At 43.8% G+C, this 72,089-nt stretch overlaps 1 protein-coding gene across 1 annotated transcript; it reads right to left on the bottom strand.

Annotated features, from left to right (window-relative positions):
- Positions 1-20,266: 20,266 nt before the first annotated feature.
- Positions 20,267-68,449, bottom strand: MAML1 (mastermind like transcriptional coactivator 1). Its single transcript, XM_049874543.1, has 5 exons — positions 67,835-68,449; positions 32,251-33,666; positions 29,897-30,151; positions 26,953-27,049; positions 20,267-23,837 (listed from the first exon to the last, which is right to left on the bottom strand). Exons 1-5 carry the CDS (start codon positions 68,141-68,143, stop codon positions 22,858-22,860), a joined length of 3,057 nt encoding a protein of 1,018 aa, XP_049730500.1. The 5' UTR covers positions 68,144-68,449; the 3' UTR covers positions 20,267-22,857.
- Positions 68,450-72,089: the final 3,640 nt, after the last annotated feature.

Below are 72,089 nucleotides of genomic sequence, written 5' to 3'. Positions count from 1 at the left end.
TCTTGTAGCTTTGGTTTGGTTTTTGCAAATTCTCTAAACTTGTGTTTATCTGTAAATATCTTAATTTCGCCTTCATATTTCAGAGAGAGTTTTGCTGGATATATGATCCTTGGCTGGCAGTTTTTCTCCTTCAGTGTTCTGTATATGTCGTCCCATTCCCTTCTTGCCTGCATGGTTTCTGCTGAGTAGTCTGAACTTATTCTTATTGATTCTCCCTTGAAGGAATCCTTTCTTTTCTCCCTGGCTGCTTTTAAAATTTTCTCTTTATCTTTGGTTTTGGCGAGTTTGATGATAATATGTCTTGGTGTTTTTCTTTTTGGATCAGTCTTAAATGGGGTTCGATGAGCATCTTGGATAGATATCCTTTCGTCTTTCATGATGTCAGGGAAGTTTTCTGTCAGGAGTTCTTCAACTGTTTTCTCTGTGTTTTCTGTCCCCCCTCCCTGTTCTGGGACTCCAATCACCCGCAGGTTATCCTTCTTGATAGAGTCCCACATAATTCTTAGGGTTTCTTCATTTTTTTTAATTCTTTTATCTGATTTTTTTTCAGCTATGTTGGTGTTGATTCCCTGGTCCTCCAGATGTCCCAGTCTGCATTCTAATTGCTCAAGTCTGCTCCTCTGACTTCCTATTGCATTGTCTAATTCTGTTATTTTATTGTTAATCTTTTGGATTTCTGCATGCTGTCTCTCTATGGATTCTTGCAACTTATTAATTTTTCCACTATGTTCTTGAATAATCTTTTTGAGTTCTTCAACAGTTTTATCAGTGTGTTCCTTGGCTTTTTCTGCAGTTTGCCTTATTTCATTTGTGATGTCTTGAAGCATTCTGTAAGTTAGTTTTTTATATTCTGTATCTGATAATTCCAGGATTGTATCTTCATTTGGGAAAGATTTTGATTCTTTTGTTTGGGGGGTTGGAGAAGCTGTCATGGTCTGCTTCTTTAGGTGGTTTGATATGGACTGCTGTCTCCGAGCCATCACTGGGAAACTAGTTTTTCCAGAAAATCCGCTGACTGGTACGCTGGCTCCAGGCTCTGAAAACAATCGCTGCTTCCCCGTATTAGTTCATTCCCCGTCTCTAAATCTGTGTTTGTTGTTCAGGGTTCGTAGATTGTTATGTATGTGATCGATTCACTTGTTTTTCCCTGTCTTTGTTGCAAGAGGGATCCGAGGTAGCGTCTGCCTAGTCCGCCGTCTTGGCCCCGCCTCTCCAATTTCTCTTTTCAGTGCTGTTAGAGTTTGTGTATTTTGGAGCCCTGTCATTGGGTGCATAGATGTTTATTATGGTTAAGTCTTTATGATGGATCGTCCCTTTAATCATTATATAGTGTCCTTCTTTGTCTTTTATGTTGGATTTTGTTTTAAAGTCTATTTTATCTGCTCTTTTTTGGAAGTTATTTGCTTGATTTTTTTTCATCCTTTTATTTTTAATAAATTTACATCTTTGTTTCTAAAGTGTGTCTCTTGCAGACAGCATATTAATGTATCCTGTTTTTTAAATCCATTCTGTCACTCTGTGTCTCTTTATGGGTGCATTTAGGCCATTTACATTCATTGTAATTATTAATACGTGTGAGTTTATTGCTGTCATTTTGTAGTGCTGACATTTTCTTTGTTCCTCTTACTGTCTTCCTTTTGTTTGTGGATTTCTTTTGCATTTCTTTTGTTTCTGTAGATTTTGTTTTTATTGAGACTTTGTTTTTCTTCTTTACTTTGATAAGCAGGTTTGTTAACTTTCTTTGTGGTTACCTTGAAATTTACTCTTATCTTCCTAGCTTTTAACCAGTCTATTATTACGTGGTATCACCTTGCCTTCCTCTCCATTAGAAAGTTCTATACCTACACCATTTATTCCCTCTTTTATTATTCTGAAGTTGTTGTCATTTACAGATTAACCTCTCTGGTTCCCTGTTGTAATTCTTTTGGTTTTGGTTAGTTCTTTAGAGTTCATTTCGTTGGTTGGTATCTGGCTGGAACAGTCTTGCATTCTAGATTCGGGCTGTGGTCTCATGTTGTTTATTCTCAGACCGAAGGACTCCCTTTAATAATTCTTGTAAGTTTGGTTTGGTTTTTACACATTCCCTTCATTTCTGTTTATCTGGAAATGTCCTAATTTCACCATCATATTTGAATGAGAGTTTTGCAGGATAGATTATTCTTGGTTGGCATTTTTTTTTCTTTCAAGGTTTTATGGTTTCTTCCAAATAATCAGAGCTTAGTCTTATTGTTTCTCCTCTGTATGTGACTTTTTGTCATTCTTAAGCTGCTCTCAGGATTTTGTCTTTGGTTTTAGCAAGTGTGATTATGATATGCCTTGGTGGTTTTCTTTTGGGGTCTATCCTATATGGGGTATGTTGAGCTTCATGGATGGTCAGCTTTTCATCTTTCATGATATTAGGGAAGTTTTATGCCAGGAATTCTTCAATGATCTTATCTGTGCTTCCTGTTTTCTCCCCCTGTTCTGGAACTCCGATCACTCATAAATTTTTGCTTTTTATTTTATCCCACATAACTCTCAGGGTTTCTTGATTTTTTTTTTGTTGTTGTTCTTTTTCTGATTTTCCCTTAAAAAGAGTTATATCCAAGTGTTTGTCTTCAATTTCGCTGATCCTGTCTTCCATCATTTCAAACCTGTTCCTCAGCCCTTCTATGACACTGTCCATTTCTGAAATCTTGTTGTTTATTTTTTTTATTTCTAATTGTTGTTTTTGTATGATTTCTAGTTGTGAATTTATTTTGGCATTTTTTTTCCCTGTATTAATTTCCTGAATCCTTCCATTTTTGTCTGTATTTTCCATGAATTTGTCTATTTTTTCCTCATTTTTGTCTTCTTTTTTGCTTCAACTCTTGGATAGCTCTGAATATTAGAGATTTGAATTCACTATCGGGTAGTTCTAGTGCCTTTTCTTCTACTGGAACATCATCTGGTGTTTTTATTTTGCCTACTGGAACCATGCTGTCTTTTTTTTTTTTTTTTTTTTTTAGTGTTTTGATATTGTCTGCTGTCTTCGGTACATTCAGTAGTCATTTTCTTCTTTTATTGATGTTAGATCTGTTTGTTTCATCTTGCTTTTTTGTTTTATTTGGTTATGTCTGAGCAGGCAGGCTGTGCTTTCTTTGTTGTTTACTTGTCTGTGGTCACAATACTTTTCACCTCCTTGTCCAATGGGCATGGCCAGTCGCTCAGCATAGTGTACGGGGGCAGGTCCAGTGGAAAAGGAGGGGCTGGGATGTGTTGTTTGTGGCATGTACTAGGGCCAACAGGGTGGGCCAGGAATCAGTGCTAGGCAGGTTCCCGTAGCTCATGCCTGTGCTGCTCGGGAGTGTGATATTCGGCACATGGTGCAGGTAGGTGATAAGGAGGGGGATGTTGTGATGTGTGGAGCTAATATGGGGATGGGAAAGAGGAGAGAGAAACAGGTGCCACAAAAAAAAGAGTGCTAATGGGGCTTCCTGTTGGAGTGAAGAGAAAAGAAACTGAGAAATGGAGAAAAACAAGAAGAAAAATGAAAAAAAAAAAAAACAGATAAAAATTTGGAAGAAAGAAAAGCCCCCAGGGGTCCCACCAGTGCAGCTGCAAAAACTGGGGAAGTGGCTCCCAGGCTGCACATTATAGCCTGGCTAGAGGGGTTTAGATGTCACAGAGTGCCAGGTACTCAGGAGACAGGAATAGAAGGTAAGTATAGAGAGACAAAAACTGAGAAATGAAGAAGCACAGAAAGGAAAAAAGAGACAAAAGAAATGCCTCCAGGGATTCCAGCTACATGGCTGTGAAGATTGGGGGAGTGACTCTTAAGCCATGCATTGCAGCCCGGCTAGAAGGGGCTTCCAAGGGGTGAAAAGAAAAAGAAAACAAATAAACAGAACAAAACAAAGTAAAAAAAAAAAAAAAAGCTCTGGAGGTCCCAGCAGTGTGGTGTTGTGGGCCAGGGAAGTGGTTCCCCAGTTGAGTGGCACTTCACAGCCTTCCAAGATGAAGCAAAGATGGCACACGGAACCAGGTGTTTGACAGAAAGGAGGGGGAAGTGGCAGAAGGCACAGAAGAAACCAAAAGAAATGAAAAAAAGCAACATCAGCAAAAGACAAATGGCGCTCAAGGAGCTGGCCAGTGTGGGCGGGGTGAATCCAAGCAGTCCAGGGCCAAAGCAGTTGCCTCTGGGCCAAGAGACTGTGGCTGGTGGGAAGCAGAGGAGGCTAAAGGGGAGGGGGAAGAAGGGTGTGGGTTAGGAAAGCATATATCGTTAGTTAGTGGGTGCTCTGTCTCCTGCTGGGAACTTCCTGAAGCTAGGTTCCCATACTCTCTGTCCACCAATCTCTGATGTGGTTGGGGCAAATCCAAGTGGCATGGATGCTGCACTTCCTGCTGGCTGTGCCACTGCTGCTAGCCAGGAAGCAAGGAGATAGAGCAGCAGGGAGGGGATGACAGGTGGGAAAGTGTGTATCATTGGTCACTGGGCACTCTGTTTCCTGCTGGGAGCTCCGTGAAGCTGCTTTCCCATGCTCCCTGTCTACCAGTCTCTAACAGGAGTCCAAGATGGCAAATTCATGCTGGGTTAGCTGATTGGGGACCTCCACACGTATATCTCCTTGCTCTCTGTTCTCTGTCAGTTTCTTATTTCATTTCATGCTTGGCTGAGTTCTTTATCTCTTCATTTGACAGTTCAGGTTCCAGGACAGACGTTTGTCTCTGTATTGGTTAGTTTTTTTGGCCTTTGTTATGGAGGTATGGCATGGTGCTTCTGTCTATGGTGCCATGCTGGCCGGAAGTCCCCATCCTTACAAAGTCTCATCGTGAAATTGGCACCTGAGCTATACTTCCAACTGGTCTTTCCACCACTCTTTTAGTTTAGCACTTCTGGGAAATACATATGGGATAGGACTGGGAGCTCCCATTGCCACGTGCACCCAGCTACACTGCTATAGAGTGGGTCCTTGGGTCCAAGGCAGGGTAAGAAAGGCAAATCCACACTTGGACTATGCGTTCATTCCAGGAAGTAGGAATCGCTGGATCCAAGGACATAAATGACAAAGACTGAGGAACTGTGCTTGATCGGAGGAGACTAAGGAGACATGACAACTAAATGCAATGTGCAATCCTGGATTGGAGCATGGACCAGAAAAAGGACATTGTGGGACAATTGCTGAAATTTAAATAAAGTCTGTAGATTAGTTAATAATCATGTATCAATATTCAGTTTCTTGTTTTGAAAATTGTACTGTTGTTATGTAAGATGTTAATATTTGAGAAAGCTGGGTGAAAGGTATACAAGCATTCTTTGTACTGTTATTTATTTTGTCATTGTTGAGAATATACACAGCAAAACATACACCAATTCAACCGTTTCTACATGTACAATTTAGTGACATTGATTACATTCTTTGAGTTGTGCAACCATTCTCATCCTTCTTCTCTGAGTTGTTCCTTTCCCATTTACATAAACTCACTGCCCCCTAAGTGTCCTATCTAATCTTTCCAGTTGCTGTTGTTACTTTGATCCCATATAGATAGGTGTTAAAACAGCATAATGCTCAGGGCAGACATTTTTTACTAGTTAAGCTAAACTATTGTTTGGTTTAAAGAAGACATCAGGAGATATTTTTGGTTTAAGGTTTAAAGATTTTCTCAGGGTAACAGTTTCAGGGGTTCATGAAGCTACACGGCTCCAGAAAGTCTGGAGCCCATGAGAATTTGAAATTGTGTTCTGCATATTACCCCTTTCGATCATAATTCTTCTCTAGAATCTTTGATCAAAATGTTTAGTAATGATAGTCGTGCACCATCCAGTTCTTCTGGTCTCATGGCAAAGGCATGTACTATTTTTTAAAACAGCCTTATTGAAGTACAATTTACGTACCATAAAACTCACCCATTTTAATTTTACAATTCAATGATTTTTAGTAAATTTATCAAGTTGTGCAAACATCACCATAATCTAGTTCTGAGTTGTTTTCATCACCCTAGCAAGATCCCTCATGCTCATTTATAACCGATCCCCATTCCCACTCGCAGCCCTAGGCAACCACTAATCTCTATCTCTATAAATTTGCCTTTTCTGGACATTTTATATAAATGGAATCATAAAATATGTGGTCTGTCGTGTGTGACATAACTTGGCATAATGTTCTTGAGGTCTTTGCACTATTTTCAAAATGAAATTAATTCAAAATGAAAAGTTAAAAAAAAAAGAAAGATGAATTGTAATCAGTTTGCTACTGCTATGGATTGAATGGAGTCCTGGTGGTGCAGTCGTTAAGAGCTCAGCTGCTAACCAAATATTGGCAGTTAAAATAAACCAGATACTCCTTAGAAACCCTATGGGGCAGTTCTACTTTGTCCTATAGGGTCACTATGAGTCAGAATCAACTTGACAGCAATGGGGGTGGATTGAATTTTGTCCTCCAAAAAGATGTGCAGTATTGAAGGTCTAACCCCTGTACCCGTAAATGTGACCTTGTTTGGAAACACGAATTTTTGTTATGTTAATGAAGTCATACTGGAGTTGGATGGGTTCTAAACCTAACTCTTACTGAGCGGTGTCTGACATAAAGGGAAAACAGACACGGAGAGACACACACAGAAGAAGATGCCATATGAGGATCCATCTACAAGCCAAGGAATGCCCAGGGCTACCAAGAAGGACAGACCCTCACCTAGAGTTGATGCCATGATTTGGACTTCTAGCCTTCAAAACTGTGAGACAATACACTTCTGTTCTTTAAAGTCCCCCACTTAGTGGTATTTTTTGATGGCAGTTCTAGGAAACTAAGGCAACTACCAAGTGGCCAGTTGGTTTCCTCAATGGATGGTGCTGACTCAGAGGCTCAGCACTGGTCTCTGTCCCAGGTAGGCTGGACACTGAGCAGTGAGCTAGACCAAACTTGGTGAGTGGGAACCCATGCTGCTGGGATCCTATGGTGCCCTATCCCTGACACCATAGCTCGTCGGTTCACAATCCCATCGTGCCAGCACTAGGGGTAATGATGGCAGGGGTTGGCTAATGTCAATCGCAGCTGCAATTGGACTCAACTTGGCTGCGTTTGCAGTAGTTCACTGTCACTTGCCAGGGACTATATGCTTTTTGTAGAGGTCAGATTCGTAGATTAAATGGGGATATAAGAGGGAGATCACCACCCCTGTCTCCTTTAAGGCTTTTTTTTAAAAAGTTGCTCTCGAGTCAATTCTGACTCATGGCAACCCCATGTTTATCAGAGGAGGACTGTGCTCCATAGTATTTTCAATGGGCGATTTTTCAAAAGTGGATCACCAGGCCTTTCTTCTGAGGCACCTCTGGATGGACTTGAGCTGCCAACCTTTTGGTTAGCAGCCATGTACATTACCATTTGTACCACCCAGGGACTCCTTAGACTTCAGGGTGCCACCAATTTCTGCCCTTTCCTCCAGGATGCAACATTGCTTTTTATATGCTGTCTTAGCTGGGAGGGGTTGTTTCAGAGGCTCCACTTAGCCCTCTTCATTATGACAGCTGTTACCTCCCAGGCCAAGAACCCAACATAAGGGTTCTGACAACCACCAAGTGTGTCCACTCTGCTCATATATCAGGGCCAAGGAAATGATCAGGGGGACCCAGTGGTTCCACTTAGCTGGCCCTGGGCCAGGACTTCATTTATTATGCCTCCCTTTCTCTCTCATTCTCACCAGGGAGCCACAATAACCTGGCGTCCTGGATACCAATATCAGCTCAGACCTTGCAACCGAGAGCCCTACAAACATCCAGGCATTCCTGCTACTCCAGGGTCCCGTTCTGAGTAAAGGGATGCACGTCGCTCCAGACAGCACCAGGAGAATCGTTACTGCATCCACTTGCAGTGAGTTCAGGAGTCCTTCCTCACAGGGCCTGGCCTCGCTTTTGGTCATTGGACTCTGGGTCCGAGGACTGTGAGTCTGGAAACAGGCAAGACTTTGTGACTTTCTTTTGGGGTAGCTTCCCTCAGCCTCCTGATGACCCATCCTTGATTTCTTCTTTGTATAAATGAAGCAAACCCTATGTTGGCTGCCCCTCTGTCTTGCTCCTGGCTACACCATGGCCCATTAGCCATCTCTGTAGCTCTCTGTGGGCTCGGTCCTACTGGCTATCTCCCCACCACCTGCCTGCTCATTGCAGGAAGTGCTTCTGGAAGGTACATGATGCCAGTTGGCCACTATTATTTTGGCCTCCTATTATCTCCAGAGCACTTAACTGTGCTCATGCTGAACCTGTACATAGACCAATAGGTAGTTGTTTGAACAGAACAAGGGGATACTGAGTTGTTTAAAATCAGAAAAGGTGTGTGTCAGGATTGTATCTTTCACCATACTTATTCAATCTGTATGCTGAGCAAATAATCCAAGAAGCTCGACTACATGAAGAAAAATGTGGCATTAGGATTGGAAGAAGACTCATTAACATCCTGTGATATGCAGATGACACAACTTTGCCTGCTGAAAGCAAACAGGACTTGAAGCACTTACTGATGAAGATCGAGGACTGCAACAGCCTTCAGTATGGATTACACCTCAACATGAAGAAAACAAAAATCCTCCCAACTGGACCAATAAACAACATCATGGTAAACGGAGAAAATATTGATGTTTTCAAGGATTTCATTTTACTTGGATCCACAATCAATGCCCATGGGAACAGCAGTCAAGAAATCAAACGATGTATTGCATTTGCCAAATCTGCTGCAAAAGATCTTTTTAGGAAGCAACCAAGGTGTCCATCAACGGATGAATGGGTAAATAAATTGTGGTATATTCACACAATGGAATACTACGCATCGATAAAGAACAGTGACGAATCTGTGAAACATTTCATAACATGGAGGAACCTGGAAGGCATTATGCTGAGCGAAATTAGAGGCAAAAGGACAAATATTGTATAAGACCACTATTATAAGATCTTGAGAAATAGTAAACCTGAGAAGAACACATACTTCTGTGGTTACGAGGGGGGGAGGGAGGGAGGGTGGGAGAGGGTTTTTTTATTGATTAATCAGTAGATAAGAACTGCTTTAGGTGAAGGGAAAGACAACACTCAATACATGGAAGGTCAGCTCAATTGGACTGGACCAAAAGCAAAGAAGTTTCCGGGATAAAATGAATGCTTCAAAGGTCAGCGGAGCAAGGGCGGGGGTCTGGGGAACATGGTTTGCGGGGACTTCTAAGTCAATGGGCAAAATAATTCTATTATGAAATCATTCTGCATCCCACTTTGAAATGTGGCGTCTGGGGTCTTAAATGTTAACAAGCTGCCATCTAAGATGCATCAATTGGTCTCAACCCACCTGGAGCAAAGGAAAATGAAGAACACCAAGGCCACACGACAACTAAGAGCCCAAGAGACAGAAAGGGCCACATGAACCAGAGACCTACATCACCCTGAGACCAGAAGAACTAGTTGGTGCCCGGCCACAATCGATGACTGCCCTGACAGGGAGCACAGCAGAGGACCCCTGAGGGAGCAGGAGATCAGTGGGATGCAGACCCCAAATTCTCATAAAAAGACCAAACTTAATGGTCTGACTGAGACTAGAGGAATCCCAGCGGCCACGGATCCCAGACCTTCTGTTGGCACAGGACAGGAACCATCCCCGAAGACAACTCATCAGACATGAAAGGGACTGGTCAGCGGGTGGGAGAGAGACGCTGATGAAGAGTGAGCTAATTATATCAGGTGGACACTTGAGATTGTGTTGGCAACTCTTGTCTGGAGGGGGGATGGGAGGAAAGAGAGAGAGGGAAGCCGGCAAAATTGTCACGAAAGGAGAGACTGAAAGGGCTGACTCAAGAGGGGGAGAGCAAGTGGGAGTACGGAGTAAGATGTATGTAAACTTATATGTGACAGACTGATTGGATTTGTAAACGTTCACTTGAAGCTTAATAAAAGTTAATAAAAAAAAAAAAAAGATCTTTTTAAAGAGTTAAATAGCAAAGATGTCACTTTGAAGACTAAGGTGTGCCTGACCCAAGCCATGGTATTTTCAATCACCTCATATGCATACGAAAGCTGGGCAATGAAAAAGGAAGACTGAAGAAGAATTGATGCCTTTGAATTATGGCATTGGCAAAGAATATTGAATGTATCATGGACTGCCAGAAGAATGAACAAATCTTTCTTGAAAGAAGTACAGCCAGAATGCTCCTTGGAAGCAAGAATTGGAGACTTTGTCTCATGTACTTTGGACATGTTATCAGGAAAGACCAGTCTCTGGAGAAGGACATCATGCTTGATAAAGTAGAGGGTCAGCGAAAGAGAGGAAGACCCTCAATAGGATGGACTGACACAGTGGCTGCAACAACGAGCTCAAACACAGCAACGATTGTGAGGATAACACAGGACTGGTGTTTTGTTCTGTCATACATAGGGTTGCTATGAGTTGGAACTGACTTAACCGCACTTAACAACATCAACAACATCTCCATTGCTATCGGGGAGCCCAGCTCTGCAACAGCATCTTCTACTGTCAGTGGGGCCTAGGAGGATGAGCCACGCAGCTTCCCAGTGACGTTGGTGCCCTCTCCAGGACAAATAGAACGTCCCTGGGGTCCTCCTGCAGAACATATTTGCCCAGTGAATTTTGTAGCACTGCAAATAGTGCATCCACTCCAGCGCACCACTTCTTTGAGCGTTTGGATCCTTGCTCCACTGCCTACTGCAGCAGCGCTTGGATTTCTACTCCCTTTAGTGTGGGTCCTGGCTTTCTCAAAGCTTCCAAAAGCCAGCCTAGCGGCCTATTAGCACTGTTTCCTGGGGTCTCTTCCAGGTAATAAGTCCTGTATCACAGGAGAGTGCTCCCACATTGATCACACCTTCAGGATCCTGCCTCATGCACTCTCCTGGGCTCTGCCAGCACAAGTTCTTGCAGTCTTGCAGAACCCTCAGTACATCATCCCTTTCCTCCTTAGCAGCCCAGCACTTCCCTGGCCAGTTATTACATGACCCTAGTTATTGGTCTAGAGGGCAGTGATGGTTCAGTGGTAGTATTCTCGCCTTCCATGCAGGAAACCTGGGTTTCTGTCAGTGGAGGCTTACCTGTTGCTATGATGCCAAACAGGCTGCCACAGAGCTTCCTAAGATGGACTAAGAAGGAAGGCCTGGCAATCTACCTCCACAACTTAGTCAATGAAAAATTAAATCAGGCAGTGAAAACTCTATGGGTCACAATGGTCTGATCCTCAACCAATCACGGGGATGGTATGGGACTGCACAGTGTTTGGTTTCATTCTGCATGGGGTCACCACGAACCTGGGCTGACTCCACAGCAGGCAACAACAACAGTTATTTGTCTGGTGGCTGAGAGGGGAGCTGGGGGTGGATTCTAGGCAAGGGGTTGGAGGCCTGTGCATCAGCTACATGCAGGAGAGCATGAGCCCTTACAAGGAACAACGGGCCACTTCTGCAGGTTTCAGTGGGGTCTGGGCCTCCAAGGTTCACTAGGGCATACACCCAGATGTCCCCATCCCACGTGTCAAGAGTCCCACTCCTTCCCAACAAAACATTGACCTAGGCGAAGCAGATTTGGCAAGGTTGAAAATTCAACCTTCTTGGAGTTCCACCACTCTCAATAAAGAGTCCCTGGGGTTGGTCCCCTCAGCTTTGTCTGCCTTCCTATCTCTTGCCCAGGAGGCCTCTAGATTTTCACGCTTCTCCTTTCATTAGTGACTCACGCCCTCAACCCTTCGTGGTCTTTCTCCAGGCCGTCACTGATAGCCTCCAGCAACAGCCCTCTAATTCCACAGGCTTATAATTACTAGCACTTCCCTTACACTTCTAAAATGTTTCTGCGTGCCTTCCTTTACCCAGTTCCGTATGCCAGCTCATCACCGTGAAGGGCCTAACCATTGCCACTACAGCAGGCCAGCACTCTCCAAGCTCTACCTGCCATCAAGATGGGCTCTTCACTGCCAGCGGCTAGAGAGCAAGCCAACCCCAAATCCCATTTCAGAGTCTGCTTCCTGAGACCACTCTCCATACTAACTGTCCTAGATCAGGCTGCCCCGAAACATATTTTGATGGAGGTTAGCATACAGGGAACAACACCTCTTGAGCAGAGAGAAGCTGAGTTGAGATCCAGGCACAACAGAAGCCTCAGCCAATCCCAGCTCCGGAGCTGGGGTGGCCCTTTGGCAATGCTCCAAATTGAGGCAAGGGGCTGGGTCTTCATACCCCCATACTCACCAGTCCCTGGATACAGGCTACCCCTAGGAAGGGGGCACAACCCTGGGCAAGGCAGCTCCCCTCCACTGAAGGCAATTCCCAGGAAGACTCTGCTGTGATCTGGCAGCAGTTTACACTTGGGCAACTGGGGGAAGCAAGTGCCTCGGTCTTAAAGGGATATCTAGGAGGTACATGACAGCACCCACCACAACTCTCAGCTCTGTCCGTTCAAACCCCCTTTGGAATAGCATGAATGTTCCACGCGAGGCATTCCATAAGTCTGTAGTGACAGCCTCTGGCTTAGACAAACCCTGTTCTGCTCTAGTACTCCCGTAATGCCAAAAAAAAAAAAAAAAAAAAAGCCATTGCCGTTGAGTAGATTTCAACTCATGATGATCATATTTAGTACAGAGTAGAACTGCATTCCATAGGGTTTTCTTGGCTCTATTCTTTAAGGGAGCAGATCATCAGGCCTTTCTCCCACCACCCACTGAGTGAGTTCGAACCATCAACCTTTTGGTTAGTAGACAAGTGCAAGCCGTTTATGCCACCCAGGGACCTTCCTGTAATACCAGAGAGTAGCTAAAAAGTGAGGATGGGGAGAGAGGATTCAATAGTGTAAATTGGGTAAAAAAAAAAATTTTTTTTTTTTTTAAATTGGATAGGGTGGGTTAAACGGAAGGGATGAGAGGCAACTGAAAAGTTCTAAAAAGCTTCTTTTACTGTACAAGTAGCAAGAAGAAATGGCATGGGGGAAATATATGACTAGTAAAACAAATTGGAACGTTTTTACTACTTGCAGGCTAGGATGTCCTTAGGCCTCCAGCTTAGGTAACAGTAGGTAGGTTGGTGATACCTGTATGCAGTGATCTTAGACAAGGAAAGTCTAAGTGTAAAGAGGTGTTTGTCTGAGGCATTTGAACTTGAAGGTTACTGTACACGTTGGGCTCTGCCCTGCGTTATATAAAAAAACCTGGATACTTATAAAAATATAGAACCAACCTGTTGTTGTGCGCTATTGAGTCAGTTCTGACTCACTGTGACCCTATAGGACACAGTAGAACTGCCAGCAGGGCTTCCTAGGCTGTAGTCTTTATGGGAGCAGATCGTCAGGTCATATCTCCTGCAGAGGTGCTGCTGGGTTCAAACTGCTGACCTTCTGGTTAGCAGCCGAGTGTTTAACCACTGCGCCACCAGGGCTCCTAGAACCAACCTGAATCCACTGCCGTCGCTTCCGACTCATAGAGACCCCACAGTGTTTCTAAGGCTGTAAACCCCTACAGAAGCAGCCCGTCACATCTTTCTCCCGTGGAGCTGCTGGTGGTTTTTAACTGCTGACCTTTTCGGTTAGCAGCCGAACGCTTAACCATTTCATCACCAGGGCTCCTAGAACCAACCCAGAACCTTAAAGTTCATGACAAAAAATAAATGGTAATGGTATCAGGAGAAATAAATCCAAGGGTAGTCCAGCACACACTTGTCTCTGCTGCATAAAATGTAGTTAGAACTTCTTGTAACTTATTAAAAAGATATTATCCCTATTTTTTTTCTTAACCTTAGAAAAGTTCTGCATTCCAGGTACAAAAAAAAGGGGGGGGACCCCAAAAACCCAGATGTTTTATGCATTTGAATCCATGTAGCAATCTAACGAAGTTGCTGGTGTCCATGGGATGAGCACCCTCTTGCTGAAACTTGTCTGACAGGACTGCTCAGGATTAGCTATAGGGTCGAAATCCAATTCAGGAACATTACAAATGTATTTGTATTTGCAGCAGGCAGCATCTTGTATTCTTAACACAGGTTACCCTTCCAGAAGATCCTATTCCTGGAAACTGATAATAGTTGGTGGATCCGTGAATTCTGTCCTTGTGACACTGGTTCCACTTTGGGTGGGGGTCTGGAGTAATTATTTCCAACTTTCATGAAATGGCCTGCACCTCAGCAAATGATCTTTGAAATGGAAGTACAGCTCATTTGAAAAGTGGTGTTAAAAGCTTGAAGACAAAAATAAAGGTCCAATAAGGCAAATGTTAACACAAGTGCAGAGCAGTGGGTCTGTTTCCAAGGCTCAATCGCCCACCATTCCTGTGCTGGCCAGGGGAGCACCTGGAACTCCTCAGTTATATTCAGCTACTCATCTGGGGCCAAGTTCACAGGCAGCCACCATTTCTTCATCCTTCAACTGCTTTATTGGCCACACTGCCAGATCCAGGGCCACTGCCAGGGCTACATCGGCTGGCTGGTCTTAAGCAGGTTGCTGCTTTTTTTTTTTTTAATAATATTTTACTGAGCTTTTGCTGAAAGTTCACACAGCAAGTTAGGTTCCCATTTGGCAATTTCCACACAAATTGTTCAGTGACATTAGTTACATTTATCACAATGTGTCAACATTCTCTTTGTGTTCTGTTTGTTCCATTCCCAGTACTCTAGCTTCCCTGCCCTACCTTAGCTCATCTTTGCTTTTGGGTAACTGTTGACTTTTTAGCCTCGTACATACAGATAGTTTTAAAGCAGAGCACGGATCTTATGAGTAATATCCTTTATTTTGTGTGCTACTCTGTTATTTCTCTAAAAGGTAATCTCAGGGGATAGGCTTTATTTCAGGTTTAAAGAGTATCTCAGGGTGATAGTCTCAGTCCTCTGTTCTCTACTGTTTGTTTTTTCTTTTTTGATAAAAATTTGAGTTCTGCTCCTTATTTTTCTTCCATTCTATCCAGGACAAACTACTGTGACCCCAGTCAGAACGGTCAGTGTTGGCTGGACACCATCTAGTTCTTCTCGTCACAGGGTAGATGAGGCTGTGGCTCGTGTAGACTTGTTTCTTTTCTGAGCTTTTGGTTGCCTTACTACTTTGCTCCTGGCAAGTAAAGTAGAGACCCATAATTGTGTCTTAGATGGCCGCTCACAAGCTTTTAAGACCCCGGATGCTTCTCACTTCACAGGAGGCAGATCATGATTTTTGTGAACTGTCATGCCAACTGACTGAGCTGTCCCATGAGACTATGGTCCTAAGCCTTCAGACCCTGAAAACCAATCTTGGAAGGTGTCATGGATTGAATTGTGTTCCCCCAAAATATCTGTCAGCTTGGCTGGGCCATGAGTCCCACTACTGTGTGATTATCCACCATTTTATGTGATTTCTCTATGTGTTGTAAATCCTATCACTATGATGAAATGAGATGGATTAGTGGCAGTTATATTGATGAGATACACAAGATTAGATACTGTCTTAAGCCAATCTCTTTGAGGTATAAAAGACAGAAGTGAGCAGAGATGTGGAGGACGTCATGCCACCAAGAAAGTAGTGCCAGAAGCAGAGTGCATCCTTTGGGCCTGAGGTTCCTGCGCTGAGATGCTCCCAGGCCAAGGGAAGACTAATGCATCACAAGGACCTTCTTCCAGAGTTGACAGAAAGAGAAAGCCTTCCTCTGGAGCCAGCACCCTGAATTCGGACTTCTAGCCTACTGGACTGTGAGAAAATAAACTTTGTTAAAGCCATCCACTTGTGGTATTTGTTATAGCAGCACTAGATGACTAAGACAGAAGGTGTTTGATTATGTTTGAAGAGTATCTGTATATGTGTCTTCAATGAATATATGGGCCATAAGCTGGCTTCTTGACAATGCTGCTAACAATGGCAGGTGCAGGCCAGCCCCAGGTTGAACAGAAATCTCTAAGCCTGCCACGACTTATCTTGGGTATCTCCTAGGGCTGGGCAGGCTGAAACCCCCAGCAGGCTAGCTGAGGCCTCAGGATAGTGCCAGGATGCCTTACAGCCTGCTGCAGCACCCCCAGTCATGGGTGGGGGGCATAATCCACTCCCCTACTACATGCAGTATTATGGTCTTTTAGCCTTAGCACTTGCATCAGACGTGTTACTTCTGCCTTCTCAGCATGCCTTCCCCTTCATCAGCAGCACCCCACTCTTCCTTTGGGGAACTTCCGCTCATTCCAGGTGGCCTCCGGGCCTCTGTAATTAAACGCTGTTCCCCCAGTGTTCTGGCCTTATGAAACATCACCTTCTTAGAAGCATTGCCTTGACCGCCCTATCTAAAGTCTCGACCCACTCTCAGTCCCTTAGCCCCAGCTGCTCCACCTTACTGCCCTGCTCTAGTTTCTTCCCTTACACCTGTTATCGTTAGCTGTTGTTGAGCTGACTCCCCAGTGGAACAAAATGCTGCCCTATCCTGGGCCATCCCCCATATTGATTGTGGACTGAACTGCTGCGATCCATAGGGTTTTCACTGGCTGACTTTGGGAAGGAGATCACCAAGCTTTCTTCCTAGTCTGCCTTAGTCTGGAAATTCCATTGAAACCTGTTCAGTATCATAGCAACACACAAGCCTTCACTGAGGTGAGATACATTGCCTGGGAACTGAATCCAGGTTTTTTTCATGGAAGGTGAGAAACCTACCACTGAACCACTATTGCCCTCTTTCAAACACCTACTGCTCTGAAACCATCTTGTTCACCTGTCTGTGATTCTCCTTAGCAGACCATAAGCTCCAGGGAACTTGCCCTTTGTTTGTGGCTATATTCCTGGCTCCTAGCACAATAAAAAAAAATAGGTAAATATTTGAGTGAAGGGTCCCACCTGGAGCCTACCCTCAGGCTGTGAGCCTGGCTTGACAGGAGTACTCCCCTCCAGGAAAGTGACCCAGGACAGCCACAAGACGCTGCCCTGCAGAAGTCCGGACCCCTGGTTGCCTGGTGACCTTAATAACCGCAGACACTGAGGTATCGATGGGTGAAAGGACTTGATTTTTTAAGATTTTTCTTTAAAACATTCCAGAAATAAAGAAGTACGTGGGGCTGTAGTTGAAATAAAATGTTGATAAGAGTTGACGTTGGGTTTGGCTATGTAGGTTCATTATACTATCCTATTTTTTGTGTTTGAAATCCACCCCCCCAAAAAGGACAAGGGGAGGGAATTTTTAGAGTTATATTACCCAGATAGTTTTCTACTGGCCCACAATGTAAGAAATCCAACAAAGCTGTTACTCCCTGTAACTATTAGTCAAAACTGTGGTAAATATTTAAGATAGCTGCATCGTATTTCATCAAGTGTTTAAGTACCACAATTAAACTAGTCCCCATGACGGCTATTTAGATTATCTCAATTTTTTGCAGTTATAAACAGGTCTACTACGAACACTACTGAGCTTATAACCTTTTTCTGTATTCAGAATTCTTTTCAAGGATGGCTTCTCCAAGACCGAACTGCTGTTAGGACAGGCGGCATGACCATTTTAAGGATATTGACAGATTTTGCAAAATTTCTTACCACAAACAATTGCACAGCAGTCTGTTTCACCACATTGTAGTAGCCAGCACTGAGTATCGTCCATCCTTGCGAACCTGACAAGCAGCATTATCTCACTTTCTCTCTAATTTGCAAGTCTTTCATTACCAGTGGACAAGCCCTCCCCACCCCCCCCCCAATGCTGTGAATTCTGAGCCAGAACTTCAGGGGGGAGTTTTGGGTTTTCTTTTTCCTTTATTGAAACTTATAGAGCAAGGCTATGAACATGGTCTTGTATTTGTCATACTTTTCCCTTTTCACTCGTGTAATCATTTTTTTTTTAAGGATGAAATATTTTTTTTATTGTGGTTTAAGTTTACAAACCAAGTCAGCCTCGTACAAAAATTTATATACACCTTGCTATATACTCCTAGTTGCTCTCCCCTTAATGACAGGACACTCCTTCTCTGCACACTGTACTCCCATGTCCCTTCAGCTGGCTTCTGTCCCCCTCTGCCTTCTAATCTCCTTTCCAGACAGGAGCTGCCCATGTAGCCTGTATGTCTGCTTAAGCCAAGAAGCTCACTCCTCACCAGTATGATTTTCTGTCTTATAGTCCAGTCCAATCCCTGTCTGAAGAGTTGGCTTTAGGAATGGTTCCAGTCTTGGGCGAACAGAAGGCCTGGGGACCGTGATCTCTGGGATCCTTCTAGTCTCAGTCAGACCATTAAGTCTGGTCTTTTTATAAGAATTTGAGGTCCACATCCCACTGCTCTCCTGCTCCATTTGGGATTCTCTGTTGTGTTCTCTGTCAGGGCAGTCATCAGTTATAGCTGGGCACCATCTAGTTCTTTTGGTCTCAGGATGATGTAGTTTCTGGTTTATGTGGCCCTTTCTGTCTCTTGGGCTCATAATTACCTTGTGTGTTTGGTGTTCTTCATTCTTCTTTGCTCCAGGTGGGTTGAGACCAATTGATGCATCTTAGATCGCCACTTGCTAGCGTTTAAGACCCCAGATGCCACTCACCAAAGTGGGATGCAGAATGTTTTCTTAATAGATTTTATTATGCCAATTGACCTAGATACCCCCTGAAACCATGGTCCCTAGACACCTGCCCCTGCTGCTCTGGCCTTCGAAGCATTCGTTTTATTTAGGAAGCTTCTTTGCTTTTGGTTTAGTGCAGTTGTGCTGGCCTCTCCTGTATTGTTTGTTGTCTTTCCCTTCACCTATAGTAGTTCTTGTCTACTATCTAATTAGTGAATATGCCTCTCCCTCCCTCCCTCCCCTGCCACTCTTGTAACCATCAAAGAATATTTTCTTCTCTTCTTAAACTATTTCTTGTGTTCTTATAATAGTGGTCTTATACAATTTTTGTCTTTTTGCAACTAATTTCACTCAACATAAGGCCTTCCAGGTTCTTCCATGTTATGAAATGTTTCACAGATTCCTCACTGTTTTTTATCAATGCGTAGTATTCCATTGTGTGAATATACCATAATTTATTTATCCATTCATCCATTGATGGGCACCTTGGTTGCTTCCATTTTTTTGCTGTTGTAAACAGTGCTGCAGTGAACATGGGTGTGCATATATCTGTTCGAGTAAAGGCTCTTATTTCTCCAGGATATATTCCAAGGAGTGGGATTGCTAGATCATATGGTAGTTCCATTTCTAGCTTTTTAAGGAAGCGTCAAATGGATTTCCAAAGTGTACCATTTTACATTCCTACCAGCAATGTATAAGTGTTCCAGTCTCTCCACTGCCTCTCCAACATTTATTACTTTGTGTTTTTTGGATTAATGCCAGCCTCGTTGGAATGAGATGGAATCTCATTGTAGTTTTGATTTGCATTTCTCTAACGGCTAATGATCGTGAGCATTTCCTCATGTCTTCTTTGGTGAAGTGCCCATTCATACACTTCACGCATTTTTTAATTAAGTTATCTGTCTTTTTGTTATTTTTTGCAGTATCATGCAGATTTTAGAGATCAGACACTGATCGGAAATGTCATAGCTAAAATCTTTTTTCCAGTCTGTAGGTAATCTTTTTACTCTTTTGGTGAAGTCTTTTTTTTTTTTTTATAATAATTTTGATTGAGCTTTAAGTGAACGTTTACAAATCAAGTCAGTCTGTCACATATAAACTTATATACACCTTACTCCATACTCCCACTTACTCTCTCCCTAATGTCACTCGTGTAATCTTACCTTGTGATTCTGTTGCAGGATGTTTCTTTACCCAAGCCTGCCTGAGGCCAGACAGACTGTTCTCCCCCTCCTAGGGACTTCCACTCATTCACTGCAAAGCCAAGGAGACTGAACACCCTGAGGGAGGAGACAGGTACCACTCTGGTCTCAGCAGCTGGCTCAGGCCGGGGTTTCCCAGCCCACCGAGGAGTCCTGCACTCCAGGGCTTCACAGGGACCAGCTCTGCCACCATCCTCAGATTCCACATCAGTGTGACACGGATGAGACTGGTGGGGGAGGCAATCAAAGGGGGAAAAAACCAAACCCTACACCAAAGAGAAACTGAGTAGGACCTGGAGAAGAAAAACTCTGAGGGTAAACCTCAAAGTTTTAAATGAAACATCTGAACTGTTTTAAGGCCTAAAACATCACCGAGTTATCTAGTTCAGCTTCCCTCACACTGGACACAGGGAAATGGTGAGACGAGAGGAAGGCTGGTTTCTCTGAATGATGTTAACTCTAATTTAATAGCTGTCATTACATAATAGCAGTCATGCTGAGGCTTAAACCAAACACCCCACCATAGCAGCAATAAAAAAGCCACTAAATCACAAAAGAAAATCAACCACCAAAGTATTTATACACGTCTGCCCCTTACCCCACTAGCACACCTCACGTGAAGTCAAACACACAGGCAGTTTCCATACTAGCAAAATACTTTTATTATTTTTATAATGATAAAACAAGGAAAGTGAAGACTTCTTTTTGGTGTATACCAGAGTTAAGGGAAGTAGAAGAATAAGGGGATTAAGAGGGTTTTTATGGACTTTGATGACAAAAAGTTAACAATATCAACTGTTGCCATAAAACGTATCATAGCTCCCCAAAAACACATATATAAAGGATCATAGTTTTAAAATCTATAAAAGTAAAAAATATACAGTCAGATCTAACTCTTATTCCATCTTTAATATAAAATTGTAAACATTTATTTACACAAAGCAAACGTGTGTAACAAAAGTCCGAGCACCCTTTCCGTTTGAGTCCTGGCCCTGGGAAGATGAGGGTCTGCATTGAAGCACAGTCGCTCCTCCCCTGACTACCCAGAAACCGGACTCATAAATAAAGCCACGGACAGCTCCCTGGGGGGACCCCAAGAATCACATTTTATTGCTATGACACTGCAGCAAGTGAGAAGACCAACTGCCTGTCTCCCCTGCCCCCCAGCCCTAGGACCCAGGCAGGGAGCGTGGGTTCTTGCCCTCCCAGAGTGCCCTAGGGACAGAGGTGGGCAGCAGCCAGAAGACCAGAAGAGGAACAGGATCCAGAACCAGTCTCAGGCCCTGCTATTTTTGGTAGAAAACACACTGAAATCACCCTCTTCTCCTTAGATTGGGGAACTCACTCCGAGGGTGGAGTCTTCTCTGGCTTTATGATTCATTCCCTTCTTTGAGAGCTAAATTCAGCACCTGGGGAAGGCTGGGAGGGAGGTTACAGGGAAAATGGCCCAAAGACCACCCATGGTGGCAAATGGCTATTAGAGAAGAGGATCTGGGGGTCCAAGAGCCCCCAGTGAAAAAGGCACTGCTGGTGCAAAACAATTACCTTTGTGTGTATAGCCCTCCATCCCCTCAAAGCAACTCAGGCTATTCACATGAATATTTTCCATGGCTCCATTTCCACACATGATACTTCAATGATCTGCTTTGAGACTTCAGGGAAATAAAAATGGGGTTGAGGTTTCCCCACAGTCTGCTCTGCATATAAGCCTCTTTTCAGTGTATCATTTTCTCTCCAACATTCTGTTTAAAAGGGTCTCACCCTGTGCTTACCGTTTTGCTTTAATTATATGGAAGTGCTCACTCCATCTCTGTTTCCCACAAACAGCCCATCACGTAATACTCTATTTTGCAGAATCTTAGCTTAGTCAAGTCCATTAATTCATAGACCTTAAAAAAAAAAATCCACTTGAATCTCTAGAAAGGATATGTTAGTGTTATAAAGCAGTTCTCTCTTAAAAAGTGCAAATCATCTGATGTGGGAAGAGGCAGACAAGAGTTGTAAAACAGTGGAATTCCTCCTCTGGACCCATCACACAAGACTCCCTACCAACCAGGACATTCTTAGTTTTTGAGTTCCCAAAAGCCTTTACTTTCTGGGGAGGAATGATCCCACCTCCTTATAATATTTGGGTTCCCTATGGAATTTAAACAACTCTTTTTTCCCTCCCTCCAATCTAGTAAATCACTGCCCTAAAGAAGTTTTCCATTTTGCCTGGAGAGAGGAAGAAGGGGAGGCAGAAGGTCATGGGAAATAAAGACAGGGTAAAAGAAAGACATCTGTGCACCACGTTCCTAACATGTTAAATACAAGTTTTCCAATAAACTCAAGAAGGTGGGAAGTTAGAACACATAAGGACACAGGAATCTCACGTATCCAATTTCACCACCGACCCTGGAAAAGCATGTTCCTTCGCTTGAGGGGATTGCCTGGGGTCCTGCTACCAAGAGCACAGCAAAGGGCCTCCTCTGGGGTCCAGGCCTCCTAAATGTCAACAGGAAGAACAACCTACTGCAAGCAGGAGGAGATGCTGGCGAGATCACATCTGTGTCATAAGGTCTGTGATTTCCCGGCACCCTGTTCCTGTCTGGTCTTCACAGGGCAGCCTGCACTTACAGAATGACTTTCCAGTCACTCTCTTCCCCTGAAAGTTGACAAAGAGGAAGAAAACCTTAGGTGTCCAATGCCCATAATCAATTTAAACCACTATGTATCCTAATCTGTTTAAAACCCTTTTAAAAACATTTTTTAACCTTTTCTATACTACAAATTGCAAATAATTCTGCTACACAAAAAATTTCAACAAAAACTTGTCCCCAAAACTGAGAAAGTGGAGAAACCTTGGGTTAAGTCAACATGACGGCACAGATTTTTTTATAAGCCTGACATTGTGGGGTTTCACTGCTGTTGTTTCTGTTGGATTTTTGGTCATCTGGACAGAACACCACCTTTAGAATACTCTCCTGCTGTCCCAACACCAGGCAATGAAGCCAGCAGACGGACTGGAGCCAGCCCGACATACCACAACTGCTGGCCTGGGAGTCATGTGCCCGCAGGGCCTGCCCCAGGCCGAGCTCTCACACTGGGCTCTGGCTCCTCTGGCCCAGCTCCCTGTCCATGGGCTTTTGGTCCAAAGTAGTTGTTTTTTCTTGAATCTGAGAACAAAAACATAGGTTGTATGAACACTAAAAACACCTTAAATTCTCCCATTACTGTGACCCTAAAAGGTCATCCAAATCATTAATCCATTCTTCTGAAGTCCTGTTTTTCAGCAGAGAGTCAATCAGGTCAGTGTCCCCAGCCATGCTGGACAGCCCGCTGCTGCCTGGCTGCCCACTGTAGGCAAAGGGCAGCTCCTGGCCTGCGGTCCGCACCGGGTAGCCCTGGGCACAGTGTAGCCCTGCCCGGCCCCCCATCTGTGAGGCTGGGCTCTGGCTGAAGGCCCCCAGCTCAGGCACAGCCGGGCTCAGTCCTGGTAGGACCTGTGGTGGGGGTCCCTGTGGAGGTGGTGGTGCAGGTGCACTGGTCCTCTGCTGCGTGTTCACGGAGGGTAGCATGGATCCCGCTGCAGCTGCTGAGCTCATGGGGGCCATGGGCCTGCTGGGCATCGCCTGGGAGAGCTGTGGGCTGGACATTTTCAGGTGGGCCTGTTGCATGTGGAAACTGGAGGATGCTGTGAAGGGGCTTACGCTGGGGCTCCCTTGGGTCTGTCCACTCAGGTTTGGCATTCCCTGATGCTGCCACGAGGGATTCTGGCCTCCCATGGCTGCTGAAACCCTCGGGACCTGTGGCTTAGTTAAAGCAGAGTTCAGGGTCCCCTTACTGTGCTGCTGGGAGAGGCCAGAGCTCCCCAGAGAGTTCTGCCCATAGGCAGCTGAGACAGAGCTGTTCTGGCCCACACTGGCCTGACGTGGAATGTGGGCGTGTCCATTGGTGGCCTGCGGCGGGGGCTGGGCAACTATCTGGGTTATGCCCGAGGTCATGCCATAGAGACTGCTCTGTGGCAGGCTCTGGGAGCCAGGGAACTGAGCCACACCCCGATCCTGCTGGCCCGAGCTGGAGGGCAGAGAGGAAACCGCATTGTGTCCAGGGCCCATTGGCATGAGGTTCCCAGTCTGAGGGAATGCTCGAGGACAGCTGGAGTTGGACGGACCCAAGTTATTCATGCCAGGCACAGCAGCAGTGGGCCCTGGAAGCAAGAGAAGACTGTCAACCAATCTGGCATTTCTTGACCACCCCTGTGACGATGCCCACAAGGCCCTGTCTCATGGTCAGTGGCACACAACGAAGAAAGAGCCAGAGGTGGAAGGAGGTAAGGCTGGAACAATGATGGGGCTCAGACGAACACAGAGGAAGGGGGGACCCTCTGGGAGGGGAAGCCAGTGGATTCATTCATTCGTTTTTCAAACATCAGCAAACATCTGCTCCATGGTGGGCCCTATGCTAGGCAATAGGAACTCAAAGGTGGATCCAACCCAGTATCCACCGTTGGAAGGCAGAAGTTGCTGTATGGTGCAATGAGGGTCATAATAGGCTTTGCAACACCGTGGGAGCACCAGGGACCAGAGTATCAATGCCCTGGAAGATATGGGGGAGGCTTCAAAGTGATAGTGTCAAGTACAATGGGTTTTAAAAGAGCTGAAGTTTAGCAATTAAGTATTTTGGAGAAAAAGAGCATTATTAGTAGAGAAGAGTATGTGCAAAGGCATGGAGTTACGGGACAGCAGTCTGCATGCGCGCTTGCAGAGGCTGGCCGGGGTGGGGTGTGGAGACAGCGTCCAGTTGGTTAAAGGTAAAGCTGGAGGAGAGCAGAGGCCAGGTTTAGAAGAGCTCTGGATGCCACGCTCAAGAACATGCTGCACAGGGACTACGGCTCAAACCCTGCTGAGAAGAGGCTGTTAGGGTCACGTAGATGAGGGGCACAGAAAATGTGGTAGTGTGACGATGAAGAAGGAAGGAGAATGTGTAAAGACACCTCCCCAGATCCTATAGTTTATAGCTGAGATTGACAAGATAGCAAAGGGAGGGAGAACTCAAGAATAAAAGGATGGGTTCACCAGGTATTTACTGAGCACCTACTCTGTGGCAGGTAGCAGGCAATGACCGGGAGACAGAATGGAATGAGACAGAGAGGGCCCCTGTCCTCAGGGAACTTGCTGTCTAGGGCTTCCGGCTTGAGCAGTAGATGTGGGGTGACACACTTAACTGAGATCAGATTTTGTGGATAGGAGAGTAATTGCTTTGGGACTGGCCATAACTGAGTACTTTGTTTCTCCTCCTCCAATCCCCACCAGCCCCTAAACAAAATGTGGGTGGAAGAAAAGAGGAGAGCTAAAATAATCTACTTCACTCTCACTAATACCTCATAAAATGTGAAAGGGAATTAAAAGCAGGAATCAGGGCCCAGGCCCAGGCTTTTGAGCTGCCTGCAGATTTCAACACCCACATTTCCAACTAGAGCACTCATAAACCTTCACCTAGTCTCCTCAAGGACACGGCTGTGGTCAGTATCTTCTGGGACACTTGACAGTGGGGGATACTGACTAAAGAGAGAGAGGGTTTTCTAAGCTCTTCCAGGAAGAGCTAGGAGGGTGTGTAATGACCAGGTTTTACTGCACACATCAATTGAGATCTCTAGTCATTTCTGTACAACAGCGCTAACATGAGCAGTCCAGTCCTCTTGGCACATCTGAGACTGTGGCATGCTTCCTGCCTTTTCTGGCCAACCACCCACTGCTGATGCTGCCATCTGTGACACCACAGTGAACAGATGGGAAGAAAGAAATGAAGCAAAGGGCCACACAAGTACATGAAGTCTTTCCTTATCTAGAAAACAGGAGAGGGTAATTTTTTGAAGAGACATGTAACGGAAGAAACAAAGAACTTTCTTAAGAATTACAGAAGCTATTTCCTGCTGATAAGATGTCTTCCAACTAAGAGCATTATGCTGAATGAAATCGGTCAGTTGCAAAAGGACAAATACTGTACGAGACAACTGTTACAAGAACTTGAGAAAAGGTTTAAACACAGAAGAAAGCATTCTTTGATGGTTATGAGGTTGGGGACGTTGGGGAGGAGAATTCACTAACTAGACAGTAGACAAGAATCATCTTAGGTAAAGGGAAGGAAAACATACAATAAAGGGGAAGTCAGCACAACTGGACCAAAGGAAAAGCTAAGAAGTTTTGTGAACACAACCAAACACTTTGAGGGACAGAGTAGCTGGGCCTGGGGACCACGGTTTCAGGGGACATCCAGGTCAACTGGCATAACAAAGTTTATTAAGAAAATGTTCTGCATCCCACTTTGGTGAGTAGTGTCTGGGGTCTTAAAAGCTAGCAAGTGGCCATTTAAGATGCATCAATTGGTCCCAACCCACCTGGAGAAAAGGAGAACGAAGAACACCAAAGACACAAGGGAAATATTAGCCCAAGAGACAAAAGGGCCACATAAACCAGAGACTCCATCAGCCTGAGGCCAGAAGAACTAGATGGTGTCCGGCTACCACCAATGACCACCCTGTCGGGGAACACAACAGAGAGTCCCAGACGTAGTGGGAGAAAAGTGCAGAACAGAACTCAGATTCATGTAAAAAGACCAGACTTGATGGCCTGACAGACTGGAGGAACTCCTGAAGCTATGTGCCCTGGATGCCCTGTTAACCCAGAACTAAAACCATTCCCGAAGCCCACTCTTCAAAGATTAGACTGTATTATAAAACAAACAAACAAAAAATACTCCTGAGAAGTATGCTTCTTAGCTCAATCGGATATAGGAGACTGAATGGGCGGCTCCTGTCTAGAGGCAGATGAGAAGGCAGAAGGGAACAGGAACTGGCTGAATGAACACAAGAAACCTGGGGTGCAAAGGCGGAGTTTGCTGTCACATTGTAGGGATTGCAACTAATGTCACATAATAATATGTGTGTAAATTTTTGTATGAGAGATTAACTTGAGCTGTGAACTTTCACCTAAAGCACAATTTTAAAAAAAAATGATGTCCTCCAACTAGAAATGATTTTGCTTCAAAAGACCGCATAGCCAGGGACCCAGCATAAGTATGTCTTCTGGTCAGTCCCTTTGACCCTCTGCTCTTGGTGCTGCAGGGTAAACAGAAGGCCAGGCTCTTAGACTCAGGTTCATATGAGCAATTAAACCTGTGTAGTACCTAGCATGACGTCAGGTAGAGAGTAGGAGTTCAGTTAGCACTGTAGAACTGATAGCAAGCTGAAAAGGCCAAATGGCAGGTCCAGTGGCTGCATCCCCCTGTCCTTATTCCATTGCTCCCTCACCCCTTTTCTTTACCTGTGAACTGTCCAACCTGTTGCGAGTAGGTGTTTTGTGTCGGATCTTGGTATTGGGGTGGCGGGCGGGTCAGATGACGCTGAAACTGCTGCTTCTCCTAGAAAAAGCCAAAAACCACCAGAACCACATAAAACAAAGAAAACAGGGTTAGGTCAAGGAAAAGTAAATTGTCCAAGTTTATTCCTCACACAAAGGCTCCTGTGAAGATAACGCTGGTGATCTCACTTTGGAGTTTTTTGTTTTTTTTTTAATTGTGGTGAAAATACATATAACAAAATATACCCCACCTCAACAGTTTCTGCATGTACAATTCAATGAGATTGATGACATTCTTCAGGTTATGTAACTATTCTCGCTATCCTTTTCCAAACACATTCCATCACCATTAACATAAACTCAATGACCCCTAAGCAAAACTCTCCCTTGCCCCCTTCCTCCACCTCTGATAATCACTAATAATCTTTGGTTTCTATGTATTTGCTTATTTCATATAAGTGAGATAATACAATATTTGCCCTTTTGCAACTGACTTATTTTACTCAGCGTGATGTTTTCTAGGTTCATTCATATTGTGGCATGCATCAGGACTTTGTCTTTATGGCTGGGTAATATTTCACTGCAGGTTTATCCATCTCATTTACTCATTCATCTGTTGATGAACATTTCAGCTGTTTCTACCTTCTGGCTATTGTGGAAAGTGCTACAATGAACTCACTTTAGGGATTTAAGATTAATAGTATGACACAGAGGAATGGGACAGATTTAGGGAGCAATAAATTAAAAAAAAAGGTCAGTATACCAGTTTAAAAAAACAGAGGTCAGATATAGGGAAACGCAAAGCAAAGCCACAATGACATATCACTTCACACCCACTAGGATGGTTAGAATAAAAAAAAACAGATAATAACAAATGTTGGGGAGGACATGAAGAAACTGAACTTCATACACTGCTGGTGGGAATGTAAAATGGTGCCACTGCACAATTGGACTAAACCAAAAGCAAAGACGTTTCCTGAATAAACTGAATGCTTCGAAGGCCAGTGTAGCAGGGGCAGGGGTCTTGGGGACCATGGTTTCAGGGGACATCTAAGTCAACTGGCATAATAAAATTAAGAAAACATTCTGCATCCCACTTTGAAGAGTGGCATCTGGGGTCTTAAACGCTAGCAAGCAGCCATCTAAGATGCATCAATTGGTCTCAACCCGCCTGGATCAAAGGAGAATGAAGACCACCAAGGACTCAAGGTGATTACGAGACAGAAAGGGCCACGTGAACCAGAGACTACATCATCCTGAGACCAGAAGAACTAGATGGTGCCTGGCTACTGCCCTGACAGGGAACACAACAGAGAACCCCGGAGGGAACAGGAAAGCAGTGGGATGCAGACCCCAAATTCTCATAAAACCAAACTTAATGGTCTGACTGAGACTGGAAGGACCCCAGTGGTCATGGCCCCCAGACCTTCTGTTGGCCCAGGATAGGAACCATTCCTGAAGCCAACTCTTCAGACATGGATTGGACTGGACAATGGGTTGGAGAGGAATGCTGGTGAGGAGTGACCTTTTTGGATCAGGTGGACACTTGAGACTATGTTGGCATCTCCTGCCTGGAGGGGAGATGAGAGGGTGGAGGGGGTTAGAAGCTGGCGAAATGGACACGAAAAGAGAGAGTGGAGGGAGACAGTGGGCTGTCTCATTAGGGGGAGAGCAATTGGGAGTGTGTAGCAAGGTGTATATGGGTTTTTGTGTGAGAGACTGACTTGATTTGTAAACTTTCACTTAAAGCACAATAAAAATCCTAAAAAAAAAAAAAAAAAATTGTACCATCCCTGTGGAAGTTCCTCAAAAGAAGATGGTGGCAGTTCCCCAAAAGGTTAAACATAGAGTTCCAAATGACCAAGCAATTCCACTCCTAGGTATGTACCCAAGAGAAATGAAAACATACGTTCACACAAAAACTTGTATATGAAAGTTCACAGTAGCATTATTCATAACAGCCAAAAAGGAGAAACAACCCAAGTGTCCATCAACTAATGAACAGATAAATTAAATGTGGCATATCCATATGATGGAATACTATTTACAGCAATAAAAAGAAATGAAGTCTGGACACAACGTGGATGAACCCTGAAAGCATTTGTATGAAATGTCTAGAATAGGCCAATCTATAGAAAGTAAATTAGTAGATGCTAGGGGCTGGGGAGGGTGGGGGAAATGAAATGACAGTTAATTGGTACAAAATTTCTTTTTGGGGTTTAAAAATATTCTAAAATTGACTGTGGTGATTGCTGCACTTACCTGTGAATGTACTAAAAATCAATGAATTGTACACTTCAAATGGGTTAATTGTATGTCATACGAATAAAGCTGTTATTGAAAAAAAAAAAAAAAAAAACTACCGCAAAAGCAAAGAACGGCAGAGCTGAGGCAGTGACGTGGGTTTTAAAGTTGTCGTCAATCATCTCTACATTCTGGATAACTAGTTCTTCTCTTATGTCTTAATGTAATTTGAAGTCCTGAGAACTTTACTTTGAACCTTAGTGTCAGCAGGTAAAGTGTAATACTGGGAGGGGCTTATCTCTCCTGATTCTAGAAACTTGGAACTTTTTTCATGTCTCTATTTCACTTTCTTGCTTTTAACAAATTCTCTACATTTACAACAAAGCTGGATTCCACAGAAACAAATAACAAGTGAGCTCAGTGGTTTGAAAGCTGCCAGAAAAGGGACATGGAAACATTCCTACGTACAATTTTAGCTACAGATTCTGCCTTCATTAATCCTTATTAAGGAAGTGATACAATGCCATGCTCCTGGAGAGGGGTTTATAAAGGGCAAAGACCTCTAGTCCGGACTCGCACATGCACCAGTAAGCAGGTTTGCAGATCCTACCATAACTTAGGATGCAGGCCAAGGGGGAAGAAGTTCTTCCCCCTTTCTTCTTACCTGTTCTGCCAGAAGATGCTGTTGCCTTTGCAAGAACTGTTGTTGCTGCAAGTGCTTTTGCTGCTGCTCCCTCTGCTTCTGTTGGTCCAAAAGCAACTGATGCTGCTTCATTACTGCTGCCTGCTGCTGGCTACTGAGATAGGGAGTGCTGTTGTGAGTGCTGCTCACAGACACAGCAGGCGGCTGGGTCCCCACACTTGTAGCCTGGGTTGGCACAGATGTGGACGCGAGAGGAACGTTACTGGGGTTCTGCTCCTGTCAACACAGATAACAGGATTCTCGTGAAGCCTGCAAACTATGACGAAACCAGCTGAGGTTTACTCAGGAAATGCCCCATTCATGGCTCCCTCTCTTGAACCCGTGCTTCAGCTGCACTGGTAAGGAATGACTCCAAATGATAGTCATCTTTACAGGGCCCAGGTGAAGATTAAAAGTTAACACTGGAATAGACAGGCACCTAAAAATGAACAATCACATATGCTGGATTTGCTCCCTTGGAGTCACCAGTGCCAGAAGTGTGCTTTTACATTAGGCAGGTTTAAGCTCATATACTTGCCATGATAATTGCAATAAGCAATGGTGGCTTGTAAATACTGACTTAACAGCATGCCTGCATGCAGACGGGCCAGGGGCAAGATCACTCTGAAGAGGGACTCTGATGGAGGCACTAAGTCCCAGGTATGAATACTAGGTCCCTAGCTTCAGGGCTATCCCTGAAACTGTATCACTTGTCCATTTGTGAACAAGCATTTTTCTGGGAAGAGATTGCTTAGTTTTTGTCAGATACTCATACTCATGAACTACTGAGTACCAATGTGAACTGTAATGGATATTACCTGTTCATACACAGACCAAAAGTGGATTCATATCAAAGGCCACCACAATATTATCCCAACATCATTACTTAACTTTAAAAGGGGAAAATTTAACTCAAAACAGGAAAAGTATTTAAGCATGTTCAATTTTTTTAGCCCCTTTCCAGTTCTCATTTACTCATATTTTTAATCTTTACAAGATTCTAATCTTACCGCAGACAGAGTCTAACACTAATTTCGTCATCCCAATCATTAGGAGCTTACGGGACCTGAAAGCGCCTTGCAAGTTGCAAAGTGCAACTCCAATGACAGTAGTTACCACAATATTCCTCTTTGTTAAGGTGGGTTTTAATGGCTCTATAACATTTTAATGGCTGAAACAAATGGACATGTCAACATTTACGTGTACTTCCTCCTACTGGGAGGTGCTTAAACTGCTCCCAGCTTTTGGCCATTAGAAATAATCATGCAATGAAAACCTTATATATTACTTCCTTTTTATTTTGGATTATTTCTTTAGGTGAATTTCCAGGCGGAGAATGTGTCCATGCTTGTGAATGTTTTTTAAGGCTTATGAAAAAATAGATAATACCAAATGACTTCCCAAAAGCATGAGTGTTGCCTTTTTCTCACCATATTATCAGCACTGGGGTTTTTAATTTTTTTAATTTTAGAGTGTGCCACAAGTGCACAAAGACATATGCACAAAGGTATTCACTGCAGGCTTATTTACAGTAGTGAAAAACAGGAGATAACCCAAACCGCCATCAATGTATGGCTGTGGTATATCCACAGCTGAATGCTCCACAATTGTTAAAAAGACAGTCCAGGTGCACGTACACTGGGGAGTGAGAAGTGCAAGCTGTGCTCCATTCTATCTCTTGAGGAAGTCAGGGGAAAACACTCCATGTTTGTTTATACTACAAGCCCTAGCCACGAGAAGGCTTCCAGGAAAGGGACATTTAAAAACATACTTGAACATGAGTAGAAATGCAAATAATGATCATGATAATTAGTAACTAGTACCTGACCATTTTCTACAGTTTAAAAAAAAAATAGAGCCAGGTAATTCTGCCAGGCTTGCATGTTATGCCTAAATAACCAGTGTTTAGATGTGCTGAGAAGCAGCGCATGCCTGAAATGTTATCAGCTTGCCAGACACTAAAGGATTTTTTAACATAGAGATCTGAAAGGTGGTTAAAAAAGCAAAGCCTGTAAGAAGCATATTAAATGTGATCTTTATCTGTTAAAAAAAACAGTCACAGATGACTCCATTTAAACTATATGACATCAAAGAGATGTTGGACTAAGTACATTCCTACAGTTAAAATCAAGTTATACTAAGGACTTTTACCCTATTTTTATCTATTAAGAATCAACCCTGATTTGTTTTATAAATTAAATTTTCACTACCAAGGGGGTTAAGGGCCAATGGCAGCTGTTTGTCCCCTCCTTCTTTCACAACAACCCTTCCAATTTAGCTCTTAGCCTCACTCATGTATCTGCTGCATGTAACAGAAAGCGAAGCCACCTATTTACCTGGCTAGGTGGAACCAGGGACCTGAAGGGTACATTTCCTGACTTTGGTTTCATAAGAAACAAGGGGTTCTGCTCGCTGTTCAGGTGAGGCAGCTGCTGGGGTAGATAAGCCAGCATGGCTGCCTTGCTCTGGCCAGGCCCGGGGCTTCCTTGCCCACAGTCTGCTTTGTAATGAGAAAGGGGTTTTGTATTGCCATAGTCTAGCACAGGCCCTTGGTTATTCACGGAGTTCTGATTCAAGTTACTTGGCGGCTGGTGACTCAGCAGGTTCACATGGCTGGGCTGGAGGAAGGGGCCTCCAGGCCGAGGGGAGCTCTTGTTCACACTGGGCATCATGAGCAGTTTGGAGTTACTGAAGTCTTGCTGGTAGCTGGGAGGGCTGGCAGGCTTCTCGATGGGATAAGGAACATCTAAGGGACTGTGGGAGGGCCCTGTCTGCGGCCACGTGGACATCTGGGCTGGCGCTGGGCCCTGGGCGGCCTGCTGTGGGTTCTGGAGCATCTGTTCACGCTTCTGCTTGGCAGCTATCTGCTGGAGCTGGTGGGCAGAGGACAGCTCTGTGCCCCCTCCTGTGCCCTGGCTGGGCAGCACCACACCAGAGAGGGCTCTTTGTGCATTCTGGGTCTGGGCTGATGATGGCATCAGGTTCACACTGGGATTCTCCGCCCCAGGCTGACCAGAAGTGTGGAACATGGTCTGAGAGGACCCAAGGCTGGTGGAAGCTGTGCTCACAGGGGCAGATGAAGGCCCCATGAAGGTCTGTCCTGCAGACCCAGCTCTTACTTGTGGAGAGCCTAACTGTTCTTGCTCAAAGGCTGCTGGGGAGAATTCCGTCTTAATATTAATGTCCTGTGCCAAGGGCGTCTGTGTGTTAGAACTCGAAGACTCAGGGTCCTTCTTTTCTTCAAAGTCTTCGTTGAAGAGATCCTTCATGTCTTCATCAGGCACTGACCGATTCAGCTCCTCAATGAGCTCCTTCCACTCCTGTTCATTCAGGTTCAGGTCAGGCATGAGGTTGCTTTGTGATATGGAGCCCCCAGCCCCAGCAATCATGCAGGGAAGGTCGTCGACAGGCTCCTGCTTCAGCTCTTTGTTCAAGCTCATAGGGAAGGAGTCACTGGGGTTACTGCCTCCATTCAAGTGGAGGCTCGAGTCAGCCAGACACTTTTTGTTCACAGAGTCAAGGGCCAGTGAGTGCTTCCCGCTGGGCTGGAGGGCATCTCCCCCAGGAGGTTTGTCAGGCTGCCCCCGGGGGGAGGCTGGAGGCAGACCATTGGCAGGGACAGCCACTCCAAGAGGGGCTTCCCGGCGTGTCTTCTTATGCCCAGGAAAGAGGTCTCCATAGCCATTCGGCTGATCGCCATTCTGTGGGGAGGTAGCACTATCGAGATTCCTCTTCACCGTATCATGTAGATGCTGAAAAACATTGAAAAGAGTGACTTACACATGCAACATCATATATCAAGTCCTCTCTGCCTAGAACATTAACTTAAACCAGGGGTCTCCATCCTTTAAGTCCTGCCATTTCCATCTTCCACTCCTGGGCATGTACCTCCATTTTCCCTTACAGCTTCACCTCTCTCCTACTCAAGTTCCTGTGGCCTCCTTCACCCCTTCTACACCTGGTAGCCAGTCAGTTGGGATGCTCAGCAGTGGGAAGGCAATCCCATTCAATCCAGTAAGTCAGTGCCTGGACTTCAACGTGCCCCCAGGAAGGAGGTGTTCTCCCTTTGCAGGACACGGCTACCCAGTAGACATCTTGCCTGACGGGCTGTCCAAGAATGGAGCCAATGAAGAAAGAAAAAGCGTGGAAGGACACACATACATTTAGAGGACATCATCTGAGTCCTAGATCTAACTGTGCGAGAGACCAGTAGTACCTCCGGACTTTTCACTTACGGGAACCAATAAATTCTTTTTCATGGATAAGCCTGACTATTTTTCAGGTCTTGTTGGATGCTGATCACAAATACTGGACCTCTATATTTTGACACAGGCCAGTTTTTACGCCCCTTCCAGCCTTTTTAGGCTCCCTTCCTGGGGCCATTTCTTCCTCCCGTGCCTTTCAGCCTTTGTTCTTCCCCCATCCCCCCAGCTCCTGAGCATCTCCCAGCATATTCTGCTGTGCCCACTTCCGCTTCTGGCTACTGACCCTTACAAACCTACCACTTCCTATCAAGACCAGTCATTGCACACAATCCTGTTTGGCCTGGCACCACTTTTCTCTGCTTCCCCAGTTCTCTCCTTAGCTAGATTCATTCAACTAACCTTATTAAGAATTTACTTTGGTTCTGCATCCCACTTTGGTGAGTGGCATCTGGGGTCTTAAAAGCTAGCAAGTGGCCATCTAAGATACATCGATTGGTCCCAACCCACCTGGAACAAAGGAGAATGAAGAACACCAAAGATACAAGAGAAATATGAGCCCAAGAGACAGAAAGGGCCACATAAACCAGAGACTCCATCAGCCTGAGACCAGAAGAAGTAGATGGTGCCCGGCTACCACCAGTGACTGCCCTGACAGGGAACACAACAGAGAGTCCTTGACGGAGCAGGAGAAAAGTGGAATGCAGAACTCAAATTCTACAAAAAGACCAGACTTAACGGTCTGACCGGGACTGGAAGGAGCCCAGAAGACATGGCCTCCCGTCTCTCTGTTACCCCAAAACTAAAACCATTCCCCAAGCCAACTCTTCAGACAAAGACTAGACTGGATTATAAGACATAAAATGATTCTTGTAAAGTGTGTGCTTCTTAGCTCAAGTAGATACATGAGAATAAATGGGCAGCTCCTGTTCAGAAGCACAATGAGAAGGCAGAAAGGGAAAGGAGCTGGCTGAATGGACACGGAAAATGCAGGGTAGAAAGGAGAAGTGTGCTGTCACAGGGAGAGCAACAAGCATTACATAACAGTGTATAAGTTTTTGTATGAGAAAACAACTTGAACTGTAAACTTTCACTTAAAGCACAATTAAAAAAAAGAAAAAGTCTGCTTTGTACCAGGGACTGGTGCTATGGGGACTGTAAAGACAAACAGGTGGCCCCTGCTCTTCATAGGCTTCCAGCATGCTAGGATACAGGACATATCCAGACACTGCTACAGAGTAAGATAAATGCTCTATGCAATAATTTAGACATAAGCACCATGAGAGTTCGGGGCGGGGGGAGAGTTTGAAGAAGAGAATATGATGGCAGGGAATGGGAGGAGAGAAGGTGGTATCTTCCCACTATTTCTCCAGCCTCATTTTCAGTTGTCACCAACATGATTCCTCCCCCAACTGTAAGAGGAGCCAACTCTCATCTTCTGAACAAGCAGGGTTTCCTTCCTATGTTTACTTTCATTAAATTTTTTTGTACTCATCCCCCATCTGATTCCATCCCTCCCTCCACTAACCCCAAATAACAGCTTCTAATTATTATCTTTAAATAGACTTTCGAGGAGTCAGTGAGCAGCATGCAGCACTTTGCGCTGTTGTCCTCTGGCTGCAGAAAAGGGCAACACTGACTCATTACCACCTGCCAAAGAGCCCGAGGGCAGGACCTCTCTGAGCCGGTATATCCTGACCCTCCATCAGCACCACATGCTCAGCAGTAAACTAAGTGCTGGATACAAATGTGCAACAAGTAAGGGAATAAGAGGGCAATTGTCTTAACCTCTAAGACCCAATTCTATGGTCCATTCTTTTTTTTTCCCCCCCCCCACTTTAAGATTTTCTTATTTCTTAACTGTACCAAACCAAAACCAACTGCATGGTGTTTTATAAATCCTGACTGAGTCATTATTTCTTTAAATCCGTATCTGAGTGCCTAAGTTATTAGTCTCAGAAAAATTTAGGAATGTCAGACAAATGGACCTGCAGGGCATGGGTTAACTACATATAATTCTAGGACCCAGTTCAAGAACACCCCCCTGCAACCGAAGAACTTTCAAGTCGGTTCCTATGCTTCCTACTGCCACCTAGGGGCGAGAGGGGGAAAAGAATCATGTTCCTAAAACAGTCTCTTTATAAAATCACTGTTTTGAAGTTTCTTTTACAGAAGGTAAATTCATACAAATTTAATATGAGAAGGAAATAGAAATGAGGGCTGTTTTTCTTGAATTTTTGTTATTTTTATTATTTTCCTTTTAGAAAATTATTTGTTCTACAGTACCAGATCTGGGCTCCAAACCTAAAGGTGAATTTTACATTTTCCTAAGGAAGATGGAAACTGAAGAGGTCGAGGCACTAGAAGAGTCAGCTGGTTGTCCCAGATTAGAAACAGAATCCTTCTTTGCCCTAACAATTATAAAAGCTACCACTCCCTCTTTCAATATCCACATTCAAACAGCTGCAGACAAGTTCCTAAGTAACAACTCAATTTTGCAATGCCAATTGGCTTTAGCCAAAGGAAACACCCGGCCGTTTTTTCAACTGCTTACAAAGTTTAACTGGAATGATGTAGGTGGGGGCAGGGGGTTTGGAATGCGGTGGCCCTGGCAGATTTTTAAACCTGGAGCATTTGTAGGAGTGCCTGATATGTGCAGGGTGCTGCAGGGGAAGGTAAAGATGAGTAAGTCTTGGAGCAGATGTTTACAACAGAGATGGGAAAACGGCCTGAACAGATAAGAAGTTATATAACAACAAGCACAGTGGGTGCTATAGAGCAATATAAGGCTGGCTGCTATGCATAAACTCATGAGCCTGCTCTGAACAGATCTGGACTTCAGAATGCTCAGCTCAGAGGAGTCTGGAAACTACTGTGGGGTCTTGGTGCACAGGGTTTCAACAGCATCAGGCTATCCAGGTCTGGGAGATGATTGATTGGTCCAAGGTCATTTCCTTTGTAATGGGGTTTTGCTGGAGAATACAGCGTGCCTGATGGTAAGTCGGAGGGTCTGGTGCACTCACAAAGTCCCGGTCTCCCACAAATGCACCCTGGCAGTCCTGACTCCTATCCTAGCTTTTGCCAGCTCCCTTACTAGGAGGCCTCTGCTCCAGGTGTCACCTGCCACCTTCTGCTCTGGATAGGTAACCACTGCTGCTGAGTTGATTCTGACTCATGGTGACCCCATGTGTGTCAGAGTAGAACTGTGCTCCATAGGGTTTTCATTGGCTGATTTTTTGGAAGTAGACTGCCAAGTCTTCTTCTGAGGCGCCTCTGGGTAGACTTGAATCACCAACCTTTCAGTTAACAGCTGAACACGTTAACCATTTGCACCACCCAAGGGCTCCACTCTGGCACAGAGGCCCTGGGATATCAATGCTATGCTAAATCAAGATGGAGTTAGCCACACCTTGTGGGCACCAGATGAGCGTCCTTGCCACTCCTTCTTGCCACACTAGCCTTATAGGACAGTCCTCACTTAATCTCCGCTTCCTCCCTCTTCAACCACCCACTGCTGAAATTCCAGTGTGCTTTGTGATCAGACTCACAGACAGGATAATACCTGTACCCTTCCACTCTCAGTTAACAAAGACAGCAGCATCTCTCTTATCAATGCTCCTTACATATTGGCAGCCACCTGGGGTTCCTGTTTCCTGCCCCTCCTCACTAGGAATTTGCTTTTCCTCCTCCTCCCTCCTCTGTTATCCTATCAGCCAAACACCACCCATTTCCACCACTCAGAGCTAGCACTCATTCATTGCAATTTGGCTTCCATCTTCACCATTCTGGGAATTGACTGATTGACTGGATGTGGGGAATAAAACAAAGGGAAGCATTAAGGATGACTGCTTTCTCCAAGGTTACCAATGATCTTCATGTTGTTCAACGAAATACATATTTTCAGCCCTTTCTTTCTCTTCTCTCTAAAGCACCTGCCACTTAAATATTCCTTCCATCTTAAAGTTCTCTTTCCTTACATTCCTTTACCACATTCTCTGCTCTTCTTTTCTACTTTCCGCATTGTTTCTTCTCAGTCTTCTTTGAGGTCTTCCCTTTTCTTGCCCTTTGATTTAAATACTGGAGTTCTCTTCTCTCCTTGAGTGATCTTACTCAGCCCCATGTCTTCGAATTCCTATGACCGAACACCACACACAGAACAAACTCAGACTACTCTCCAGGGACAAAATGCTGATCTGTCCAGCCACTGCCCACCTCTCCCACCTCCTTTCACTGCACGTAACTACTGGGCACCATGCTTAAGTCACTCTAGTCTTCTCACAGCTCCTCAAATGTGCCTACTCATTCCTGTTTCAGGGCCTTTGAGCTTGCTCTTCTCTTTGCCAGGAACAGTCCTCTTGGCTCTTCCCAAGGCCAGCTCCCTTCATAATTCAGGTTGCTTGTGTCCCTCTGGCGCAAGTGTTTATGAGCTTGACTACAAACTGAAAGGGCCTGGCCTGGAAAACCCTAGTTTTCAACTTCTACTGTGCAACATATGGGATCATCATGAGTTGGAATCTACCCAACAGCAACTGGATTTTTTTTTTTTTTTTAATGTCCTCAAAGGCATTCCTGGATAACCTACTCTGCAATGGCCTCCTCCCCCCAGTCACTATCCTATCTCCTTGTTAATCCCCCACTGGAGGCACTCAATACCTAGAAGAGTGCCTAGCACAATTTGTGCATGAACGTACTATCTCGAAATCACTCATCTGGGCAGAGCTCCAGAGTCCTGTTTATTCAACTACCTATTGTATGTCTCCACCTCGCAATCTGTTTTCCTTTTCTCTGTTCCTACCCCAGTAATGTCACATAAACTAGAAGCCAGAGCAGGTACTTTCTTCCCTCCTTTACTCCCTGTATTCAACCAGGAACCACGTCCTTCTGAGTCTACCTCCATAACATTTGACCCTACTCACTTCTCTCCATTCAATAACACCAATTTTTCCCATTTGACTTATTTTAACAGTCCCTAACAGTGGTCTTGTTGCAATCCCCCGCCCTCACTCCCCCACCTATCTTCCACACTGTGGTCAGTGATCGCTCTAAAAGGCAAATCTGATCAGGCCACCCTTTTCCTAAAGTCCTCCAGTGGGTCCTCTCACCTTCAGGTCTTCAGAATCTAGAATCTAGAGCTGGGCCTCCAGGTCCTCTGGGTCAGGCACTAGTAACTCTCCAACCATATGTTTAACCACTCCCATGCTACACTTTAGGGATGTGGTGCACGGGAACTCCTCAACGGTCTAGGTGGAAACATACCACATTTTTTAAAGTAAACACGGTCAAATACTGGCAACTTCAACCTAATGCCTATACTAGTATCTAACGCATCTCTGTGTCACTCTTTCAGCACCCTGTACATACACTCAGAGGGCCCTCAGGAACCCAGACTATGTTGGGAAAGACCCTCTCCTTAGGTACGGGTGGATCCATTTTCACGCATACATCCAAGGTTCCAAACTTTAAAGAAATTATTTGAGGAAAAACACGTCAAGTAGCAATAAGTTTGTGATAGGGCACGTTGGTGACCTAGTGGAGAGGCCGTGCTGACCACTCAGAACTCAGTACTACCTGTTGATTCAAGTCTCAGGAAACCTTCACAACAACCCTGGGAGAGTACCACTGTTCCTGTTTTGTAGCAGGTGGAACTCAGATCCTTACATGAAGTTTCCTGATATTTGAGCATGCCGAGGTTTGGAGAAGGCACCCCCGTAGATGTTGGGGGCCCACTGCCCCTCCCCGCAGCCCTACACTTCACCTGTGTCAGGCTGGTAACTGTGCCCAAATCAATCCTCATTCTGAGTGTAAAACTAAAAGAGGAGTCTGAGTATGAAATGCAAACAGCTAAATGAAGTGAGTCAGAATTTCAAACTGTGAGAAGAGGAGCACCCTCCCCTAGGCCAAGCATAAACAGCCCCAGCAAGGTGTCGTTACCAGAAAAACTGGCTGTGCTATGATGAAATCCCACACAAATGATTCTTTGTAAAATATTTAAAGAAAAAGAACTGTATATAACCTGCTACTGAAAATTCTCACTTTAAGACATTTGTCTTAATAGTTTAAAACAGTCACTGATTTGCAATACAAATAACCTAGCACAGTGAGTACTAAAGACATCTATACACATCATTCCTTATCACTGAATCCTCTTGTCAAGGACATATACAGAAATGTCAAGTTACGAGGAATGGATTTTCCAGAAAACTTTATAGTATGGTGCTTAGTCACTTTTACCATCATGTATTTTTTTAAACTTTTTACTTTGAAATAATTATAGACTCACAAGAAGTTGCAGAGATAGTACAGTGAGGTTCTGTGTACCCTTCACCCAGTTTCTCCTAATGGTGGTTATTTTAGATAATTATAGTATAGTATTAACACCAGAAATATGCCATTAGTACAATGTAGGTGTATAGTTCCATGCCATTTTATCACATGACCATCACTTTTTTGATAGAAAGATTTAAAAAAGAAAGAAGGAAAGGGAAGGAAGGAAGGAAGGATGTGTAAATATTCTTCCTCCATGATTCAGGGTCAACATTATAAAGCAGGATGTTGAACTTTACACTTTATACTGAGCAACAAAATGGCCTAACAGATTGATCCTTATACTTGGCAGGCAGTCAGTATACTCTCTTTGCTATATAAAAACCAATTTGGGAAGCCAAATGAGGCTCAGAAGGTTGCTTGATATACATGAAAACAAAGCAGGCTATCGCTAAACTGGCTGCCTGACCTTGGTTAAGACAAGTTTCATTTGTTGTTGTCAGATGCTGTGGAGTCAGTTCTGACTCACAGCGACCCCACGTACAACAAAACGAAACAGTGCTCAGGGTTGGGCCATCCTCACAATCGTTACTAAGTTTGAGCCCATTATTGCAGCTACTGTGTCAATCCATCTCACTGAGGGTCTTTCTCTTTTCCAATGACCCTCTACCAAGCATGATGTCCTTCTCCAGGGACTGGTCCCTCCTGATAACATGACCAAAGTATGTGAGATAAAGTCTTGCCATCCTCACTTCTAAAGAGCATTATGGCTGTGCTGCTTCCAAAACATATTTGTTCCTTCTTCTAGCAGTCCATGGTATATTTGATATTCTTCACCAACACCATAATTCAAAGGCATCAGTTCTTCAGTCATCCTTAATTATTGTCCAGCTTTTGCATGCATATGAGGTGACTGTTTATACCATGGCCTCAGTCAGGTGCATCTTAGTCCTCAAAGTGACACCTTCGCTTTTTAACATTTGTTATGGATTGAATTGTGTTCCCCAACAATGTATGTCAACTTGGCTAGGCTATGATTCCCAGTATTGTGTGACTGTCCATTTTGTTATCTGATGTGATTTTCCTACTGGTTGTAAATCCCGACCTCTATGACTTTAATGAGGCAGGATTAGTGGCAGTTATGTTAATGATGCAGGACTCAATATACAAGATTAAGTTGTATCTTGAGTCAAATCTATTTTGAGATATACGAGAGAGAAGCAAGCAGAGAGATGGGGGAACTCATACCACCAAGAAAGTAGTGCCAGAAGCAAAGTGTGTCCTTGGACTTGGGGTCCCTGCGCTGAAAAGCTCCTAAACCAGGGGAAGATTGATGACAAGGGCCTTTCTGCAGAGCCAACAGAGAGAGAAAGTCTTCCCCTGGGGCTGGCACCCTGAAGTCAGACTTCTAGCCTCCTAGACTGTGAAAGAATAAATTTCTCTTTGTTAAAGCCATCCACTTGTGGTATTTCTGTAATAGCAGCACTACATGACTAAGACAATGCTTTAAAGAGGTCTTTTGCAGCAGATTTGCCCAATGTAGTACATCACTTGATTTCTTCACTGCTGCTTCCATTGGTATTGATTGTGGATTCGTGTAAAATGAAATCCTTGACAACTTCATTATTTTCTTCATTTATCGCAACGTTGCTTATTGGTGCAGTTATGAGATTTTTGTTTTACGCTGAGGTGTAAGCCGTACTGAAGGCTGTGGTCTTTGATCTTCATCAGCAAGGGCTTCAAGTCTTCTTCCCTTTCAGCAAGCAAAGCCGTGTCATTTGCATATCGGAGGTTCCTCCTCCAATCCTGATGCCACGTTCTTCTTCATATAGCCCGCATTCTCGGAGTATTTGCTCAGCACACAGACTAAGTATGGTGAAAGGATACAATCCTGATGCACACCTTTTCTGATTTTAAACCACACAGTATTCCTGTATATTCTGTTTGAATGACTGTCTCTTGGTCTATGTATAGGTTCCACATGAACACAATAAAGGGTTCTGGAATTCCCCTTCTTGGCAATGTTATCCATAATTTGTTATGATCCACACAGTTGAATGCCTTTGCATAGTCAATAAAACACAGGTAAACATCTTTCTGGTATTATGTGCTTTCAGCCAAGATCCACCTGACATCAGCAATGATATCTCTCATTCCATGTCCTCTTCTGAATCCAGCTTGAACTTCTGCCAGTTCACTGTCAATGTACTGCTGCAAACGCCTTTGAATTATCTTCAGCAAAATTTTACTTGTGTGTGATATTAATGATATTGTTCTGATAATTTTCGCTTTCTGTTGGATCACCTTTCTTTGGAATGGGCACAAATATGGATCTCTTCCAGCCAGTTGGCCAGGTAGCTGTCTTCCAAATTTCTTAGCATAGATACATGAGCATTTCTAATGTTGCATTCATTTGCTGAAACATTTCAATTGGTATTCCATCAGTTCCTGGAGCCTTGTTTTTCACCAATGCCTTCAGTGCAGCTTCGACTTCTTTCTTCAGTACCATTGATTCTTGATCATATGCTATCTCCTGAAATGGTTGAACATCGACCAATTCTTTTTGGTACAGTGACTCTGCTTTCCTTCTATCGTCTTTTGATGCCTCCTGCATCATTCAATTTTATTTTGCCCTTAGACTCCTTTAATATTGTACCTTGGAGCTCAAATTTTCTCTTCAGTTCTTTCTGCTTAAGCAATGCTATGTTCTTCCCTTTTGGTTTTCTAATTCCAGGTCTTTGCACATTTCATCGTAATACTTTACTTTGTCTTCCTGAGTCACCCTTTGAAAGCTTCTGTTCAGCTCTCATCATTTCTTCCATTCACTTCAGCTACTTGACGTTCAAGAGTAAGTTTCAGAGTCTCTTCTGACATCCATTTTGGGCTTTTCTTTCTTCCCTATCTTTTTCATGACCTTTTGCTTTCTTTACGTACAATGTTCGTGATGTCATCCCACAACTTGTCTGGACTTCGGTCATTAGTGTTCAATGCGTCAAATCTATCCTCGAGATGGTCTCCAAATTCAGGTGGAATATACTCAAGGTTGTATTTTGGCTCTTGCGGACTTGTCTTCCTTTTCTTTAGCTTCAACTTGAACTTACATATGAGCAACTGATGGTCTGTTCTGTAGGTGGACCCTGGCCTTGTTGTGCCAGATGATACTGAGCTTTTCCATCATCTCTTTCTACAGATGTAGTAAATTTGATTCCTTTGTTTTCCATCCGGTGAGGTCCATGAGTATTGCCACTGTTTATGTTGTTGAGAAAGGATATTTGCAATAAGTCATTGGTCTTGCAAAATTCTCTCTCTCCTATGTAGTTTTTCTATCACCAAGGCCGTATTTTCCAACAATCCTTCGTTTCTAACTTTTACATTCCAATCACCAGTAAGTATCAATGCATCTCGATTGCATGTTTGATCAATTTCAGTCCACAGAAGTTGGTAAAGATCTTTAATTTCTTCATCTTTGGCATTAGTGTTTTGTGTATAAATTTGAGTAATAGTCATATTAACTGGTTTTCCTTATAGGCATATGGATATTACCCTATCACTGACAGCGTTGTACTTCAGGATTGACCTTGAAATATACTTTTTGACGATGAATGAGAAGCCATTTCTCTTCAATTTCCGGCATAGTAGATCATGATTATCTGATTCAAAATGGCCAGTACCAGTCCATATCAGCTCACTAAGGTCTAGGATATCAATCTTTATGTATTCTATTTTATTTTTAACTTCTAATTTTCCTAGATTGATACTTCATACATTCCACTTTCCAATTATTAATGGATGTTTGCAGCTGTTTCTTCACATTTTGAGTTGTGCCACATCAGCAAATGAAGGTTCTGAAAGCTGTACTCCATCCACATCATTAAGGTTGACTCTACTTTGAGGAGGCAGCTCTTTCCCAGTCTTATTTTGAGTGCCTTCCAAACTTAGGGGCTCATCTTCCAGCACTATACCAGACAACGTTCTTCTGCTATTCATAAGGTCTTCACTGGCCATTTTTTTTAAGAAGTACATCACCAGATCCTTCTTCCTAGTCTGTTTTAGTCTGGAAGCTCCACTGAAGCCTGTCCATCATGGGTGACCCTGCTGGTATTTGAAATAGCAGTGGCATAGCTTCCAGCATCACAATAACACGCAAGCTACCACAGTATGACAAACTGACAGACAAGTGGTAGATATTCCACTTAGGATCTGCCTTCTTGGCCTGGGTTTGATAACCTAAGTTCCACCCAGCTTTAAGAATCCACACTATTATACTTCTAATTTCAATTGTTACCCCATACAGGGAGATGTTCTCAGGAGTTCATACAGTAGTCATTACCCAATATTTTGCTATGTGCCAGACACTGCCCTATAAAATAATGGTAAATAGAGTAGAAGTCTTTATTCAAATGTTCACTAAGTTTTTTTTTTTTACTATATTCTAGGCAGAACAATACGCATTGGGGATAAAAAGATGAATACAACATAGTTCCTGCTCCCACCCTGTAGGATGCAGTGGCAAAGCCAGAAAAGAAGGCCCACACTATTACTGGAGGGAAGAGAGGGGAGTATAGGGTGGCAGGGAAGACTTCTTAGAGAACGGAACACTAAATCAAGTCTTAAAAAACCCTAGAGTCATCCCAAAGAAGGGGGGAAAGGCATTCCAGCCTGAGAGGCAAAGGCAGGTATGCCCAAATCAGCACTGAGTGGACGGACACAGGGTGGTAAGGAGCAAAGAATTAGGAATTTAATGTTGCTGAAATTGCTGGGTAGTACAAATGGTTAATTTGGAATTGGTTAATGTGGCTCCTAACTGAAAGGCTGGAGATTTGAGTCCATCTAGGTGCCTCAAAAGAAAGGCCTGGTGATAGATCTACTTCTGAAATATCAGCCACTGAAAATCCCATGGAGCACAGTTCTACTGACATTCATGGAGTCGCCATGAGTTGGAAGCAAATGGACAGCAACTGGTGGGTGGTGGTGGAACACTGCTGAAGGGGAAAGGGCACAGCAGGGAATGTTGAAAGATGAGGCAGAAGAGAGGGTGGGAATGCATCATGATGGTCCCAAAATGTTAATTTAACAGAAAATTTCAAAATACACAAAACTAGATAGAACAATACAACAAATCCCCATATACCCATCACCCAACTTAAACAACTACCAGTGTTTGGTCAGTTTTATTTCATTTCTACCTCTCTAAAAACCAAAACCAAACCAGCTGCCATCGAGTCAATACTGACTCATGGCAACCCCATGTGTGTCAGAGTAGAACTGTGCTCCACAGGGTTTTCAATGGCTATGCATTTTCAGAAGCAGATCACCAGGAAGTTCTTCTGAGACACTTCTGGACAGACTCCAGTAGCCAACCTCTTGGTTAGCAGTACAGTGCTTAATCATCTGCACCCTCCCATCTGGGACTCCTTTGCTCTCCTAAGCACTGACAGATGCTCAGTACCTTCCACCTTTTAATCCCCATTCTATTCTACATATCATTTAGCAGTGTTAAGAACACACTTAGACCTGGTTTGAATCCTGGTTCAGTTGCTTAATGATGATGTGCTCACTGGAAGATTACTTAAAAACTTTGGTTCCTCATCTCAAAAAAAAAAAAGGAAAAAAGTGGTAGGAGGGAAGACAGCCACTTCCTGGGGTGGTTGAGAGGGATTTCACTTCCATCTACTGAGCACCTGTTCAGCTAATTTGCTTCCGTCCCTTTGCAATACAGCATTAGAGTGTCTTCCAAGGCTGGTTTCTGCTGCTTGGCCATACTTACCAAGGTAACCTCCTGGTTCTTAAATCCAAGGGACGCTTTTCACACTGTATTGACCTGACCTTTCTAAGGCACTGGACACTGAGAGCCACTCCTGCCTTCTCTGCGCGTCCTCCTCCACGAGCGCTCCTGAAACCATTCTCTAGACTTGCTCCTGCCTCCAAGGCCGCTCTTGGCAGGTGGCTGCTTCTGCCTGCTCTTCAAACAATGATGCCTGTGGGGCCTTCATCCCTTCCCACTGCTACCATCTCCCCAGGTAACCCCTCCACACTCATGGCCTTCTCCACACCCTGTGGTCCAGCACAGAAGAGGCACTCAAATATTTACTATTTCCTATGTCTTCATTTTTGGTGCCAGACCTCTCTCCTGTGCTCCAGATTCACATATTCAATTGGAAACTGAAAATCTCCATGTGGATGTCAGGCAGGTGCTCCTAACTGGGCTCTCTACCTTCTTCCCCAAATCTGCCCCTTCCTCTCAAGCTCCCTGACTCAGTGCACGCAGTCCTCAACTACTCTGGTGAATTGGCATTCAATTCTGCCAATTATACCTTCTAAACCTCTCTCTGGAGAACTCCCTCCATGCTACCCCCATCTTAGCTCAATTCCTCACTATTTTACCTGGGTTACTGAAATAACTTAATCTGCTTCTACTTCCTCTCTGTTCTAACCCACTGTGTGCTGTGAGGGATCACTTTCATGTGGCTTTTCTTGCCATGGTTTTGTAACTCCCACCCAAGGGATTAGGTGGGAATTATACAAATAAGGTAATTGTGGTCCACCAACAGGATTAGATAGCTTGCTCATAATGCAAATAAAGTTCATGGCATCCATGTGGGGGGTGGAACCATGCAAATTAGATCTATGGAACCCTAAGGAAGGGATTGGTCAGTTTTGCCATTCCACTAGGCTTAAAATGAGCCATCCCAGAGGCAGAAGGAGAGGATCTCACCACCACCAAAGAAGAGCCAGGGGCGGAGCACATCTTTTGAACCTGGGATCCTTGCACTGAGAAGCTCCTGGAACCAGGAGACCAGGAGAAAGATCTGTGACAGCATGGCGAGAAGCAGCAACAGAGAAACAGTGGCAGCAGAACCAGGAGACCGGCAGAAGATGGCCAGCCCACGGAGTGACAAAGCTGGGGGTCTTCGGGAAGGAGGCTTGCTGGTGGACTAGGGTGCTTCCGCGCACTTGGTGGAGCTAGGTTTGCCAATCCATGGAGCTAGAGCTGAGGCCGGAGTTAAACGGAACTACTTTCAGGACTGAGAATACACCACCCTCACCTCCAGCCTGGCAACCTCCTATTAATCCTTCAAGATTTCACTCAAACATCAGCTTCTCATTAATACTGTTCCCTGACCCCCCCCTGCCCCAGCTCCTTATTCTACCCCCAGTACTCCAACAGTACTTTGCACGTAACACTTAAATCTCGTGTTCATGAACAAGCACTCACAGGTATTCACTGACATGTCTCCACGTCTCCTCCTTCCTGAAGGACAAGAGTTTTGTACTGTTCATCCTCAGCTCCAGGTCCAATGCTGAGCAAGTTATAGAAACCCAGGGACTGACCATTCATGGAATTAATCCTACCTTCCTCATCCCTCCCCCTTCTTGGTCACTATGCTGTTCTGTATCTTCGGTGATACCTGTCTTTCAGTTTCTTGGGCTTGCTCTCTGCCCCATAACAGCAGACATGCTCCAAGAATTGTGCTGCACTAGCTTACTAACTGTAACAACCTACAAGGCAGGTACTGTACTATTGTCTCTAATTTAAAGACAAAGATACTAAAGCTTAGAGAAGTTAAACAACTTGGAGAGTAAGTGTTGTACGAGGATTTCAACACAGATCTATTTTACTCATAGTTGTTTCCAAAAATCCAACTTACATGACTCCGTTAAACATGTCTCTTTGAGAGGGAAGCATCTCTCCTCACAAGGGATAATTCCCTTCAGCTGTACCTTCTTATTCTCTCTGGCCTTGCCTCATCTAAGACTTTTCCCCTTCAAAATTCTTCCCCTCCGCATCTCAAAATAACTGCAATCTATTTTGTTCTACAGCCGTTGTTCTCAAGCTGTGCCCCCAGACCAGCAACAACAGCATTACTTGAGAATGTATTAGAAATGCAAATTCTCAACCTACCCTTAAACCCACCTAATCAGAAACTCTGGGGGTGGACCTCCAGATGACTCTGATGTACACTCACGTATGAGAACCACTGTTCTAGTGGCTTCTTTCAAACTTATGCTTAATTTCACATTCTAAAAACAACTTAAACGAATATGCTTCTCAACCCATTACCCACCTCAGCAGCTGTCTCACTCCCTTGCCACTGCTTACTTGAGAGTATCAGTCTCTTATTACTTTCAAGTCCAGAACATTCACTTAAATTCTGAAACTCTTTTGATCAGCTAGGCACCCTTTTCCCCTTTATAAATAAGAAAATTGAAACTGAGAGTTTAAATGACTTGTCTAAATGATGGATCTCAGGGTTAAGTCCAGCTTTTCTTCTATCAGAAGTTAAGGAGGAAGATGTCAAATATTATCAAATGCAGCAGAGAGTAATAAAAATTAAAAAAGTACTAAAATTGTCAAGATAACTATTATTAGCAAGAATGGTTTAATTAGAAAGAACGATTTAACAGTAGTGAATATAGAAAGGAGATTGTCAGAGGTCAGAGAGAAAGTAGAGCAGGCAGGACCCCGGCCCCCAAAACATACACATCCACCTCTCTCCTAAGAAATTATTGTTGTTAGTTGCTGGCAAGTTGATTCTGACCCACGGTGACCTCATGTGTGCAGAGTAGAACTGCTCCATAGGGTTTTCAAGGCGGTGACCATTCAGAAGCAGCCTGCCAGGCCTATCTCCCAATGCACCCCTGGATGGATTTGAACCATCAACCTTTCAGCTAGTAATAGCTTAACTGTTTGTGCCACCCATGAAATATCAGTATCTGGGATTTAGGTGAATCAACTGTAGTTATTATAAACTTTTCTGCCCTGTAAAAATGGCTCGGAGGCAGTGTCTGACTTCCTCCAACTTCACCAGGGGGAAGAAAAACCAAGGATCAACAGCACAAGGCTGACTCCCATAAGATGGAGGCCAGGTAAGCCTGATCTCTCGGCCATCTCTACCAATTCTGATACCAACTGTCCCTCCAACAGCACTCTCTACTGGGTTCAATAATTCATTACAATGGCCACAGAGACCTCAGAGTAGACTCACAACCATTGAGTTTATTAGGGACCAAACCAAAAACCAAACCCAGTGCCATCGAGTCGATGCTGACTCACAGCGACCCTATAGGACAGAGTAGAACTGCCCCACAGAGTTTCCAAGGAGCGCCTGGCGAACTGCTGACCCTTATGGTTAGCAGCCGTAGCACTTAAACCACTACGCCACCAGGGTTTCCTCATTAGGGAAGCAGCAGTTAAAATTCAGTCTCAAGAACACTAAGGATACAGTTTTTCCATCAGGACAGCCTCTTCCCAGCTGTGCTCACAGGCAGGCCTCTCCTGAGTCTCTGCCCAAAGGCACTCAGCTTTCTCTCTCCATGGGCAGGGAAGCTCAATGTGCCATCTCCAGCTGCCAGGTCTCTGTTGCCAGGTCTCTCCTTCCTTGGTGGTGGTGGGCTCCTCCCTGCTTTGGATTTGGCTTTCTTTTAAGGCAAAACTGACCGATTCGCTTGGTCAGCCACAATTACCCTATCACACAATCACCTGGGTTGGAGTTACAAACTCATGGCTGGAAAGGCCACACATAAAAGTAATTAACCCCACCGCATGTCCTATGATTGTGAAGTGACAATGAGACAAGAATTCCACAGACCGAACAGGACATTAAAGAGTGTCTAATAAAGTGCTAAACCCACTACAGTAAAAACCTGCTTATCATTGGACAGCACTAACAAATATAATGCCAGCCACAAATGTGAGCTAAATATGCAATTAAAAATTTTCTTACAGTCCTATTAGAAATAAAAAGAAACTAGTGAAGTTAATTTTAATAACAAATTTTATTTAATCCAGTATGTTATCATATAAACATGTAATCAATATAAAAATAGAGATATTTTACATTCTTTTTTGATCCTAAGTTTTCAAAACCCAGTGTGCACTGTACACTTTTAGCACATCTCAGTGTGGACTAGCCACATGTCAAGAGTTTAACAGCTCTATGTGGCTGGTGGCAGCTGTACTGGACTGCACAGATTTAGAAACTAGCCTGAGACATAAGTTTTCAGGACAGCATGGAACACAAAAAGAAGCACCCCGGAGCTCCTGTCTGGGTTTTGGCAGCAAGCTCCTCACAGCCCACTCTGATTTTCCTTTCTTCCAGCCTCATCTTTCTCCATGTGTCAGTAACCTGGAACTTCTTCAACGTATGAGGTACCTTTGGGACCCTGCTCATGTTGAATCCTCTGACTGAAATACTTAGCCTTGTCCTTCCTTTCTCCTAGTAAACTCTTCATTCTCTCACTCTTTTGATTCAGTAAGAATCTGCTGAGAGTCTACACTGAGCCAGCCACTATCTGTGCCCTGGGAATACAAGAGGGAACAAAACAGACAAAAATCTTTGCCCTCATGGAGCCTAGCTGGGAAAATAAACTCTAGAAAAAATGAAGCAGAGAAAGAAAGGGAGTTTGTGGGGCTTATGACGATCAGTAAGGGGCTCCAGAAATGCTTCCCTGAGTGTGTGAAGTTTGACCAAGAATCTGTAAGAGATGAGAGTCAGCTATCAGGCCCAGAGAAAGACAGTGCAGAGGTCCTGAGGTGGGAGCATGCCTGGTGTCTGAGGACCAGCGAAGGTGAAGGAGTCAAAGGGGGGAAGGGCATGAAGAGATGGTGCCAGAGGGGAGATTGGGGGAAGGGAAGTGTGCAGAAAGGAGCAGTGTTCCAGACGACGTAGGGCCTGTGGGCCATGGTTAAGGGCTGGCCTTTTCCTCAAGTGAAATGGAAAACCGGTGAAGGGGGTCTGAGCAGAGGAACAAGATCTCTCTGGCTGCTGTGCTGATAGCAGCCTGTAAGAGGGCTAGGGTCACAAAGGGAAATAATAATAAAAAAAAAACAACCCAAACCCACTGCTGCAGAGTCGATTCCGACTCATAGCGACCCTATAGGACAGAGTAGAACTGCCCCATTGAATTTCCAAGGAGCGCCTGGTGGATTCGAACTGCCAACCTCTTGGTTAGCAGCTGTAGCACTTAACCACTACGCCACCAGGAACTAACTAAAAAAAAAAAAAATTAGGAGGCAATCATCCAAGGAAAAGGAGCCCTGGAGGCACAACAGTAAACGCTCAGCTGCTAAAGGAAAGGTTGATGGTTTAAACCCACCCACGGGCTCTGCGGGAGAAAGACCCTGCAGTCTGTTCCTGTAAAGACTTCCCATTGCCGTCGAGTCTATTCCAACTCACAGTGACCCTATATGACAGAGGAGAACTGCCCCATAGGGTTTCCAAGGCTATAAATCTTCATGGAAACATACTGCCACATCTTTCTCCCAAGGAGCAGCTGGTGGGTTCGAACCAACCAACCTTTCAGTCAGCTGCCTGGCACTTAACCACTGTGCCACCAGGGCTCCTAGAAAACTCCATAGGGCAGTTCCACTCCATCACATGGAGTTGCTGTAAGTCAAAAATCAACTCAATAGCAACTAACAACAATCCAGGAAAAAGAAATGAAGATGACTTAGACCAGGGTGGTAGTGGAAGAGGTAGTGAGAAGTGGCTAAATTCTGGATACATCTGAAGGTGGCACTGACAAGATGGATTGGCTGTGGATGTGGTGGAAGATCAGGTGTGGCCTAAGGCGCCCAGTAAGTGATATGAGCTGGTATTAGCAAGGCTGGGCATGCCAACACTGTCCTAGTGGACTCTTAGACCAGCCAACTGTGGGGAGGAGGGCTGTGGATACACAGGCTAAGGGGGGTGGTGGGCATCCCCTGGCACTCGACAATAGACAACACAGAGTCTTCCTCAATTTCCAAAGGTGGCTACAAAGTGTGTCACTGGCTCCCCCAACTGCCCCTGGCTTTTTGTGCCACCTTCCACTGTGGCGCTCATAACACAGCACAGGGTTAGACAGTCTTTACATCTGACTCCATTAGCTGTGAGGCCAGGTCTCGGCCTCACTTATCTGTCTCTTCAGCACCCAGCGTGGTACTGGAGTCATCATCATTATCCAGTAAAGAGGATGGCCAGCTCTTCCGGCAGAAATCCATAAATTAATAATCAGGAGATTAAAAACAACAAACATTAAAAAGGAAAAAAAAAAAAAAAAGAGGAAATCTCCTAAACCAGTGTTGCCGTTGTGTGCTGTTGAGCCAATTCCAACTCACTGCTACCCTGGAGGACAGAGCAGAACTGCACCATACGATCTCCTAGCCTGGAGGCAGATCACCAGGTCTTCTCCCCACAGAGCCACTGGCGGGTTCAAACCTTCAACCTTTTGGTTAGCAGCCAAGTGCTTAACCATTGCACCACCAGGGCTCCTTCCTAAACAAGTAAAAGCTACCATTTATGAACACCTATTCTGTGCCAGGCGGAAAGCCCTGCAAAGCAGGTATTGTTACCACAATTTTACGGGTAAGGCAACCAAAGCTTGGTGAGATTAAGTAGTGTGAAGAGGAAGATAATCAGAGGCGACTTTAGCTCAGAAACGATGTCAGTGTGTGGGAGGCCTGGGGTAAGCATCGGACAGACAGCTGCTCATATCTTAACAATCCTTGAAGGTACAGAGAATATGTGCGAGAACATGAGCTGCAAACATCCACCTGCAGCTGTGCTACAGCTGGGGTAATACGCTGCCTGCTATAATAAAGCACAGGGCTGGTACAGTAGGCAGAATATACAAAAGTTCTCCAGTCTGCACACATGTACTCATGTTGTATTGTTGTACCACAGAACCAAACTTATGAAATGGATTCTGTGATGGTTAAGGTTGGCTGGGCCATGATTCTCAGGGGTTTGGCAGTTCTGATGTAGGTAGTTGGTCAGTTATGTAATGATGTAATCACTTGCATGAAGAGATCTGATATAATGCGATTACCTCCATGATGAGATCTGCAATGAGCAGCCAATCAGTTGAAAGGGAGTTTCCTTGGGGGTGTGGCCTACATCCAATATAAGCATGGGCTTTTTTGCAAAGCTTGCTGGCTTTTGCTCTACTCCAGATCTTGCATTTGGCTCACCATCAGGTGAAATCTCTTTCTTGGGACTTGAGCCAGCAGCCTGCCATCTTACTTGCCAATCTTAGATTCATCAGCCTCCACAGCCAGTGAGCCAGCAAACCTACTGCCTCTCTCTATATACACTTCACTGATTGTGCTTCTCTAAAGAACTCAGCCTAAGACAAATTCTAAGGTTTCTCTAATAAAAAAAACTTAGGATAAAACTTTAGAAAGGTTATGCTCTCGAGCTGAAACACAATCTAAAAGCCTATGTGAGAAGGAAATCCTAATGGATCAGTACAACACTAACTGCACCTCAGACAAGGTTCCCAAGGGGCTGCTGCTCTACACCTTTGTAGACTTGGGGCTATGGGATTAGCTTTGCTGACGTCACGCTACTACTTTTCTGCCACAATGATGCCCACATTAATAAATCCAACTTATCTACAGCCCCAGGCAAGGTAAGGGCTCTCTGGACCCGAGCTTAGTGAACGGAACCACACAAACCAGGCACTCCTGGTCATCCCTGATTCCCCTGGCACCCTCTCCCCACCCTCAATCACCATATCCTGTTCATGTCACCACCTCAGTAACTCCGGAATCTGGCCTTTTCCTTCTGTTTCCACACTGCAACTTTCTAGTTCCTCCTAACCATTTCTTGTCTAGAGCAATATAATAGCATTTTAACTGGTTTCCCTGCTACCAGCCTTTCTCTACCACCTGTTCCCACCCCGTCTGTCCTCCATACCACTGCAAAGATGATCTAAAGCACAAACGTGCTCTCATTTACCATTATTTAAATCCTATAACTGGCTTTCTACGGTACACGGAAAGAATCACGTGCAGGCTCCTTGGCATAGTGTGCAAAGATTTCATGATCTGACCCACTTACCTCTCCAGGTTTACTGCAGCATCTATGTACCCTTCTATTTTATCTTTGCAATTGAAATTTTTTTGCTGTGGAAGGCATAACACATGCATGTATATAACAGTACAGAGTAATAATAAAATGAGCACTGTGTACCCACTGCTCAATAAACAAAAGAACCATACTTCAGAACCTCAGTACTCAAAGTGTGGTGCTGACCAGAAGAATCAGTATCACCTAGAAGGTTAAAAAAATGGCGACTCTCAGCCCTGGCCTCCATCTGCATTTTAACAAGATCTCCAGGTAAATCATATGCTTATTAAATCTGAGAAATACTCCTCACAAGCAGGAGCATCCCCTCTCTTCACCTCCCCCTAGAGATAACAACTATCCTGATTTTGTGTTAATTGCTTTTTTTTTTTGTACAGTTCTACCACCCTCACATTCTCTATCCATAAAGGATAGTGTCTAGATTTGAAAAAGGAACACGAGCACACACCAACTGTGTAAGCCCTCTGGGTGGAGGCTCCAGGAGGAGTGAGATGGATGGAGTCTCTCTCTGTGCCCAAGTCTGACCTCCGTTTCTCTGGAAGGTGACAAGGCTCTTCTGCAGAAGCCGTGAGCAAGGTCACACATGAGTCTTGGAAACACGGGGCTCCGCAGAGGTGATGTATGGATCAGGTACTTTACAAACATCAGAAATACGGTCAGAGGGAGTGGGCTGCTCTGCATTTTCTGTCTCTAAGCCCATTTAGGCTCACCACAGCCTGCCTACCTCTAGCTCTCAGGGGGGCAGCCGGAAACTTCTGAGAGGGATATGCATGTCCTCAGAGAAGCATGGAGGGAGAAACCCTCATCAGCACATGGCCAAGACAAGCCAAGTGCAGATGGGAATTTGGGCCCAGCTCTCCCCGGCTTCCGATCCTTGGGTGAAAAAGATTGCTCCACGGATGTGGGTTCTTGGTGATGACAGCTAGTCCCTTGGGTCACACTGCTACAGGATGGCTCAGTTGTCCTTCACACTGGTGCAGGGCTGTCATCCTCGGACAGCCTGTCACCACCCTCCAAGGGATTTTCTTCCCATCTCTGCCCTGTTGGGTCTCCCATTTCTTATATCTCATGTCTTCCTCTTTCTCGATTTACTCTTTCACCCTCCAGAACCTTCTTAAGAAAGGTATGTGACAGTTATTTTTTTTTTACCTTTAATCTTTGAAAATGACTTTATTCAATACTCTTGTTGTATAGTTTAGCTAGATACAGAATAACTCCCCTCCCCCCCGCAAAAAACCAAACCATTGCCATCAAGTTCATTCTGACTCAGAGTGACGCTACAGGACAAAGTAGAACAGCCCCATAGTTTCCAAGGCTGTAAATCTTTACAGGAGCAAACTGCCACAGCTATCTCCTGCAGAACAGCTGGTGGGTTTGAATCGCCAACCTTTTCAGTTAGCAGCTGAACACTTAACCACAGTGCCACCAGGGCTCTACATATAGAATACCAGATTGATAATCATTTTCCTTCAGAAATCTGAAGGTACTGTTCCATTGTCTTATTTCCTATGTTGCTATGTGACGCCCAAAAACTTTCTAATTCTAGATAACGTGACCTAGTACCTCCCATCCCTGGTGTCACAGCAATGAAGGCTACGGCTGCTAACCAAAAGGTCGGCAGTTCGAATCCACGAGGCACTCCTTGGAAACCCTATGGGGCAGTTCTACTCTGTCCTTTAGTGTCATTATGAGTTGGAATCAACTCAACAGTGACGGGTTTACCTTCCCACTGAAAGCTTGTAGAATCTTTAAACCCAGTGTTCTAAAATTTCCTGACTGATGTGGGTCTATTTTCATCCCTAGTGCTGGGCATACAATGTGCCCTCTTTAATCTGGCAACTCATGCCTTTCAGTACTGGAAATATTTCTCAAATTATTTTATTATTCATTTCCTACCCTGTATTCTCTCTTCCTACAATTTCTATTATTCAGATGTTGGACCTCCTACACTGGTCTGCTAATTTTCTTTTCTATTTTCCAACGGTTCTCTTTTCTTTACTTTTTGGGAGATTTTCTCTGTTTCATATGTATAGTTTTTCATATATACGTAATATATGTTACATATATACACACAGATACATATAAAATTTCCAAGGTCTTGCCTTCTGAATGTTTTTTATTGTTGTTTCATGGACATAGAATATTCTCTTACCTCTCTAACATTTCAACTGGCCCAACCAAGTTATACAGCCAAGAACAAAGTCAAGGCGTAAGTATACTCTGCCTACTATGAAGCCATGGTAAAGGTGTGAGTGTATAATATGACCTAGGGAATGAAGAACTGAGACCAATCATTTAATCTATCCCAACGCAACTAAAGGACAGGACCTATTCCCGTTAATGATAGCAACTCATTCAAGCAGCAATAGGGGAGAAAAGTGGGAGAAGCGGTGAAGGATGGAGGGCATCAGTAGGCAGGGAAATGCATAGTTAAAAAGTACCCCAAGTAATTCTGATACGGATATCTTACCAGCACAGGGAGTATATCTGATTAAAAACCACTGGTCTATCCTACATAACACATTAACTAGCAATTTATTTCTAAAAAGAACTTCCAATTTTTATAAAGCTCTTTCCCATGTATGACCTCGTTGGCAGACGCTAAATGCCCTAATACAATGGAAAGACAAAAGGCTTCGGTATTGAACTTTGGGTTGAATTCTTAGCTGGCAACCTTCGCAGGCTAACCTCTGAGTCTCAGTTTCCTTTCATGTAAAGTTGGGCATGACAATATTTACTTTATGAGACTGCTGTTAGGATTAAATGACAAGTTATTTAAAAAGTCTGATTGTTTTAAATTTTTCTTTTGACAAAGCCTCTCCTGATCAGCTAGGATACTCAAACCAATGCAAACATGACTGGACGCCATGATCCCAAGAAAGACCATCATGTATGTAATGCTGCAGAGACAGCTGAAGGCATCATCTCAAGATGGCTGCTCCATGTACACGGCAGACCTCCTGTCTTAGCTACCTAGTGCTGCTGTAAAAGAAATATCAGAAGTGGATGGCTTTATCAAACAAGTTTATTCTCTCACAGTTTAAGAGGCTAGGAGCCTGAATTCAGGGTGCCAGCTCCAGGAAAGGCTTTCTCTCTCTGTCAGTTCTGGGGTAAGGTCCTCGTAATCAATCTTCCCTTGGTGTAGGAGTGTCTCAGCCCAGGGACCCCAGGTCCAAAGGACTCGCTCTGCTTCCAGCTCTGCTGGGTCCCCCGTCTTTGTGCTTGCTTCTCTCTTTTATATACCAAAAGAAATTATGACACAGCCTAATCTTGTAGACTGAATCCTGCCTCATTAACATCATAGAAGTAGGATTTACAACATATAGGAAAATCACATCAGATGACAAAATGGTGGACAATCACACAATGCTAGGAATCATGGCCTAGCCAAGTTGACAGATATTTCTAGCGGACACAATTCAATCCATAATACCACCTCACCTGAAAGGTTAAAAAATGCTGTTATCTCAAGCGGCCATCTAAGATGCATCAATTGGTCTCAACCCACCTGGAGCAAAGGAGAATGAAGAACACCAAGGTCACACGACAACTAAGAGCCCAAGAGACAGAAAGGGCCACATGAACCAGAGACCTACATCATCCTGAGACCAGAAAATCTAGTTGGTGCCTGACCACAATCGATGACTGCCCTCACAGGGAGCACAACAGAGAACCCCTGAGGGAGCAGGAGATCAGTGGGATGCAGACCCCAAATTCTCATAAAAAGACCAAACTTAATGGTCTGACTGAGACTAGAGGAATCTCGGCGGTCATGGTCCCCAAACCTTCTGTTGGCACAGGACAGGAACCATCCCCGAAGACAACTCATCAGACATGAAAGGGACTGGGCAGCGGGTAGGAGAGAGATGCTGATGAAGAGCTAGCTAATTATATCAGGCGGACACTTGAGACTGTGTTGGCATCTCCTGTCTGGAGGGGGGATGGGAGGATAGAGAGAGTTGGAAGCTGGCAAAAATGTCACGAAAGGAGAGACTGGAAGGGCTGATTCATTAGGGGGAGACCAAGTGGGCGTACGGAGTAAGATGTATATAAACTTATATGTGACAGTCTGACTTGATTTGTAAACGTTCACTTGAAGCTCAATAAAAGTTAATAAAAAAAAAATGCTGTTATCTCAGCCTCCTTGCACCTAGAATTTGCACTTTAACAAGATCTTCAGGTGATTTCATATGCACATTGAAGTCTGGGAAGCACCTCTTAAAAGCAGCTGCAGTCCCTCCTTTCAGCTCCCCCCAAAGAAAACAACTCTCCTGATTTTATCCTGAGCCCTAAAGTGGTCCAAGTATGGCCTGTGGGTTACGATGTCTGAATTCAGATATGCCACAGAATGGGCAGGAGTGACTATATTTTTCATTTAAAGACATCACTTTCCCAACCCTCAACGCTCCACCAGAGAGCAGAGAATATGGGTAAGAAATATAAAGACAATGTGCCTTATGTGACAGTCAACCAAACTATAACAAGGCTCCATGCTCTTTTATTTGTCTAGCTCTCTTAGAATTCAGAAGTTATATGGTAGTTAGTTACGTATACTTGAAATATGAAGTCAGAACACTTTCTGACAGAGTTTGATTTGGCCGATTCATTCAACGATGAGATTAATTTGACCAATGTGGTGATTGTTCTGACAGAGGTTGGGGACCTAGCCCAGCTTTGCCAATTAGGTTACATGGTAGACATTTCCCATATATTAAACAAATTACATCTGCAGCTGTAAGGTTTTAATAAAAACATAAAGTAAGTAAAACAGTTTATAAAAAGAATACTGTATTGGCAAAGGTGTATTCAAATGAACAATATTTTTATTTTCCCAATGAATTTTGGGTATATTACGTTACACAAGGTACCGCTGAGTGAAAAAGTAACAGGTATAGTCAACAGTCAACTAATAAGACTTAGTCAACAGTCAACTAATAAGACTTGGTGTGTGAGACTAAGAACTTGGTTTGGCCTTTGTCTCTAGTTTCTGGGAAAATAGCCTTTGGAATTCTCTAGCAATCAAGGTGTCCCTTTGTTTTCTAAAAACAGCCAGGCAACATTTGCTGTTGTTGTGTGCCAGGAACTCATAGAGACCCTATAGCAACATTTAAATATGTGTAAGTAAGTGGGGGCCGCATAGGCCGTACCCTGGTAACAGACCTCAGATAGGGAGGGGGCATGATACAATCAATCATGCATATTCATTGATCACGCTATATGCATTAGGTCCCAATGACTACAGAACCCTGAACTTTGGAGCTTCCTCTTTTGGGCTTCCTGGAGCGGTAAGAATATCCATGCACAGAGAGCTCGGCACTTCTCTGGGGACAATGCAGGTCTTATGCTACCACCTCTCCCAGACCTTGCCTGATGCATCTCTTCACTTGTATGCTTTCTGGTTATGACAAATGAGTAACTAAGTATAGTATCTGTGAGTTCTGTGAGTCATTCTATCTCTGTCCCACTGGGGGCAGACGGAGAAAATGCCACGTGTGGCTAGTGTCAGAGATGGAGAGAGGGAAAAGCAGGAATGAGTTTCACATTTTGGAAATCAGCCATATGTCAGTTATTATTAACGCACTTAGTCTTTTTGTTAGATTTCTCAGTAAGAAAGCAAGTGACTCGATAAATCCTTTTGCAAGGGAGAGAGTTTCTAATTCTTTCCTTTTAAGAAAACTGAAGGAGGACCTAAGCAAGTTGTCAGCTAATCAGTAAAATAATTTTTGATGATAAATCACTCTGTGATTTTTGACATACAACTCAGATTTCAAAGAACTGACTACCACTGCTATAACAAAACTCCTTCCTTTCCCTTATTTACATGAACAAGTTTTTTTCAGGGCTTAAACTGGTAAAAAACAAAAAATAAGAACATAATTGAGAACTGTCTTATTTTGGCAACAAGTAATATTCATCCATGGTTATATGAACTAATTGAGGGAAAAAAAGCCTCATCCATCTCATTAAGGGAAGAATTTCTAATAAACTTGTACTATTTGCTTAATAATTACTCACAGAAATTTACAGTGCATTTGTTGTGTACTAAATTACTATAGCTCAATTTATTGAAATAAGAAATGTAGGTAACAGAGCCTTTAAATGTTACATATATTCTTCTGTATGAATCAATTATTTTAAAAAGAGGAAAAAATATTTTTAAAAAAGCTCAGATCAATGTAAATTAAGAAGTTTTTTATTTCAATTTTTATAGTTATTTTTGTTGCAGAGAAATATGATAGAGTGGCTTTAAAAAAAAAAAAGACTTCCAAGGGTATATTATGTTAAAATAAAACTATGTGGGACAGGTGTAAAAGAAATATAAGTTCCAGGAGAAAAAAGCATGCTTTAAAATTTCTGTTATTCTTCAAGTGATTGATGCAAGGCAGCATATCACTAAGGTATTCCAATTCACTGACTACAGTTTTTAATGTGATGTGTTTTATTTTTAAATGTTAATATTTATAATTCTCTGGAAATTACATCCCCCACAACTATAAATAGGATTTTTTTTTGCCTTATCTTTTTAAAGTAATTTATACCAAAAAATGTAGCATTTACAAGACTGTGTTACATACCTTTCTTATTTCATATATTTCATTTAATAAACTGAGTTACAGTAATTTAGTACACAATTGATCAAAACAACAAATGCATTATAAATTTTGCTAAGTTTAAAAACTTAGGATGAGAAGTTCTAGATGTCAACTTAAAAATACATGAGGAGTTCACAGTGTTTCAAAATTATTTAGTCCAAATATCCAGCCTCCAATAAAATCCAGTCTTTTCATGATTTGGCTCCTACCTTTCCAGCTTCATCTTTCAACCTCTGGCATTGTAAACCCCAAATTCAAATAATTACTTTCATCATTTTGTGCTTTTGACCCAAAGGTACCAAAGTCCTATTAGATGTCCCTTGAGGGCTCAAATCCCTATGTATCATTACCATGTTAAAGGTTCAGAGAAGCCCTAAATAAAGAAAACTATTTGAATAATTTAGCCCAGTGTCTCCTAAATTTGTTCCACCCTAGAATTCTTTTTTTTTTCTTTTAAGAATTCTTTTAACAGTCCATGAAATTATTGTTCCCTAATACTCTCTGGGGGCCCTGGTTGCACAAGAGTTAAGTGCTTGGGCTGCTAACCGAAAGGTCGGCAGTTCAAATCCACCAGCCATGCCTGAGAAACCCAATGGGGCAGTTCTACTCTGTCCTATAGGGTGGCTATAAGTTAGAGTTGACTCAACGGCAATGGGTTTAATACTCCTTGGAGGAGCCCTGGTGGTGCAATGCTTAAGCGCTCAGCTGCTAACCAAAAGATCAGCATTGGAACCCACTGCTCTGCTGGAGCAAAAAAAAAAAAAAAAAAAAAACCCACTACCTTTGAGTCAATTCCAACTCATAGTGACCCCATAGGTTTCCCAAAACCGTAAATCTCTACAGAAGCAGACTGCCACATTTTTCCCCTACGGAGTCACTGGTGGTTTCCAATCACCGACCTTTCTGTAAACAATCGATTGGTTTAACCACTGCACCACCAGAATTCCTTTTCTGGCAATCTGCTCTTGTAAAGATTACAGCCTAAAAAATGCTATGGGGCAGTTCTACTGTTACACTGGGCCACTATGCATTGGAATCAACTTAATAGAGCACAATACCCTTTGGAGGGAGTTGCTGGTGGTTAATGTTCTGCTGTTAACAGAGGTTGACAGATGAGTCCACCCAAAGGCACCTTAAAAGAAAGATCTAGAGACCTACTTCTAAAAAAGTGGCTACTGAAAACCTTATGGAGCAGTTTTACTCCAATACACATGGAGCTGTGTGAGTCGGCATCAATTCTACGGCAACTGGTATTGGTTTTAATACCCTTTGGGAAAAGTATCTGGCAAAAATCTTTTAAGACCTACCTTGAAAGTCTTTAAAGTCTTTCAAACTTCACCCAAGAGGTATTCCACCCTCAATATTCCCACAGGCTTTGTAGCCTTCAGCACTGCTTTGCAACCACCCATTTACCATCTGCTCCCCATTATGCCTGGCTCCAAGTAGGAGCTCAATGTTGGGTCAACCAATGACTAACTGAATGCTGAAAGAAAAGGAGTGAATAGCTCCCTGCGATAACACCTAGGTTTGTACTTTGGATGACTGGACTAGGAAAAATACTCAGAAGGAATTCAAGATTTGGTAGGAAAGAGGGAGAGCCCATTTTGGACATGTGGGAAATGGAAATGTCCAGTGGACAGTTGGAAATATGGACCTGAACCTCAGAAGGGACAGCTGGACTGGAGGTTTGGAGAATCTTGTTATAGGTGATAGCTAAAGCCATGAAACAATCAATGACATTACCCAAGGGGGGAAAAAAATAAGGTGAAAAAAAGGATACAGGCCAAGAGCCCAGAGAACACTGAAAAGAAAAAAAAACACCGCTGCCATTGAGTCGATTCCAACTCACAGCAACCCCATAGTACAAGCAAAACTGTGTCGTAAGGTTTCCAAGGAGCAGGTGATGGATTCAAACTGCTGACCTTTTGGATAGCAGCCAAGCTCTTAACCACTGTACCACCAGGGAACACCAGTATTTCAAAAAGTGTGCAAAGTCTCTCAAACAAAAAACCTAGCAGTTCCCCTTAACTCCTCTCACCCCCATATTCAATCCACCTAATCCATTACCAAGTCCTGTCACCTCTACCTTCACAAAGTATCCAGAATCCATCTCCTCTCTATCTCCACTACTACTACACAGTCCCAGCCCCAGCACCCCCACCAAGCCTACCCACTAACCTACTGCCATCGAGTCGATTCCGAACCATAGTGACCCTACAGGACAGAGCAGAACAGCCCCACAGAATTTCCAAGGAACGCCTGGCTGATTCGAACTGCCAGTCTCTTGGTTAGCAGCCGTAGTTCTTAACTACTATGCCACCAGGGTTTCCTCACCAAGCCTAGACCACTGCAAAAGCTTCCTAAATATACCCACTCTTGCCCACACCACTTCCATGCATCCTTCACCTCACAGCCAGATTAATCTTTAAACATACATCAGATCACTTCACGCCTCTACTTAAAATTCTGCTGTTGCTTCCCACTGCTTCTACTTAAAATCCTGCCATTACTTCCCACTGTACTCAATCTGCTCCCTGCTTACCCACATCTCATAGCAGTTACCTCCTTACCAGGCTGCTCCAGCTGCACTGGCATTCCTTCTGTTCTTTATGGGAGTTAAGAAAATTCCTGCCTCACAGACTTTGTGTTGTGCTTCTAACTGGAATGCTCTCTCTTTCAGACTTTTACCTGACTGACAGCCTCTTGCCATTCAGTCCTAAATCAAGACAGACCATCTTGTCTAAAGCTGCTGTCAGTCACTGTTCTAATTTTTTTCCTTAGTATTTATTATGATTTAAAATTTTTTTTTTTTCTCTGTAAGAACAGGGTCCTAATTTGTCTTGTTCCCTGTTGTATCCTAAGTGCCTACAAAACTCTATGGCCCAAAGTAAACACGCAAATATTTGTTGCCTGAATGAATAAGAGAAAGTAGGAAAGAGACTGAGAAGAGACAGCAGGAAGCTGGAAAGAGTCAAAAGAGAGGAGATCCTAAGAGTCTTAAGAAGGAGGAAGTCAAGAAGAACAATGACTAAGAAGCCACTGGATTTGGCAATTCTATCCTTAGTGTTCTTTGAGGGTGCAATTTCAGAAGAGTAAAAGAGGCAAAAGACAGGTTACAATGGACTAATGAGTAAATGAGAAATTTAAGTGGAAAGTGCAAATAAAGGAAGAAGTATGGAATAGTAGGTTGAAGGTGAGAAAAGACGGAAGAAAGGAATGGTCATTGTGGAGAATATTTACTCGTTTTCAAGCTGATGGGAAGGATTCAGGGGAAAAGGAGATTTTGAAAATGAAAAAAGGGAGCTAGCATAAGGTCCCAGATGTTATGGAAAGAAATGGGATCCTAAGCCACATGTGTCTCTTTTTTATCAAAACAAAAGTAACAAAAAAACCTATCCCACATGATTACAGTATATTATGTTTTATGTTCAGAAATATTTACTCCCTGGAAATAATTTAATAGGTTTATTTAGGGTAATCTGCAGAATTCTTCCAAGTTCTTCCCACAAAATTATTATCAAACTTTTGTGCAACTTTCTTGCTCTTAGAAGGTACACAGTGGGGTGTTTGGGTGCAGAGAGCTGCGATGTGTGCCACCTACTCTCAGGAGGTTCAGAGAAGAAAAAGTTGAGAGGGAAGAGGCATGAGGGAAGACAGACAGATAGATATAGAGAAGGAAGGAAGGAAAGGGAGAGAGTGTGCAAATAATAAAGCAAATGGGGCACAATGTTGACAAGGGGTAAATTTGGGTGAAGGGTATGTGGGTGCTCTTTGTATTATGGGTGTAGCTTTTCTGTAAGTTTGAGATTATTTCCAAATAAAAGATGTTTAAAAAGGAAAAATTTCACACACCTAAAACTAAGTAAGGAAAACAACTTCCATGATGAATGAATGGCATGCAACTGTCAAATTTCTTTGTCAACTATCACAACCACTTAGTAGTAGTAGTTCCTCTCTGCTCAGTAGCAAAAGTGTAACAATGGTTGATAAAAACAATGGACATAAATTTTTATAGTGTTGTTCAAGCTACTGTAAAAAGACTTTTTATATATAGAATATTTGTATAAACATAATCTAGCATTCCTAATAAAACCTCAATCCTACGTATTCATTAGCATACTACCTTTTAAAAAAAGAGCATACACAATGTAAAGAAAACCTAACAGGGTCATTCCTTGACAACTAAAATAGAAATAAAAGTCTGAAAGCACTCTTCCTGATTCATCTCTAACTAACAGAGTAAGCAGATACTGGTTAATATTTTGCTGTGGGGGGTATACTAAGAAGAGAAAAAAAAAAACTGGAGGTGAAATCTATTAAGAAATTTGATCCCTTTTTGGTTATACAAATGGCTTACTGATGATAGTTTGGAGATGAAATGGTTGCCTAACAATATTACAGCACAGTTAGGGAAAAAGCAAAAACTAAGAACTTTAAGAAAAGAATATTAAATTAATGAGATCAAACACATGTACAGAGTTGTTAAAAGTAACACTGACTGAGAGACACCTCCTCTCCATCTGTCTGTGAAAAGCTGTGCTCTCCAAGCCAAAATCGTAATGACTCCCTCTCAGAACTGAATGAGCCACTAAAACTGAAAATGTCACTGTTTTCTTAGTGATACTATTTTCCATTCCTATATCCCCATTACAACTCCAAAGAGTCAGCTAAAATAACTTGTGAGCCTGAAATGAAAAGGGTCACTCATCCTAGCAGAGCACGGAAGAACAGTCCTCAAGGCTCAAGTTTAAATTCACAGTATACACGCGTCATATGATAAGAGATAACACGGCACATCTGATCAGGCTCTGAGACACAGAGCAACAAACGACAAGTCAGACTCCAGTTCTAACACTCAAAATTGATTTCTCTCCAAAGCATCCCCAGATTCTCTCCAGTGATTCAGGATGAAAAAAAATCATAAAGGGTATAAGTTCTTAACCTAACTTTAAACAGAAATGAAATCTAGTTAAGCACCTGGCTACTAACCAAACGGCCGGAGGTTCGAATTTACCCAGAGGTGATCTGCTTCGAAAGGTCACAGTCACTGCAAACCCTAAGGAGTACAGTTCTACTCTGAAAACATGGGCTTGCCATCAGTCAGAATCAACTTGACAGCAACTGGTTTTGGTTTTAACATACATTTTAGGAGGTGTTCAAGGCAACTATGTGTGTAAAACCAAGACTTTTTACGAGCTTTCATTATTTACTTAAATTGCAATGACCATCAGTACTCTTGCAAGCTGTCCTTAAGAGTTGTTAGTAAAGGTGGCTCATGAAGTTAAAGCCATTTTGCTTTTTGAGGTTAGAGTATAGGAGCATATATTACTGAGTAGAGTACTACCACTTTAATATCGATTAGTCAACACTCGTGCTGAAGGCCTAAGATGCCAGCAGCACTCTGAGTCAAAGGCCCTCCTGGCTTTCTAGAGCTTACAGTCCAGTGGGAAGACACAACCTAAAGGACTCTGTGACTATGTGCTAAAAGTAAATAGCATAGACAATATGGTTGTGAAATGTTCTGACAAAGATATTGACAGCTGTGGGCTGGGGTGGTCAGAGACGAGCTTTACTTTAAAGAGGAGAAAGATGAGTCTGAGTACAACTCTAGGAAGGATGGCAGGATTCTGAAGGGTGGGGAGGAGGGTCCTGCAAGCAGCTTTGCAGTCTATGAAACACGTTCACATTCACACTCATTTCTTTTGAATCTTACAAGAACTCTGAGGCTAAGAAGCCAAACGTGCCCTTGATTTACAGGCCGAGAAAAGTTGAGAATGAGACAACTTGACCAGTCAATACAATAAGCAATGAAATCTGGATCTGAACCCATGTATTGTCTTCTAGTCCAGCAGCCCAGGCTAGTGTGAGTAAGAATGAGAAAAACAACTCGACCAGAGCAAAGACCTGTGGACGGGATGTGGAGAGATGGGTTAGGTCAGACTGGCCCAGAAAGCCAAGCCAAAGAGTTTGAACTTCACCCCTTCAAGCAATCAAAGGGTTTTTTTAGCATTACGACTAGAGTTTTAGGAAGTTACCTTTCTCAGAGAGGGAAGAAGGAAGACTCTCTCTAAAGGAACACACTTTAGGCTAGTTAGGTGAGAGCACTGCAACAGCCCAGGCGAGAAGTACTAATGTGCCAATTAGAAAATACATAGAACAAACTAGAATAACATTTGTTTTAAACTATAAATCACCAGGAAAACAAAAATCTTAGCCTCCTTCCCCCTTTTAGAAATGTGTTTCAGGGAGGAAAAAACCCTCTACCAAGAAATTTTACAAATTGTCAATTGATAACCGAAAGGGTATGATAATTTATCAATAAATTATTATCACTAGAAATTTTAAATAGGACCTTAAAACGGTAATAGGGAACGACACTGTGGGAATCACAGCTTACAAATTTCAGGGTCTCCTGAACAAGAAACACTTTGCAACTCAATGAATACTATCCATTTTACTAAGATTTCCAAAGATTCTGACTTTTCCATTCAGAACAGTTTGATTTGGTGAACTCAAGGCCCATTTATTTTCATATTTAAGTAGTCCGGACCCTGCTTGCAGCACTGGACCTTGCAAAGAGCAAAGGCCCAATATACATTTGCTGAATAAATGCGGCTAAAAAATTCTGCGCCAGAACCACCCCGACATTACAGGCAACTGTAACGCGGCTCTGTTTCAAAATCAAATTCTCACAATTTCGGATACAAGTCTGGAAGACAAACGATCCGGCTGACCTTCATTAGCCTTCAACTGGGGCCTAATGTAAGTTCTTACGGTAATGCTTTCCCAAAGCAATGCTATAGTCCATTTCCTGAAGATGACAACAGCTCCAGTACCCTGCCATGCTCCCCTCCCTCCGCCGGACTCAAGGAGTTGCGGCACTTGGGGAAGTTTAAAAGCGGCCCGCCCCGGCGTCAGGCAGATGCGATTTTGGGAGAAGGGGCTGCGCCGACACCTGCCTGCCTCGCTCTCCGGCGGCCCAGCCCCGGGAGGCGCCGCCGCCCTACTCACCGAGACCGGGCGGCCGTGCTCGGGGCCGTCGGCGGTGTCCAGGCGCTGGGCTGGGGCGGGCGCCGGGGCCGGTGCGGGTGGCTGCCTGTGCTTGCCGGCTCGCTTAGCCTTGGCCTGGATGCAGCGCTGGTGCAGGGCGAAGGTGTGCTGGCGTTCCAGCTCCAGGCGCTCGGGCGACACGGCCTCGTAGCGGGCCTCGCAGGTGCTGTGGTGGCGCCGGCACAGCTCGATGCGCCGGCGGAGGCGCTCCATGACCGCGCTGTGCCGCGGCAGCGCGAACTCCGCCATGGGGCAGGGGGGCAGCACCATGGGCCGCAGGCTGGACGGGCCGGGCCCGGGGCCGGGCCTCTCGGGGCCGGCTGGTAATGCGGGCTCCGCTCCCGCCGGCGGCCCCCGTCCGCCTCACGGCCGCGTCATAGCCCCGCGAGCTGCGAATTGGATTCGCGCTGCGACAGACGGCGGCGGGCGTTCCTCCTGCCCTGCTCGGCCACTCCCGGGCCGGCGCTCACAGCCCACCTCAGGCCTCGGCCTGTCCCCACGGCCCCGGCCCCATTGTTTTCCGCGCCACTGCCGTCGCCATCTTAAAATTGTTTTCGGGGCTCTCAGAAGGGGGCGGAGCCTCGGCAAGCGACCTCGAGCGTCAGGGAGGACGAACAGGGATTCTGACCAATCAGAGACAAAGCACAGGCCACCCGAGGTTGTGGGGACGCGCACGTAAGCGGCGCGCATAGGCTCCCGGGCGGCGTTTAAAAGGAACTTCGGAAGGGCGGAGAATGCTCCGGGGGCCGGGCCTCGCCCTGGAGACTGAGCTGGTCCGAAAGGCGGTGACGGGAGGCTTTCGGAACACCGCCCCGGGGGCAGGCCCTTCCGGGTGCTCCGAGGAGAGCAGGAGTGAAGGCAGTGGGAGAAGGTGGTTGGATCAAACGCCCTCCTGGCCTCCCTTTTGAATTCGGTTTTGGTAAGCTTTAAATGTCAGCCGTTTTCCTTTGACCTCACTTATTACATCCAGCCCCCTAATTGGTCAGGATAGTTAATTGGTCAAGTGAGCTGGAAGCTTCCCTCCCCGCCCTCCCCCGCACCATTCGAAATCACTAGTGCTGTCAATAATTTCCACTCATTAAAAAAGTTTGAACAAATTTCAAAAGCTGTTACTACTTTTAAAAAAAGCAGATACAAGGAAGTGTGAAGGGGAGTCCAGCTCCATTATCGGGGATTAGAATTGCAAAGTATGGGGGGTTATTGCTTATGGAGTACTGAGTTTCGGGTTACAGTGATGGAAAAACTACATCTATTAAGGACAGGGTTGCACAGCCGATTAATGTGATTGCTATAAATAAGTTGTAAATGTTGAACTGGGAAAAGATGTGAGATATATTTACAACAATGACGAAAACAAAGAGAGTAACTGCTGAGGCAGCTGATGCACAACCAAACACCTCATGGTTTCCTTCCTTGGTTTAGAAGTTTAGGGTCATGGTTTCATGGAACATCTCAGTTAATTGGCATAAAACTTGCAAGCAAGGTCTTAGAAACTTACAACCTCCAATCCCAGGCACATCAATTGGTTTCTATTTGCTTGGAACAACAAAGGAAGGAAATCCAGGAACATGAGAAAATGGAATGCATGGCTATTTGCCTCCATGACCTGCCTCCTTTGCCACGACACCAAAGTACTAGATGGTGCCTGGCTACCATTACTGAACACTTTGATTAAAGATTCTATAGCAGAATCCTGATCAAAAGGGGTAAAATGCAGAACAATTTCAAATTCTCATGGGCTCCAGACTTTCTGCGGCCATGGAGGCTCAATGAACCCCTGAAACTATTGCCCAGAGATAATCTTTAAACCAAAAATAGCCCCCGAAGTAATCTTAAAACCAAAATATTTAGCTTAACTAGTAAAAAAAGGTTGCCTTAATCATCATATTCTTTTTATTGTACTTTAGATGAAGTACACACATTGTTCTATGACATTGGTTAACAACCCCACAACATGTCAACACTCTCCCCTCTCAACCCTGGGTTCCCCATTACCAGCTTTCCTGTTCCCTCGTGCCTTCCAGTCCCTGCACCCAGGGCTGGTGTGCCCCTTCAGTCTTGCTTTGTTCCATGGGCATGTTCAATCTTTGGCTGAAGGGTGAACCTCAGGAGTGACCGCATTACTGAGCTGAAAGGGTGTCCAAGGGCCATACTCTCAGGGTTTCTCCAGTCTGTCTGGTCAGTAAGTCTGGTCTTTTATTTAGAATTTTGTTCTACATTTTTCTCCAACTCTGTCCAGGACCCTCTAAGCATCATATTCTTTTTTAAGATCTATTTACATGGGATCAAACTGACAACAGCAGCTCAAAAGAATAGATAGGAACCTTAGGGGGCAGTGAGTTTGTTAGTGGTGGAGGAACAACTAAGAAAAGGAGGGTAAGAATGGCTGCACAACTCAAAAAATGTAATCAGTGTCACTGATTATACATATACAAACTGTGGAATTGGTGTTTTTGCTGTGTATATTCTCAACAAAAATAAAAGAATTTAAAAAAATTATAAATGATGCTTCAAGCAAAACCAGGGAGACTGGACTGCAAGCTTTACATTTAGAAGATGGTCTGTAAGATACAACTGAAGACAATTAGTTCCTGCTCACTTGACTCTAGTACTGTTATCTAATAGGCAAAAGGGTGAGGGGTGAGGGGACAGTCAGGAAAAAAGCAGGCACAAGGAAATGGGGCTAGTATTAAAACTAGACAGTCTATCATGTTGGGCCAAGTAACATTAAGAACAGGTATTGGCACCCTAACTGCTAATAGGTAAATAAGGTGGTGCCAGAAAGAGGCTGCACATGGAGGGGCATCATCAACGGCACAAACATGGTACACTTTTTACCAGGGCTGACTCATCCATTAGGCACAGTGCCTGGGACCCACAACAGTTGTAGGGACTCAAGACAGTTTTAAAGTCAGAAGAAAAAAATGGAACTTTTAGGGTCAAATACCATTTTTATACAAATGCAATCAAATACAATTTTTAACATTTTTATGGACCAAGTGACCCACCAACGAGAAGTGCCTAGAGCCCATCAAAGTCATAATGCAGTCCTGCTTTTTACTAGTCGCTGAACAGTGTACTCAGAATTAATTTCTCTTGATAGAGAGAAAAGAAAAAAGCAGCTAGGTACACTATATTTTGTGTACTTCTCTGTAAGCAGTTGAAATTCTTTGTAGATCACAGAAAAATTCTTTTAGCGTAACTTTCAAAAACATCCCTAACGTATGTAAAACTAATGAGATGGGGGTCTGGTTCCACACAAAAATTTTTCTAATAAGAATTTAAAAGTTCAATGGTTCCCATATGTTAGCTTGGCTGCTAACCAAAAAGGTCGGCAGTTCAAATCCACCAGCCGCTCCTTGGAAAGTCTACGGGGCAGTTCTACTCTGTCCTATAGGTCGCTATCAGTCTGAATCTACTCAATGGCATCGGGTTTTGGTTTTATCCCTGTTACACAAAAGAAAAATATTGAATCACAATCCAGCAGGAAGAGGAGGTAAGAGTGAAATAAAGAAGACTGAATCAATCTCATGTCATCAGATAAAGTAACAATTATTCTACAGCCCATAATAATTCCTGCATATTAGCAAAGTCTCACACAGTGACAATTCAAGGAAGATTAACCCACTACTGAAAGAGTAAAACATGCAGACTGAAGGCCACACATGAAGTTCAGTCAACAGTAGGTGCTTAACATAGAGCTTTGCTATACCACCATTTAGTAACGTGACAAAATGAAAAAAGTAGTTTGTGAGTTAAGTTGAGCGTATCTGAGAGGGGGAGTTTTATAATAATGGGACATATAACCAGCATGTAAAATCATAAGTGTCTTTCTAAAAGCTAAAAACTGCTGCTGGTCATTCATTAATGTGTCAGACATATAATCAGGAGGATGTACCTTGAACCAAAGAGTTAAAAATAACCAAAAAAAAGGCGTTTGGTTATGGAGGGGAGGGGAATGAACACTCTGATGACTTAACCTGTCATCCCACTACTCAACTGGAAGAAACTAGAAGCATGGATTATAACTTCAATGGCACAGTGAAGGAGGCAGATTTCTAGAAATGCAACAATCCCACACCATTTGCTTCAAGGAGGAACCTGCAGACATATTTTCAGGTCTTGCTAAGTAACTGTTTATTTGCACTCAATACATTTGGGAAAGTCTGCTACATAGCTAAGGTCACCATGACCACAGAACAACAGATGAAAAGGA

Source organism: Elephas maximus, chromosome 2, assembly GCF_024166365.1.
Source record: "Elephas maximus indicus isolate mEleMax1 chromosome 2, mEleMax1 primary haplotype, whole genome shotgun sequence".
NCBI classification, from domain to species: Eukaryota; Metazoa; Chordata; class Mammalia; order Proboscidea; family Elephantidae; genus Elephas; species Elephas maximus.
The sequence above is the reverse complement of the archived record's forward strand: the minus strand, read 5'-3'. Positions and strand labels throughout refer to the sequence as shown.

Excerpts from the sequence above, each read along its gene's own strand:
- MAML1 (XM_049874543.1), bottom strand. The coding sequence starts at position 68,143 with ATGGTGCTGCCCCCCTGCCCCATGGCGGAGTTCGCGCTGCCGCGGCAC. Across the intron at positions 33,667-67,834 it reads AGCACGGCCGCCCGGTCTCG|CATCTACATGATACGGTGAA; the intron begins GTGAGTAGGGCG and ends AATGTTTTTCAG. Across the intron at positions 30,152-32,250 it reads CCCTGGTTCCACCTAGCCAG|GAGCAGAACCCCAGTAACGT; the intron begins GTAAATAGGTGG and ends CTGTGTTGACAG.